Source organism: Procambarus clarkii, chromosome 12 (assembly GCF_040958095.1).
Source record: "Procambarus clarkii isolate CNS0578487 chromosome 12, FALCON_Pclarkii_2.0, whole genome shotgun sequence".
NCBI lineage: Eukaryota > Metazoa > Arthropoda > Malacostraca > Decapoda > Cambaridae > Procambarus > Procambarus clarkii.
This window is the reverse complement of record NC_091161.1, coordinates 26,048,035-26,120,123: the sequence shown is the minus strand read 5'-3', so window position 1 is coordinate 26,120,123 and position 72,089 is coordinate 26,048,035.

The following is a 72,089-nucleotide window of genomic DNA, read 5'->3' as shown; positions in this document are numbered from 1 at the left end:
CTGATTTTCGGTTTATATTACCGATGGAAAATGTACACGTAAAACCGTTCTAAGCCGGCTGAAACGTCGATATATGCAATAAAAACAGAAATTCTCCCCTTTTAAATATCTTACCGAGTATTTTAACGAGAAACAAATAGATGATTTAAAATGAAGTATTTAAGGTTATTTTCTGATCAATTATGTGTTTGCATAATTTTTCTCGTATATTTAATGAATTAATAGCAATAAACTGAAAATTCACAAAAACTTGGAAAAAGCTCAAAATATTGCCTAGTTCGATGATATTTTGTTTATATCACATAAAGGAAAAGGGGATGATAACTGTCAAAATATTGCTGAATTCGATGATTTTTAGTACGAAACAAAATGCAAGAAAACTTGCTTAAAATGCAATATTATGCGAAAATCTCAGATTTGAAGGCCAAATCACATATCGTGATTCTACATGAAATAGTATCGAAATATTGATAAAAATGAATATATTTACGTAATATCAAACTAAATGAAAAACGTGAAAAAGGTCATTATTATACCAAATTTGAGGATTTTAACTTCAAATCATGGAGCGAGGTTTCGTATTTTTTAGACCCTAGAAAAGACGTATAAAGATGTTGCTTTCAAAACAAATGATAAAAATCAATGTGTTTTCATTAAAATTAACTAAAGTGTTCTTGATTTTTGGTTTATATTACCGATGGAAGATGTAGACGTAAAACCGTTCTAATCCGGCTGAAACGTCGATATATGCAATAAAAACGGAACTTCTCCCCTTTTCAATATTTTACTCAGTATTTTAACGAGAAACAAATAGATGATTGAAAATAAAGTATTTAAGGTTATTTTCTGATCAATTATGTGTTTGCATAATTTTAATCGTATATTTAATGAATTAATAACAATAAACTGAAAATTCAGAATAACGTGTTAAACGGCCTAATTCGATGATATTTAGTTTAAATCACATAGAGGAAACGGGGATGATAAAGGTCAAAATATTGCTAAATTCGATGATTTTTAGTGCAAAACAAGATGCAAGAAATCTTGCTTAAAAATGCAAAATTTGCGAAATTCTGAGATTTGAAGGCGAAATCACATATCGTGAGAAAACATGAAGTAGTATCGAAATATTGGTAAAAACGAATATATATACGTAAAATCACACTACATGAATAACGTGTAAAAAGTCACTATATATATGAGGATTTTTACTTCAAATCATAGAGCGAGGTTTCGTATTATTTAGACCCAGGAAATGACGTGTGACAATGTTGTTTCAAATACAAATGATAAAAATCAGTGTTTTCATTAGAATTAACTAAAATGTTCCAGATTTTCCGTTTATATAACCGATGGAAGATGTACACGTAAAACCGCTCTAATCCGGCTTAAACGTCGATATATGCAATAAAAACAGAACTTCTCCCCTTTCCAATATCTTACTCAGTATTTTAACGAGAAACAAATAGTTGATTGAAAATGAAGTGTTTAAGGTTAATTTCTAATCAATTATGTGTTTGCATCATTTTTATCGTATATTTAATGAATTATCAGCAATAAACTGAAAACTCACAAAAACTTGGAAAAACAGCAAAATATTGCCTAATTCGATGATTTTTAGTACGAAACAAAATGCAAGAAAACTTGCTTAAAATGCAATATTATGCGAAAATCTGAGATTTGAAGGCCAAATCACATATCGTGATACTACATGAAATGGTATGGAAATATTGGTAAAAATGAATATATTTACGTAATATCAAACTACATGAAAAACGTGAAAAAAGTCATTATTATACCAAATTTGAGTATTTTAACGTCGAATCATAAAGCGACGTTTCATGTTTTTTAGACCCTAGAAAAGAAGTATAAAGATGTTGCTTCCAATACAAATGACAAAAATCAATGTGTTTTCCTTAAAATTAACTAAAATGTTCCTGATTTTCGGTTTATATTACCGATGGAAAATGTACACGTAAAACCGTTCTACGCCGGCTGAAACGTCGATATATGCAATAAAAACAGAACTTCTCCCCTTTCCAATATCTTACTCAGTATTTTAACGAGAAACAAATAGATGATTGAAAATAAAGTATTTAAGGTTATTTTCTAATCAATTATGTGTTTGCATCATTTTTATCGTATATTTAATGAATTATTAGCAATAAACTGAAAGCTAACAAAAACTTGGAAAAATAGCAAAATATTGCCTAATTCGATGATATTTTGTTTATATCACATAAAGGAAAAGGGGATGATAACTGTCAAAATATTGCTGAATTCGATGATTTTTAGTACGAAACAAAATGCAAGAAAACTTGCTTAAAATGCAATATTATGCGAAAATCTCAGATTTGAAGGCCAAATCACATATCGTGATACTACATGAAATAGTATCGAAATATTGATAAAAATGAATATATTTACGTAATATCAAACTAAATGAAAAACTTGAAAAAGGTCATTATTATACCAAATTTGAGGATTTTAACTTCGAATCATGGAGCGAGGTTTCGTATTTTTTAGACCCTAGAAAAGACGTATAAAGATGTTGCTTTCAAAACAAATGATAAAAATCAATGTGTTTTCATTAAAATTAACTAAAGTGTTCCTGATTTTTGGTTTATATTACCGATGGAAGATGTAGACGTAAAACCGTTCTAATCCGGCTGAAACGTCGATATATGCAATAAAAACGGAACTTCTCCCCTTTTCAATATTTTACTCAGTATTTTAACGAGAAACAAATAGATGATTGAAAATAAAGTATTTAAGGTTATTTTCTGATCAATTATGTGTTTGCATAATTTTAATCGTATATTTAATGAATTAATAACAATAAACTGAAAATTCAGAATAACGTGGAAAACGGCCTAATTCGATGATATTTTGTTTAAATCACATAGAGGAAACGGGGATGATAAAGGTCAAAATATTGCTAAATTCGATGATTTTTAGTGCAAAACAAGATGCAAGAAAACTTGCTTAAAAATGCAAAATTTGCGAAATTCTGAGATTTGAAGGCGAAATCACATATCGTGAGAAAACATGAAGTAGTATCGAAATATTGGTAAAAACGAATATATATACGTAAAATCACACTACATGAATAACGTGTAAAAAGTCACTATATATATGAGGATTTTTACTTCAAATCATAGAGCGAGGTTTCGTATTATTTAGACCCAAGAAAAGACGCGTGACAATGTTGTTTCAAATACAAATGATTAAAATCAATGTGTTTTCATTAGAATTAACTAAAATGTTCCAGATTTTCCGTTTATATTACCGATGGAAGATGTACACGTAAAACCGCTCTAATCCGGCTGAAACGTCGATATATGCAATAAAAACAGAACTTCTCCCCTTTCCAATATCTTACGTGAAAAAGGTCATTATTATACCAAATTTGAGGATTTTAACTTCGAATCATGGAGCGAGGTTTCGTATTTTTTAGACCCTAGAAAAGACGTATAAAGATGTTGCTTTCAAAACAAATGATAAAAATCAATGTGTTTTCATTAAAATTAACTAAAGTGTTCCTGATTTTTGGTTTATATTACCGATGGAAGATGTAGACGTAAAACCGTTCTAATCCGGCTGAAACGTCGATATATGCGATAAAAACGGAACTTCTCTCCTTTTCAATATTTTACTCAGTATTTTAACGAGAAACAAATAGATGATTGAAAATAAAGTATTTAAGGTTATTTTCTGATCAATTATGTGTTTGCATAATTTTAATCGTATATTTAATGAATTAATAACAATAAACTGAAAATTCACAATAACGTGGAAAACGGCCTAATTCGATGATATTTTGTTTAAATCACATAGAGGAAACGGGTATGATAATGGTCAAAATATTGCTAAATTCGATGATTTTTAGTGCAAAACAAAATGCAAGAAAACTTGCTTAAAAATGCAAAATTTGCGAAATTCTGAGATTTGAAGGCGAAATCACATATCGTGAGAAAACATGAAGTACTATCGAAATTTTGGTAAAAACGAATATATTCAATGTTATTCATGGTAAAATCACACTACATGAATAACGTGTAAAAAGTCACTATATATATGAGTATTTTTACTTCAAATCATAGAGCGAGGTTTCGTATTATTTAGACCCAAGAAAAGACGTGTGACAATGTTGTTTCAAATACAAATGTTGTTTCAATAACAATAAACTGAAAATTCACAATAACGTGGAAAACGGCCTAATTCGATGATATTTTGTTTAAATCACATAGAGGAAACGGGTATGATAAAGGTCAAAATATTGCTAAATTCGATGATTTTTAGTGCAAAACAAAATGCAAGAAAACTTGCTTAAAAATGCAAAATTTGCGAAATTCTGAGATTTGAAGGCGAAATCACATATCGTGAGAAAACATGAAGTAGTATCGAAATATTGGTAAAAACGAATATATATACGTAAAATCACACTACATGAATAACGTGTAAAAAGTCACTATATTACCATATATGAGGATTTTTACTTCAAATCATAGAGCGAGGTTTCGTATTATTTAGACCCAGGAAATGACGTGTGACAATGTTGTTTCAAATACAAATGATAAAAATTAAAAGTTTTCATTAGAATTAACTAAAATGTTCCAGATTTTCCGTTTATATTACCGATGGAAGATGTACACGTAAAACCGCTCTAATCCGGCTGAAACGTCGATATATGCAATAAAAACAGAACTTCTCCCCTTTCCAATATCTTACTCAGTATTTTAACGAGAAACAAATAGTTGATTGAAAATGAAGTGTTTAAGGTTAATTTCTAATCAATTATGTGTTTGCATCATTTTTATCGTATATTTAATGAATTATCAGCAATAAACTGAAAACTCACAAAAACTTGAAAAAACAGCAAAATATTGCCTAATTCGATGATTTTTAGTACGAAACAAAATGCAAGAAAATATGCTTAAAATGCAATATTATGCGAAAATCTGAGATTTGAAGGCCAAATCACATATCGTGATACTACATGAAATGGTATGGAAATATTGGTAAAAATGAATATATTTACGTAATATCAAACTACATGAAAAACGTGAAAAAAGTCATTATTATACCAAATTTGAGTATTTTAACGTCGAATCATAAAGCGACGTTTCATGTTTTTTAGACCCTAGAAAAGATGTATAAAGATGTTGCTTCCAGTACAAATGACAAAAATCAATGTTTTCATTAAAATTAACTAAAATGTTCCTGATTTTCGGTTTATATTACCGATGGAAAATGTACACGTAAAACCGTTCTAAGCCGGCTGAAACGTCGATATATGCAATAAAAACAGAAATTCTCCCCTTTTAAATATCTTACCGAGTATTTTAACGAGAAACAAATAGATGATTTAAAATGAAGTATTTAAGGTTATTTTCTGATCAATTATGTGTTTGCATAATTTTTCTCGTATATTTAATGAATTAATAGCAATAAACTGAAAATTCACAAAAACTTGGAAAAAGCTCAAAATATTGCCTAGTTCGATGATATTTTGTTTATATCACATAAAGGAAAAGGGGATGATAACTGTCAAAATATTGCTGAATTCGATGAATTTTAGTACGAAACAAAATGCAAGAAAACTTGCTTAAAATGCAATATTATGCGAAAATCTCAGATTTGAAGGCCAAATCACATATCGTGATACTACATGAAATAGTATCGAAATATTGATAAAAATGAATATATTTACGTAATATCAAACTAAATGAAAAACGTGAAAAAGGTCATTATTATACCAAATTTGAGGATTTTAACTTCAAATCATGGAGCGAGGTTTCGTATTTTTTAGACCCTAGAAAAGACGTATAAAGATGTTGCTTTCAAAACAAATGATAAAAATCAATGTGTTTTCATTAAAATTAACTAAAGTGTTCCTGATTTTTGGTTTATATTACCGATGGAAGATGTAGACGTAAAACCGTTCTAATCCGGCTGAAACGTCGATATATGCAATAAAAACGGAACTTCTCCCCTTTTCAATATTTTACTCAGTATTTTAACGAGAAACAAATAGATGATTGAAAATAAAGTATTTAAGGTTATTTTCTGATCAATTATGTGTTTGCATAATTTTAATCGTATATTTAATGAATTAATAACAATAAACTGAAAATTCAGAATAACGTGTTAAACGGCCTAATTCGATGATATTTAGTTTAAATCACATAGAGGAAACGGGGATGATAAAGGTCAAAATATTGCTAAATTCGATGATTTTTAGTGCAAAACAAGATGCAAGAAATCTTGCTTAAAAATGCAAAATTTGCGAAATTCTGAGATTTGAAGGCGAAATCACATATCGTGAGAAAACATGAAGTAGTATCGAAATATTGGTAAAAACGAATATATATACGTAAAATCACACTACATGAATAACGTGTAAAAAGTCACTATATATATGAGGATTTTTACTTCAAATCATAGAGCGAGGTTTCGTATTATTTAGACCCAAGAAAAGACGTGTGACAATGTTGTTTCAAATACAAATGATTAAAATCAATGTGTTTTCATTAGAATTAACTAAAATGTTCCAGATTTTCCGTTTATATTACCGATGGAAGATGTACACGTAAAACCGCTCTAATCCGGCTGAAACGTCGATATATGCAATAAAAACAGAACTTCTCCCCTTTCCAATATCTTACGTGAAAAAGGTCATTATTATACCAAATTTGAGGATTTTAACTTCGAATCATGGAGCGAGGTTTCGTATTTTTTAGACCCTAGAAAAGACGAATAAAGATGTTGCTTTCAAAACAAATGATAAAAATCGATGTGTTTTCATTAAAATTAACTAAAATGTTCCTGATTTTTTTGTTTATATTACCGATGGAAGATATACACGTAAAACCATTCTAATCCGGCTGAAACGTCGATATATGCAATAAAAACGGAACTTCTCTCCTTTTCAATATTTTACTCAGTATTTTAACGAGAAACAAATAGATGATTGAAAATAAAGTATTTAAGGTTATTTTCTGATCAATTATGTGTTTGCATAATTTTAATCGTATATTTAATGAATTAATAACAATAAACTGAAAATTCACAATAACGTGGAAAACGGCCTAATTCGATGATATTTTGTTTAAATCACATAGAGGAAACGGGTATGATAAAGGTCAAAATATTGCTAAATTCGATGATTTTTAGTGCAAAACAAAATGCAAGAAAACTTGCTTAAAAATGCAAAATTTGCGAAATTCTGAGATTTGAAGGCGAAATCACATATCGTGAGAAAACATGAAGTATTATCGAAATAATGGTAAAAACGAATATATATACGTAAAATCACACTACATGAATAACGTGTAAAAAGTCACTATATTTATGAGGATTTTTACTTCAAATCATAGAGCGAGGTTTCGTATTATTTAGACCCAGGAAATGACGTGTGACAATGTTGTTTCAAATACAAATGATAAAAATCAGTGTTTTCATTAGAATTAACTAAAATGTTCCAGATTTTCCGTTTATATAACCGATGGAAGATGTACACGTAAAACCGCTCTAATCCGGCTTAAACGTCGATATATGCAATAAAAACAGAACTTCTCCCCTTTCCAATATCTTACTCAGTATTTTAACGAGAAACAAATAGTTGATTGAAAATGAAGTGTTTAAGGTTAATTTCTAATCAATTATGTGTTTGCATCATTTTTATCGTATATTTAATGAATTATCAGCAATAAACTGAAAACTCACAAAAACTTGGAAAAACAGCAAAATATTGCCTAATTCGATGATTTTTAGTACGAAACAAAATGCAAGAAAACTTGCTTAAAATGCAATATTATGCGAAAATCTGAGATTTGAAGGCCAAATCACATATCGTGATACTACATGAAATGGTATGGAAATATTGGTAAAAATGAATATATTTACGTAATATCAAACTACATGAAAAACGTGAAAAAAGTCATTATTATACCAAATTTGAGTATTTTAACGTCGAATCATAAAGCGACGTTTCATGTTTTTTAGACCCTAGAAAAGAAGTATAAAGATGTTGCTTCCAATACAAATGACAAAAATCAATGTGTTTTCCTTAAAATTAACTAAAATGTTCCTGATTTTCGGTTTATATTACCGATGGAAAATGTACACGTAAAACCGTTCTACGCCGGCTGAAACGTCGATATATGCAATAAAAACAGAACTTCTCCCCTTTCCAATATCTTACTCAGTATTTTAACGAGAAACAAATAGATGATTGAAAATAAAGTATTTAAGGTTATTTTCTAATCAATTATGTGTTTGCATCATTTTTATCGTATATTTAATGAATTATTAGCAATAAACTGAAAACTAACAAAAACTTGGAAAAACAGCAAAATATTGCCTAATTCCATGATATTTTGTTTATATCACATAAAGGAAAAGGGGATGATAACTGTCAAAATATTGCTGAATTCGATGATTTTTAGTACGAAACAAAATGCAAGAAAACTTGCTTAAAATGCAATATTATGCGAAAATCTGAGATTTGAAGGCCAAATCACATATCGTGATACTACATGAAATAGTATCGAAATATTGATAAAAATGAATATATTTACGTAATATCAAACTAAATGAAAAACGTGAAAAAGGTCATTATTATACCAAATTTGAGGATTTTAACTTCGAATCATGGAGCGAGGTTTCGTATTTTTTAGACCCTAGAAAAGACGTATAAAGATGTTGCTTTCAAAACAAATGATAAAAATCAATGTGTTTTCATTAAAATTAACTAAAGTGTTCCTGATTTTTGGTTTATATTACCGATGGAAGATGTAGACGTAAAACCGTTCTAATCCGGCTGAAACGTCGATATATGCAATAAAAACGGAACTTCTCCCCTTTTCAATATTTTACTCAGTATTTTAACTAGAAACAAATAGATGATTGAAAATAAAGTATTTAAGGTTATTTTCCGATCAATTATGTGTTTGCATAATTTTATTCGTATATTTAATGAATTAATAACAATAAACTGAAAATTCACAATAACGTGGAAAACGGCCTAATTCGATGATATTTTGTTTAAATCACATAGAGGAAACGGGGATGATAAAGGTCAAAATATTGCTAAATTCGATGATTTTTAGTGCAAAACAAAATGCAAGAAAACTTGCTTAAAAATGCAAAATTTGCGAAATTCTGAGATTTGAAGGCGAAATCACATATCGTGAGAAAACATGAAGTACTATCGAAATATTGGTAAAAACGAATATATATACGTAAAATCACACTACATGAATAACGTGTAAAAAGTCACTATATATATGAGTATTTTTACTTCAAATCATAGAGCGAGGTTTCGTATTATTTAGACCCAAGAAAAGACGTGTGACAATGTTGTTTCAAATACAAATGATAAAAATCAATGTGTTTTCATTAGAATTAACTAAAATGTTCCAGATTTTCCGTTTATATTACCGATGGAAGATGTACACGTAAAACCGCTCTAATCCGGCTGAAACGTCGATATATGCAATAAAAACAGAACTTCTCCCCTTTCCAATACCTTACTCAGTATTTTAACGAGAAACAAATAGTTGATTGAAAATGAAGTGTTTAAGGTTAATTTCTAATCAATTATGTGTTTGCATCATTTTTATCGAATATTTAATGAATTAATAACAATAAACTGAAAATTCACAATAACGTGGAAAACGGCCTAATTCGATGATATTTTGTTTAAATCACATAGAGGAAACGGGTATGATAAAGGTCAAAATATTGCTAAATTCGACGATTTTTAGTGCAAAACAAAATGCAAGAAAACTTGTTAAAAAATGCAAAATTTGCGAAATTCTGAGATTTGAAGGCGAAATCACATATCGTGAGAAAACATGAAGTAGTATCGAAATATTGGTAAAAACGAATATATATACGTAAAATCACACTACATGAATAACGTGTAAAAAGTCACTATATTACCATACATGAGGATTTTTACTTCAAATCATAGAGCGAGGTTTCGTATTATTTAGACCCAGGAAATGACGTGTGACAATGTTGTTTCAAATACAAATGATAAAAATCAGTGTTTTCATTAGAATTAACTAAAATGTTCCAGATTTTCCGTTTATATTACCGATGGAAGATATACACGTAAAACCGCTCTAATCCGGCTGAAACGTCGATATATGCAATAAAAACAGAACTTCTCCCCTTTCCAATATCTTACTCAGTATTTTAACGAGAAACAAATAGTTGATTGAAAATGAAGTGTTTAAGGTTAATTTCTAATCAATTATGTGTTTGCATCATTTTTATCGTATATTTAATGAATTATCAGCAATAAACTGAAAACTCACAAAAACTTGGAAAAACAGCAAAATATTGCCTAATTCGATGATTTTTAGTACGAAACAAAATGCAAGAAAATATGCTTAAAATGCAATATTATGCGAAAATCTGAGATTTGAAGGCCAAATCACATATCGTGATACTACATGAAATGGTATGGAAATATTGGTAAAAATGAATATATTTACGTAATATCAAACTACATGAAAAACGTGAAAAAAGTCATTATTATACCAAATTTGAGTATTTTAACGTCGAATCATAAAGCGACGTTTCATGTTTTTTAGACCCTAGAAAAGAAGTATAAAGATGTTGCTTCCAATACAAATGACAAAAATGAATGTGTTTTCCTTAAAATTAACTAAAATGTTCCTGATTTTCGGTTTATATTACCGATGGAAAATGTACACGTAAAACCGTTCTACGCCGGCTGAAACGTCGATATATGCAATAAAAACAGAACTTCTCCCCTTTCCAATATCTTACTCAGTATTTTAACGAGAAACAAATAGATGATTGAAAATAAAGTATTTAAGGTTATTTTCTGATCAATTATGTGTTTGCATAATTTTAATCGTATATTTAATGAATTAATAACAATAAACTGAAAATTCACAATAACGTGGAAAACGGCCTAATTCGATGATATTTTGTTTAAATCACATAGAGGAAACGGGGATGATAAAGTTCAAAATATTGCTAAATTCGATGATTTTTAGTGCAAAACAAAATGCAAGAAAACTTGCTTAAAAATGCAAAATTTGCGAAATTCTGAGATTTGAAGGCGAAATCACATATCGTGAGAAAACATGAAGTACTATCGAAATATTGGTAAAAACGAATATATATACGTAAAATCACACTACATGAATAACGTGTAAAAAGTCACTATATATATGAGTATTTTTACTTCAAATCATAGAGCGAGGTTTCGTATTATTTAGACCCAAGAAAAGACGTGTGACAATGTTGTTTCAAATACAAATGATAAAAATCAATGTGTTTTCATTAGAATTAACTAAAATGTTCCAGATTTTCCGTTTATATTACCGATGGAAGATGTACACGTAAAACCGCTCTAATCCGGCTGAAACGTCGATATATGCAATAAAAACAGAACTTCTCCCCTTTCCAATACCTTACTCAGTATTTTAACGAGAAACAAATAGTTGATTGAAAATGAAGTGTTTAAGGTTAATTTCTAATCAATTATGTGTTTGCATCATTTTTATCGAATATTTAATGAATTAATAACAATAAACTGAAAATTCACAATAACGTGGAAAACGGCCTAATTCGATGATATTTTGTTTAAATCACATAGAGGAAACGGGTATGATAAAGGTCAAAATATTGCTAAATTCGACGATTTTTAGTGCAAAACAAAATGCAAGAAAACTTGTTAAAAAATGCAAAATTTGCGAAATTCTGAGATTTGAAGGCGAAATCACATATCGTGAGAAAACATGAAGTAGTATCGAAATATTGGTAAAAACGAATATATATACGTAAAATCACACTACATGAATAACGTGTAAAAAGTCACTATATTACCATACATGAGGATTTTTACTTCAAATCATAGAGCGAGGTTTCGTATTATTTAGACCCAGGAAATGACGTGTGACAATGTTGTTTCAAATACAAATGATAAAAATCAGTGTTTTCATTAGAATTAACTAAAATGTTCCAGATTTTCCGTTTATATTACCGATGGAAGATATACACGTAAAACCGCTCTAATCCGGCTGAAACGTCGATATATGCAATAAAAACAGAACTTCTCCCCTTTCCAATATCTTACTCAGTATTTTAACGAGAAACAAATAGTTGATTGAAAATGAAGTGTTTAAGGTTAATTTCTAATCAATTATGTGTTTGCATCATTTTTATCGTATATTTAATGAATTATCAGCAATAAACTGAAAACTCACAAAAACTTGGAAAAACAGCAAAATATTGCCTAATTCGATGATTTTTAGTACGAAACAAAATGCAAGAAAATATGCTTAAAATGCAATATTATGCGAAAATCTGAGATTTGAAGGCCAAATCACATATCGTGATACTACATGAAATGGTATGGAAATATTGGTAAAAATGAATATATTTACGTAATATCAAACTACATGAAAAACGTGAAAAAAGTCATTATTATACCAAATTTGAGTATTTTAACGTCGAATCATAAAGCGACGTTTCATGTTTTTTAGACCCTAGAAAAGAAGTATAAAGATGTTGCTTCCAATACAAATGACAAAAATGAATGTGTTTTCCTTAAAATTAACTAAAATGTTCCTGATTTTCGGTTTATATTACCGATGGAAAATGTACACGTAAAACCGTTCTACGCCGGCTGAAACGTCGATATATGCAATAAAAACAGAACTTCTCCCCTTTCCAATATCTTACTCAGTATTTTAACGAGAAACAAATAGATGATTGAAAATAAAGTATTTAAGGTTATTTTCTGATCAATTATGTGTTTGCATAATTTTAATCGTATATTTAATGAATTAATAACAATAAACTGAAAATTCACAATAACGTGGAAAACGGCCTAATTCGATGATATTTTGTTTAAATCACATAGAGGAAACGGGGATGATAAAGTTCAAAATATTGCTAAATTCGATGATTTTTAGTGCAAAACAAAATGCAAGAAAACTTGCTTAAAAATGCAAAATTTGCGAAATTCTGAGATTTGAAGGCGAAATCACATATCGTGAGAAAACATGAAGTACTATCGAAATATTGGTAAAAACGAATATATATACGTAAAATCACACTACATGAATAACGTGTAAAAAGTCACTATATATATGAGTATTTTTACTTCAAATCATAGAGCGAGGTTTCGTATTATTTAGACCCAAGAAAAGACGTGTGACAATGTTGTTTCAAATACAAATGATAAAAATCAATGTGTTTTCATTAGAATTAACTAAAATGTTCCAGATTTTCCGTTTATATTACCGATGGAAGATGTACACGTAAAACCGCTCTAATCCGGCTGAAACGTCGATATATGCAATAAAAACAGAACTTCTCCCCTTTCCAATACCTTACTCAGTATTTTAACGAGAAACAAATAGTTGATTGAAAATGAAGTGTTTAAGGTTAATTTCTAATCAATTATGTGTTTGCATCATTTTTATCGAATATTTAATGAATTAATAACAATAAACTGAAAATTCACAATAACGTGGAAAACGGCCTAATTCGATGATATTTTGTTTAAATCACATAGAGGAAACGGGTATGATAAAGGTCAAAATATTGCTAAATTCGACGATTTTTAGTGCAAAACAAAATGCAAGAAAACTTGTTAAAAAATGCAAAATTTGCGAAATTCTGAGATTTGAAGGCGAAATCACATATCGTGAGAAAACATGAAGTAGTATCGAAATATTGGTAAAAACGAATATATATACGTAAAATCACACTACATGAATAACGTGTAAAAAGTCACTATATTACCATATATGAGGATTTTTACTTCAAATCATAGAGCGAGGTTTCGTATTATTTAGACCCAGGAAATGACGTGTGACAATGTTGTTTCAAATACAAATGATAAAAATCAGTGTTTTCATTAGAATTAACTAAAATGTTCCAGATTTTCCGTTTATATTACCGATGGAAGATATACACGTAAAACCGCTCTAATCCGGCTGAAACGTCGATATATGCAATAAAAACAGAACTTCTCCCCTTTCCAATATCTTACTCAGTATTTTAACGAGAAACAAATAGTTGATTGAAAATGAAGTGTTTAAGGTTAATTTCTAATCAATTATGTGTTTGCATCATTTTTATCGTATATTTAATGAATTATCAGCAATAAACTGAAAACTCACAAAAACTTGGAAAAACAGCAAAATATTGCCTAATTCGATGATTTTTAGTACGAAACAAAATGCAAGAAAATATGCTTAAAATGCAATATTATGCGAAAATCTGAGATTTGAAGGCCAAATCACATATCGTGATACTACATGAAATGGTATGGAAATATTGGTAAAAATGAATATATTTACGTAATATCAAACTACATGAAAAACGTGAAAAAAGTCATTATTATGCCAAATTTGAGTATTTTAACGTCGAATCATAAAGCGACGTTTCATGTTTTTTAGACCCTAGAAAAGAAGTATAAAGATGTTGCTTCCAATACAAATGACAAAAATCAATGTGTTTTCCTTAAAATTAACTAAAATGTTCCTGATTTTCGGTTTATATTACCGATGGAAAATGTACACGTAAAACCGTTCTACGCCGGCTGAAACGTCGATATATGCAATAAAAACAGAACTTCTCCCCTTTCCAATATCTTACTCAGTATTTTAACGAGAAACAAATAGATGATTGAAAATAAAGTATTTAAGGTTATTTTCTGATCAATTATGTGTTTGCATAATTTTAATCGTATATTTAATGAATTAATAACAATAAACTGAAAATTCACAATAACGTGGAAAACGGCCTAATTCGATGATATTTTGTTTAAATCACATAGAGGAAACGGGGATGATAAAGGTCAAAATATTGCTAAATTCGATGATTTTTAGTGTAAAACAAAATGCAAGAAAACTTGCTTAAAAATGCAAAATTTGCGAAATTCTGAGATTTGAAGGCGAAATCACATATCGTGAGAAAACATGAAGTACTATCGAAATATTGGTAAAAACGAATATATATACGTAAAATCACACTACATGAATAACGTGTAAAAAGTCACTATATATATGAGTATTTTTACTTCAAATCATAGAGCGAGGTTTCGTATTATTTAGACCCAAGAAAAGACGTGTGACAATGTTGTTTCAAATACAAATGATAAAAATCAATGTGTTTTCATTAGAATTAACTAAAATGTTCCAGATTTTCCGTTTATATTACCGATGGAAGATGTACACGTAAAACCGCTCTAATCCGGCTGAAACGTCGATATATGCAATAAAAACAGAACTTCTCCCCTTTCCAATATCTTACTCAGTATTTTAACGAGAAACAAATAGTTGATTGAAAATGAAGTGTTTAAGGTTAATTTCTAATCAATTATGTGTTTGCATCATTTTTATCGAATATTTAATGAATTAATAACAATAAACTGAAAATTCACAATAACGTGGAAAACGGCCTAATTCGATGATATTTTGTTTAAATCACATAGAGGAAACGGGTATGATAAAGGTCAAAATATTGCTAAATTCGACGATTTTTAGTGCAAAACAAAATGCAAGAAAACTTGTTAAAAAATGCAAAATTTGCGAAATTCTGAGATTTGAAGGCGAAATCACATATCGTGAGAAAACATGAAGTAGTATCGAAATATTGGTAAAAACGAATATATATACGTAAAATCACACTACATGAATAACGTGTAAAAAGTCACTATATTACCATATATGAGGATTTTTACTTCAAATCATAGAGCGAGGTTTCGTATTATTTAGACCCAGGAAATGACGTGTGACAATGTTGTTTCAAATACAAATGATAAAAATCAGTGTTTTCATTAGAATTAACTAAAATGTTCCAGATTTTCCGTTTATATTACCGATGGAAGATGTACACGTAAAACCGCTCTAATCCGGCTGAAACGTCGATATATGCAATAAAAACAGAACTTCTCCCCTTTCCAATATCTTACTCAGTATTTTAACGAGAAACAAATAGTTGATTGAAAATGAAGTGTTTAAGGTTAATTTCTAATCAATTATGTGTTTGCATCATTTTTATCGTATATTTAATTAATTATCAGCAATAAACTGAAAACTCACAAAAACTTGGAAAAACAGCAAAATATTGCCTAATTCGATGATTTTTAGTACGAAACAAAATGCAAGAAAATATGCTTAAAATGCAATATTATGCGAAAATCTGAGATTTGAAGGCCAAATCACATATCGTGATACTACATGAAATGGTATGGAAATATTGGTAAAAATGAATATATTTACGAAATATCAAACTACATGAAAAACGTGAAAAAAGTCATTATTATACCAAATTTGAGTATTTTAACGTCGAATCATAAAGCGACGTTTCATGTTTTTTAGACCCTAGAAAAGAAGTATAAAGATGTTGCTTCCAATACAAATGACAAAAATCAATGTGTTTTCCTTAAAATTAACTAAAATGTTCCTGATTTTCGGTTTATATTACCGATGGAAAATGTACACGTAAAACCGTTCTACGCCGGCTGAAACGTCGATATATGCAATAAAAACAGAACTTCTCCCCTTTCCAATATCTTACTCAGTATTTTAACGAGAAACAAATAGATGATTGAAAATAAAGTATTTAAGGTTATTTTCTGATCAATTATGTGTTTGCATAATTTTAATCGTATATTTAATGAATTAATAACAATAAACTGAAAATTCACAATAACGTGGAAAACGGCCTAATTCGATGATATTTTGTTTAAATCACATAGAGGAAACGGGGATGATAAAGGTCAAAATATTGCTAAATTCGATGATTTTTAGTGTAAAACAAAATGCAAGAAAACTTGCTTAAAAATGCAAAATTTGCGAAATTCTGAGATTTGAAGGCGAAATCACATATCGTGAGAAAACATGAAGTACTATCGAAATATTGGTAAAAACGAATATATATACGTAAAATCACACTACATGAATAACGTGTAAAAAGTCACTATATATATGAGTATTTTTACTTCAAATCATAGAGCGAGGTTTCGTATTATTTAGACCCAAGAAAAGACGTGTGACAATGTTGTTTCAAATACAAATGATAAAAATCAATGTGTTTTCATTAGAATTAACTAAAATGTTCCAGATTTTCCGTTTATATTACCGATGGAAGATGTACACGTAAAACCGCTCTAATCCGGCTGAAACGTCGATATATGCAATAAAAACAGAACTTCTCCCCTTTCCAATATCTTACTCAGTATTTTAACGAGAAACAAATAGTTGATTGAAAATGAAGTGTTTAAGGTTAATTTCTAATCAATTATGTGTTTGCATCATTTTTATCGAATATTTAATGAATTAATAACAATAAACTGAAAATTCACAATAACGTGGAAAACGGCCTAATTCGATGATATTTTGTTTAAATCACATAGAGGAAACGGGTATGATAAAGGTCAAAATATTGCTAAATTCGACGATTTTTAGTGCAAAACAAAATGCAAGAAAACTTGTTAAAAAATGCAAAATTTGCGAAATTCTGAGATTTGAAGGCGAAATCACATATCGTGAGAAAACATGAAGTAGTATCGAAATATTGGTAAAAACGAATATATATACGTAAAATCACACTACATGAATAACGTGTAAAAAGTCACTATATTACCATATATGAGGATTTTTACTTCAAATCATAGAGCGAGGTTTCGTATTATTTAGACCCAGGAAATGACGTGTGACAATGTTGTTTCAAATACAAATGATAAAAATCAGTGTTTTCATTAGAATTAACTAAAATGTTCCAGATTTTCCGTTTATATTACCGATGGAAGATGTACACGTAAAACCGCTCTAATCCGGCTGAAACGTCGATATATGCAATAAAAACAGAACTTCTCCCCTTTCCAATATCTTACTCAGTATTTTAACGAGAAACAAATAGTTGATTGAAAATGAAGTGTTTAAGGTTAATTTCTAATCAATTATGTGTTTGCATCATTTTTATCGTATATTTAATTAATTATCAGCAATAAACTGAAAACTCACAAAAACTTGGAAAAACAGCAAAATATTGCCTAATTCGATGATTTTTAGTACGAAACAAAATGCAAGAAAATATGCTTAAAATGCAATATTATGCGAAAATCTGAGATTTGAAGGCCAAATCACATATCGTGATACTACATGAAATGGTATGGAAATATTGGTAAAAATGAATATATTTACGTAATATCAAACTACATGAAAAACGTGAAAAAAGTCATTATTATACCAAATTTGAGTATTTTAACGTCGAATCATAAAGCGACGTTTCATGTTTTTTAGACCCTAGAAAAGAAGTATAAAGATGTTGCTTCCAATACAAATGACAAAAATCAATGTGTTTTCATTAAAATTACCTAAAATGTTCCTGATTTTCGGTTTATATTACCGATGGAAAATGTACACGTAAAACCGTTCTACGCCGGCTGAAACGTCGATATATGCAATAAAAACAGAAATTCTCCCCTTTTAAATATCTTACCGAGTATTTTAACGAGAAACAAATAGATGATTTAAAATGAAGTATTTAAGGTTATTTTCTGATCAATTATGTGTTTGCATAATTTTTCTCGTATATTTAATGAATTAATAGCAATAAACTGAAAATTCACAAAAACTTGGAAAAACCTCAAAATATTGCCTAGTTCGATGATATTTTGTTTATATCACATAAAGGAAAAGGGGATGATAAAGGTCAAAATATTGCTAAATTCGATGATTTCTAGTACGAAACAAAATGCAAGAAAACTTGCTTAAAATGCAATATTATGCGAAAATCTGAGATTTGAAAGCCAAATCACATATCGTGATACTACATGAAATAGTATCGAAATATTGATAAAAATGAATATATTTACGTAATATCAAACTAAATGAAAAACGTGAAAAAGGTCATTATTATACCAAATTTGAGGATTTTAACTTCGAATCATGGAGCGAGGTTTCGTGTTTTTTAGACCCTAGAAAAGACGTATAAAGATGTTGCTTTCAAAACAAATGATAAAAATCAATGAGTTTTCATTAAAATTAACTAAAATGTTCCTGATTTTTGGTTTATATTACCGATGGAAGATGTAGACGTAAAACCGTTCTAATCCGGCTGAAACGTCGATATATGCAATAAAAACGGAACTTCTCCCCTTTTCAATATTTTACTCAGTATTTTAACGAGAAACAAATAGATGATTGAAAATAAAGTATTTAAGGTTATTTTCTGATCAATTATGTGTTTGCATAATTTTAATCGTATATTTAATGAATTAATAACAATAAACTGAAAATTCACAATAACGTGGAAAACGGCCTAATTCGATGATATTTTGTTTAAATCACATAGAGGAAACGGGTATGATAAAGGTCAAAATATTGCTAAATTCGATGATTTTTAGTGCAAAACAAAATGCAAGAAAACTTGCTTAAAAATGCAAAATTTGCGAAATTCTGAGATTTGAAGGCGAAATCACATATCGTGAGAAAACATGAAGTATTATCGAAATAATGGTAAAAACGAATATATATACGTAAAATCACACTACATGAATAACGTGTAAAAAGTCACTATATATATGAGGATTTTTACTTCAAATCATAGAGCGAGGTTTCGTATTATTTAGACCCAGGAAATGACGTGTGACAATGTTGTTTCAAATACAAATGATAAAAATCAGTGTTTTCATTAGAATTAACTAAAATGTTCCAGATTTTCCGTTTATATAACCGATGGAAGATGTACACGTAAAACCGCTCTAATCCGGCTGAAACGTCGATATATGCAATAAAAACAGAACTTCTCCCCTTTCCAATATCTTACTCAGTATTTTAACGAGAAACAAATAGTTGATTGAAAATGAAGTGTTTAAGGTTAATTTCTAATCAATTATGTGTTTGCATCATTTTTATCGTATATTTAATGAATTATCAGCAATAAACTGAAAACTCACAAAAACTTGGAAAAACAGCAAAATATTGCCTAATTCGATGATTTTTAGTACGAAACAAAATGCAAGAAAACTTGCTTAAAATGCAATATTATGCGAAAATCTGAGATTTGAAGGCCAAATCACATATCGTGATACTACATGAAATGGTATGGAAATATTGGTAAAAATGAATATATTTACGTAATATCAAACTACATGAAAAACGTGAAAAAAGTCATTATTATACCAAATTTGAGTATTTTAACGTCGAATCATAAAGCGACGTTTCATGTTTTTTAGACCCTAGAAAAGAAGTATAAAGATGTTGCTTCCAATACAAATGACAAAAATCAATGTGTTTTCCTTAAAATTAACTAAAATGTTCCTGATTTTCGGTTTATATTACCGATGGAAAATGTACACGTAAAACCGTTCTACGCCGGCTGAAACGTCGATATATGCAATAAAAACAGAACTTCTCCCCTTTCCAATATCTTACTCAGTATTTTAACGAGAAACAAATAGATGATTGAAAATAAAGTATTTAAGGTTATTTTCTAATCAATTATGTGTTTGCATCATTTTTATCGTATATTTAATGAATTATTAGCAATAAACTGAAAACTAACAAAAACTTGGAAAAACAGCAAAATATTGCCTAATTCGATGATATTTTGTTTATATCACATAAAGGAAAAGGGGATGATAACTGTCAAAATATTGCTGAATTCGATGATTTTTAGTACGAAACAAAATGCAAGAAAACTTGCTTAAAATGCAATATTATGCGAAAATCTGAGATTTGAAGGCCAAATCACATATCGTGATACTACATGAAATAGTATCGAAATATTGATAAAAATGAATATATTTACGTAATATCAAACTAAATGAAAAACGTGAAAAAGGTCATTATTATACCAAATTTGAGGATTTTAACTTCGAATCATGGAGCGAGGTTTCGTATTTTTTAGACCCTAGAAAAGACGTATAAAGATGTTGCTTTCAAAACAAATGATAAAAATCAATGTGTTTTCATTAAAATTAACTAAAGTGTTCCTGATTTTTGGTTTATATTACCGATGGAAGATGTAGACGTAAAACCGTTCTAATCCGGCTGAAACGTCGATATATGCAATAAAAACGGAACTTCTCCCCTTTTCAATATTTTACTCAGTATTTTAACGAGAAACAAATAGATGATTGAAAATAAAGTATTTAAGGTTATTTTCTGATCAATTATGTGTTTGCATAATTTTAATCGTATATTTAATGAATTAATAACAATAAACTGAAAATTCACAATAACGTGGAAAACGGCCTAATTCGATGATATTTTGTTTAAATCACATAGAGGAAACGGGGATGATAAAGGTCAAAATATTGCTAAATTCGATGATTTTTAGTGCAAAACAAAATGCAAGAAAACTTGCTTAAAAATGCAAAATTTGCGAAATTCTGAGATTTGAAGGCGAAATCACATATCGTGAGAAAACATGAAGTACTATCGAAATATTGGTAAAAACGAATATATATACGTAAAATCACACTACATGAATAACGTGTAAAAAGTCACTATATATATGAGGATTTTTACTTCAAATCATAGAGCGAGGTTTCGTATTATTTAGACCCAAGAAAAGACGTGTGACAATGTTGTTTCAAATACAAATGATTAAAATCAATGTGTTTTCATTAGAATTAACTAAAATGTTCCAGATTTTCCGTTTATATTACTGATGGAAGATGTACACGTAAAACCGCTCTAATCCGGCTGAAACGTCGATATATGCAATAAAAACAGAACTTCTCCCCTTTCCAATATCTTACGTGAAAAAGGTCATTATTATACCAAATTTGAGGATTTTAACTTCGAATCATGGAGCGAGGTTTCGTATTTTGTAGACCCTAGAAAAGACGTATAAAGATGTTGCTTTCAAAACAAATGATAAAAATCAATGTGTTTTCATTAAAATTAACTAAAATGTTCCTGATTTTTTTGTTTATATTACCGATGGAAGATATACACGTAAAACCATTCTAATCCGGCTGAAACGTCGATATATGCAATAAAAACGGAACTTCTCTCCTTTTCAATATATTACTCAGTATTTTAACGAGAAACAAATAGATGATTGAAAATAAAGTATTTAAGGTTATTTTCTGATCAATTATGTGTTTGCATAATTTTAATCGTATATTTAATGAATTAATAACAATAAACTGAAAATTCACAATAACGTGGAAAACGGCCTAATTCGATGATATTTTGTTTAAATCACATAGAGGAAACGGGTATGATAATGGTCAAAATATTGCTAAATTCGATGATTTTTAGTGCAAAACAAAATGCAAGAAAACTTGCTTAAAAATGCAAAATTTGCGAAATTCTGAGATTTGAAGGCGAAATCACATATCGTGAGAAACATGAAGTATTATCGAAATAATGGTAAAAACGAATATATATACGTAAAATCACACTACATGAATAACGTGTAAAAAGTCACTATATATATGAGGATTTTTACTTCAAATCATAGAGCGAGGTTTCGTATTATTTAGACCCAGGAAATGACGTGTGACAATGTTGTTTCAAATACAAATGATAAAAATCAGTGTTTTCATTAGAATTAACTAAAATGTTCCAGATTTTCCGTTTATATAACCGATGGAAGATGTACACGTAAAACCGCTCTAATCCGGCTGAAACGTCGATATATGCAATAAAAACAGAACTTCTCCCCTTTCCAATATCTTACTCAGTATTTTAACGAGAAACAAATAGTTGATTGAAAATGAAGTGTTTAAGGTTAATTTCTAATCAATTATGTGTTTGCATCATTTTTATCATATATTTAATGAATTATCAGCAATAAACTGAAAACTCACAAAAACTTGGAAAAACAGCAAAATATTGCCTAATTCGATGATTTTTAGTACGAAACAAAATGCAAGAAAACTTGCTTAAAATGCAATATTATGCGAAAATCTGAGATTTGAAGGCCAAATCACATATCGTGATACTACATGAAATGGTATGGAAATATTGGTAAAAATGAATATATTTACGTAATATCAAACTACATGAAAAACGTGAAAAAAGTCATTATTATACCAAATTTGAGTATTTTAACGTCGAATCATAAAGCGACGTTTCATGTTTTTTAGACCCTAGAAAAGAAGTATAAAGATGTTGCTTCCAATACAAATGACAAAAATCAATGTGTTTTCCTTAAAATTAACTAAAATGTTCCTGATTTTCGGTTTATATTACCGATGGAAAATGTACACGTAAAACCGTTCTACGCCGGCTGAAACGTCGATATATGCAATAAAAACAGAACTTCTCCCCTTTCCAATATCTTACTCAGTATTTTAACGAGAAACAAATAGATGATTGAAAATAAAGTATTTAAGGTTATTTTCTAATCAATTATGTGTTTGCATCATTTTTATCGTATATTTAATGAATTATTAGCAATAAACTGAAAACTAACAAAAACTTGGAAAAACAGCAAAATATTGCCTAATTCGATGATATTTTGTTTATATCACATAAAGGAAAAGGGGATGATAACTGTCAAAATATTGCTGAATTCGATGATTTTTAGTACGAAACAAAATGCAAGAAAACTTGCTTAAAATGCAATATTATGCGAAAATCTGAGATTTGAAGGCCAAATCACATATCGTGATACTACATGAAATAGTATCGAAATATTGATAAAAATGAATATATTTACGTAATATCAAACTAAATGAAAAACGTGAAAAAGGTCATTATTATACCAAATTTGAGGATTTTAACTTCGAATCATGGAGCGAGGTTTCGTATTTTTTAGACCCTAGAAAAGACGTATAAAGATGTTGCTTTCAAAACAAATGATAAAAATCAATGTGTTTTCATTAAAATTAACTAAAGTGTTCCTGATTTTTGGTTTATATTACCGATGGAAGATGTAGACGTAAAACCGTTCTAATCCGGCTGAAACGTCGATATATGCAATAAAAACGGAACTTCTCCCCTTTTCAATATTTTACTCAGTATTTTAACGAGAAACAAATAGATGATTGAAAATAAAGTATTTAAGGTTATTTTCTGATCAATTATGTGTTTGCATAATTTTAATCGTATATTTAATGAATTAATAACAATAAACTGAAAATTCACAATAACGTGGAAAACGGCCTAATTCGATGATATTTTGTTTAAATCACATAGAGGAAACGGGGATGATAAAGGTCAAAATATTGCTAAATTCGATGATTTTTAGTGCAAAACAAAATGCAAGAAAACTTGCTTAAAAATGCAAAATTTGCGAAATTCTGAGATTTGAAGGCGAAATCACATATCGTGAGAAAACATGAAGTACTATCGAAATATTGGTAAAAACGAATATATATACGTAAAATCACACTACATGAATAACGTGTAAAAAGTCACTATATATATGAGTATTTTTACTTCAAATCATAGAGCGAGGTTTCGTATTATTTAGACCCAAGAAAAGACGTGTGACAATGTTGTTTCAAATACAAATGATAAAAATCAATGTGTTTTCATTAGAATTAACTAAAATGTTCCAGATTTTCCGTTTATATTACCGATGGAAGATGTACACGTAAAACCGCTCTAATCCGGCTGAAACGTCGATATATGCAATAAAAACAGAACTTCTCCCCTTTCCAATATCTTACTCAGTATTTTAACGAGAAACAAATAGTTGATTGAAAATGAAGTGTTTAAGGTTAATTTCTAATCAATTATGTGTTTGCATCATTTTTATCGAATATTTAATGAATTAATAACAATAAACTGAAAATTCACAATAACGTGGAAAACGGCCTAATTCGATGATATTTTGTTTAAATCACATAGAGGAAACGGGTATGATAAAGGTCAAAATATTGACCTTTATCGAAAATCAAAATATTCGACGATTTTTAGTGCAAAACAAAATGCAAGAAAACTTGTTAAAAAATGCAAAATTTGCGAAATTCTGAGATTTGAAGGCGAAATCACATATCGTGAGAAAACATGAAGTAGTATCGAAATATTGGTAAAAACGAATATATATACGTAAAATCACACTACATGAATAACGTGTAAAAAGTCACTATATATATGAGGATTTTTACTTCAAATCATAGAGCGAGGTTTCGTATTATTTAGACCCAGGAAATGACGTGTGACAATGTTGTTTCAAATACAAATGATAAAAATCAGTGTTTTCATTAGAATTAACTAAAATGTTCCAGATTTTCCGTTTATATAACCGATGGAAGATGTACACGTAAAACCGCTCTAATCCGGCTGAAACGTCGATATATGCAATAAAAACAGAACTTCTCCCCTTTCCAATATCTTACTCAGTATTTTAACGAGAAACAAATAGTTGATTGAAAATGAAGTGTTTAAGGTTAATTTCTAATCAATTATGTGTTTGCATCATTTTTATCGTATATTTAATGAATTATCAGCAATAAACTGAAAACTCACAAAAACTTGGAAAAACAGCAAAATATTGCCTAATTCGATGATTTTTAGTACGAAACAAAATGCAAGAAAACTTGCTTAAAATGCAATATTATGCGAAAATCTGAGATTTGAAGGCCAAATCACATATCGTGATACTACATGAAATGGTATGGAAATATTGGTAAAAATGAATATATTTACGTAATATCAAACTACATGAAAAACGTGAAAAAAGTCATTATTATACCAAATTTGAGTATTTTAACGTCGAATCATAAAGCGACGTTTCATGTTTTTTAGACCCTAGAAAAGAAGTATAAAGATGTTGCTTCCAATACAAATGACAAAAATCAATGTGTTTTCCTTAAAATTAACTAAAATGTTCCTGATTTTCGGTTTATATTACCGATGGAAAATGTACACGTAAAACCGTTCTACGCCGGCTGAAACGTCGATATATGCAATAAAAACAGAACTTCTCCCCTTTCCAATATCTTACTCAGTATTTTAACGAGAAACAAATAGATGATTGAAAATAAAGTATTTAAGGTTATTTTCAAATCAATTATGTGTTTGCATCATTTTTATCGTATATTTAATGAATTATTAGCAATAAACTGAAAACTAACAAAAACTTGGAAAAACAGCAAAATATTGCCTAATTCGATGATATTTTGTTTATATCACATAAAGGAAAAGGGGATGATAACTGTCAAAATATTGCTGAATTCGATGATTTTTAGTACGAAACAAAATGCAAGAAAACTTGCTTAAAATGCAATATTATGCGAAAATCTGAGATTTGAAGGCCAAATCACATATCGTGATACTACATGAAATAGTATCGAAATATTGATAAAAATGAATATATTTACGTAATATCAAACTAAATGAAAAACGTGAAAAAGGTCATTATTATACCAAATTTAAGGATTTTAACTTCGAATCATGGAGCGAGGTTTCGTATTTTTTAGACCCTAGAAAAGACGTATAAAGATGTTGCTTTCAAAACAAATGATAAAAATCAATGTGTTTTCATTAAAATTAACTAAAGTGTTCCTGATTTTTGGTTTATATTACCGATGGAAGATGTAGACGTAAAACCGTTCTAATCCGGCTGAAACGTCGATATTTGCAATAAAACAGAACTTCTCCCCTTTCCAATATCTTACTCAGTATTTTAACGAGAAACAAATAGTTGATTGAAAATGAAGTGTTTAAGGTTAATTTCTAATCAATTATGTGTTTGCATCATTTTTATCGAATATTTAATGAATTAATAACAATAAACTGAAAATTCACAATAACGTGGAAAACGGCCTAATTCGATGATATTTTGTTTAAATCACATAGAGGAAACGGGTATGATAAAGGTCAAAATATTGCTAAATTCGACGATTTTTAGTGCAAAACAAAATGCAAGAAAACTTGTTAAAAAATGCAAAATTTGCGAAATTCTGAGATTTGAAGGCGAAATCACATATCGTGAGAAAACATGAAGTAGTATCGAAATATTGGTAAAAACGAATATATATACGTAAAATCACACTACATGAATAACGTGTAAAAAGTCACTATATATATGAGGATTTTTACTTCAAATCATAGAGCGAGGTTTCGTATTATTTAGACCCAGGAAATGACGTGTGACAATGTTGTTTCAAATACAAATGATAAAAATCAGTGTTTTCATTAGAATTAACTAAAATGTTCCAGATTTTCCGTTTATATAACCGATGGAAGATGTACACGTAAAACCGCTCTAATCCGGCTGAAACGTCGATATATGCAATAAAAACAGAACTTCTCCCCTTTCCAATATCTTACTCAGTATTTTAACGAGAAACAAATAGTTGATTGAAAATGAAGTGTTTAAGGTTAATTTCTAATCAATTATGTGTTTGCATCATTTTTATCGTATATTTAATGAATTATCAGCAATAAACTGAAAACTCACAAAAACTTGGAAAAACAGCAAAATATTGCCTAATTCGATGATTTTTAGTACGAAACAAAATGCAAGAAAACTTGCTTAAAATGCAATATTATGCGAAAATCTGAGATTTGAAGGCCAAATCACATATCGTGATACTACATGAAATGGTATGGAAATATTGGTAAAAATGAATATATTTACGTAATATCAAACTACATGAAAAACGTGAAAAAAGTCATTATTATACCAAATTTGAGTATTTTAACGTCGAATCATAAAGCGACGTTTCATGTTTTTTAGACCCTAGAAAAGAAGTATAAAGATGTTGCTTCCAATACAAATGACAAAAATCAATGTGTTTTCCTTAAAATTAACTAAAATGTTCCTGATTTTCGGTTTATATTACCGATGGAAAATGTACACGTAAAACCGTTCTACGCCGGCTGAAACGTCGATATATGCAATAAAAACAGAACTTCTCCCCTTTCCAATATCTTACTCAGTATTTTAACGAGAAACAAATAGATGATTGAAAATAAAGTATTTAAGGTTATTTTCAAATCAATTATGTGTTTGCATCATTTTTATCGTATATTTAATGAATTATTAGCAATAAACTGAAAACTAACAAAAACTTGGAAAAACAGCAAAATATTGCCTAATTCGATGATATTTTGTTTATATCACATAAAGGAAAAGGGGATGATAACTGTCAAAATATTGCTGAATTCGATGATTTTTAGTACGAAACAAAATGCAAGAAAACTTGCTTAAAATGCAATATTATGCGAAAATCTGAGATTTGAAGGCCAAATCACATATCGTGATACTACATGAAATAGTATCGAAATATTGATAAAAATGAATATATTTACGTAATATCAAACTAAATGAAAAACGTGAAAAAGGTCATTATTATACCAAATTTGAGGATTTTAACTTCGAATCATGGAGCGAGGTTTCGTATTTTTTAGACCCTAGAAAAGACGTATAAAGATGTTGCTTTCAAAACAAATGATAAAAATCAATGTGTTTTCATTAAAATTAACTAAAGTGTTCCTGATTTTTGGTTTATATTACCGATGGAAGATGTAGACGTAAAACCGTTCTAATCCGGCTGAAACGTCGATATTTGCAATAAAAACAGAACTTCTCCCCTTTCCAATATCTTACTCAGTATTTTAACGAGAAACAAATAGTTGATTGAAAATGAAGTGTTTAAGGTTAATTTCTAATCAATTATGTGTTTGCATCATTTTTATCGAATATTTAATGAATTAATAACAATAAACTGAAAATTCACAATAACGTGGAAAACGGCCTAATTCGATGATATTTTGTTTAAATCACATAGAGGAAACGGGGATGATAAAGGTCAAAATATTGCTAAATTCGATGATTTTTAGTGCAAAACAAAATGCAAGAAAACTTGCTTAAAAATGCAAAATTTGCGAAATTCTGGGATTTGAAGGCGAAATCACATATCGTGAGAAAACATGAAGTACTATCGAAATATTGGTAAAAACGAATATATATACGTAAAATCACACTACATGAATAACGTGTAAAAAGTCACTATATATATGAGTATTTTTACTTCAAATCATAGAGCGAGGTTTCGTATTATTTAGACCCAAGAAAAGACGTGTGACAATGTTGTTTCAAATACAAATGATAAAAATCAATGTGTTTTCATTAGAATTAACTAAAATGTTCCAGATTTTCCGTTTATATTACCGATGGAAGATGTACACGTAAAACCGCTCTAATCCGGCTGAAACGTCGATATATGCAATAAAAACAGAACTTCTCCCCTTTCCAATATCTTACTCAGTATTTTAACGAGAAACAAATAGTTGATTGAAAATGAAGTGTTTAAGGTTAATTTCTAATCAATTATGTGTTTGCATCATTTTTATCGAATATTTAATGAATTAATAACAATAAACTGAAAATTCACAATAACGTGGAAAACGGCCTAATTCGATGATATTTTGTTTAAATCACATAGAGGAAACGGGTATGATAAAGGTCAAAATATTGCTAAATTCGACGATTTTTAGTGCAAAACAAAATGCAAGAAAACTTGTTAAAAAATGCAAAATTTGCGAAATTCTGAGATTTGAAGGCGAAATCACATATCGTGAGAAAACATGAAGTAGTATCGAAATATTGGTAAAAACGAATATATATACGTAAAATCACACTACATGAATAACGTGTAAAAAGTCACTATATATATGAGGATTTTTACTTCAAATCATAGAGCGAGGTTTCGTATTATTTAGACCCAAGAAAAGACGTGTGACAATGTTGTTTCAAATACAAATGATTAAAATCAATGTGTTTTCATTAGAATTAACTAAAATGTTCCAGATTTTCCGTTTATATTACCGATGGAAGATGTACACGTAAAACCGCTCTAATCCGGCTTAAACGTCGATATATGCAATAAAAACAGAACTTCTCCCCTTTCCAATATCTTACTCAGTATTTTAACGAGAAACAAATAGTTGATTGAAAATGAAGTGTTTAAGGTTAATTTCTAATCAATTATGTGTTTGCATCATTTTTATCGAATATTTAATGAATTAATAACAATAAACTGAAAATTCACAATAACGTGGAAAACGGCCTAATTCGATGATATTTTGTTTAAATCACATAGAGGAAACGGGTATGATAAAGGTCAAAATATTGCTAAATTCGACGATTTTTAGTGCAAAACAAAATGCAAGAAAACTTGTTAAAAAATGCAAAATTTGCGAAATTCTGAGATTTGAAGGTGAAATCACATATCGTGAGAAAACATGAAGTAGTATCGAAATATTGGTAAAAACGAATATATATACGTAAAATCACACTACATGAATAACGTGTAAAAAGTCACTATATATATGAGGATTTTTACTTCAAATCATAGAGCGAGGTTTCGTATTATTTAGACCCAAGAAAAGACGTGTGACAATGTTGTTTCAAATACAAATGATTAAAATCAATGTGTTTTCATTAGAATTAACTAAAATGTTCCAGATTTTCCGTTTATATTACCGATGGAAAATGTACACGTAAAACCGCTCTAATCCGGCTGAAACGTCGATATATGCAATAAAAACAGAACTTCTCCCCTTTCCAATATCTTACGTGAAAAAGGTCATTATTATACCAAATTTGAGGATTTTAACTTCGAATCATGGAGCGAGGTTTCGTATTTTTTAGACCCTAGAAAAGACGTATAAAGATGTTGCTTTCAAAACAAATGATAAAAATCGATGTGTTTTCATTAAAATTAACTAAAATGTTCCTGATTTTTTTGTTTATATTACCGATGGAAGATATACACGTAAAACCATTCTAATCCGGCTGAAACGTCGATATATGCAATAAAAACGGAACTTCTCTCCTTTTTAATATTTTACTCAGTATTTTAACGAGAAACAAATAGATGATTGAAAATAAAGTATTTAAGGTTATTTTCTGATCAATTATGTGTTTGCATAATTTTAATCGTATATTTAATGAATTAATAACAATAAACTGAAAATTCACAATAACGTGGAAAACGGCCTAATTCGATGATATTTTGTTTAAATCACATAGAGGAAACGGGTATGATAAAGGTCAAAATATTGCTAAATTCGATGATTTTTAGTGCAAAACAAAATGCAAGAAAACTTGCTTAAAAATGCAAAATTTGCGAAATTCTGAGATTTGAAGGCGAAATCACATATCGTGAGAAAACATGAAGTAGTATCGAAATATTGGTAAAAACTAATATATATACGTAAAATCACACTACATGAATAACGTGTAAAAAGTCACTATATTACCATATATGAGGATTTTTACTTCAAATCATTGAGCGAGGTTTCGTATTATTTAGACCCAGGAAATGACGTGTGACAATGTTGTTTCAAATACAAATGATAAAAATTAAAAGTTTTCATTAGAATTAACTAAAATGTTCCAGATTTTCCGTTTATATTACCGATGGAAGATGTACACGTAAAACCGCTCTAATCCGGCTGAAACGTCGATATATGCAATAAAAACAGAACTTCTCCCCTTTCCAATATCTTACTCAGTATTTTAACGAGAAACAAATAGTTGATTGAAAATGAAGTGTTTAAGGTTAATTTCTAATCAATTATGTGTTTGCATCATTTTTATCGTATATTTAATGAATTATCAGCAATAAACTGAAAACTCACAAAAACTTGGAAAAACAGCAAAATATTGCCTAATTCGATGATTTTTAGTACGAAACAAAATGCAAGAAAATATGCTTAAAATGCAATATTATGCGAAAATCTGAGATTTGAAGGCCAAATCACATATCGTGATACTACATGAAATGGTATGGAAATATTGGTAAAAATGAATATATTTACGTAATATCAAACTACATGAAAAACGTGAAAAAAGTCATTATTATACCAAATTTGAGTATTTTAACGTCGAATCATAAAGCGACGTTTCATGTTTTTTAGACCCTAGAAAAGAAGTATAAAGATGTTGCTTCCAATACAAATGACAAAAATCAATGTTTTCATTAAAATTAACTAAAATGTTCCTGATTTTCGGTTTATATTACCGATGGAAAATGTACTCGTAAAACCGTTCTACGCCGGCTGAAACGTCGATATATGCAATAAAAACAGAAATTCTCCCCTTTTAAATATCTTACCGAGTATTTTAACGAGAAAAAAATAGATGATTTAAAATGAAGTATTTAAGGTTATTTTCTGATCAATTATGTGTTTGCATAATTTTTCTCGTATATTTAATGAATTAATAGCAATAAACTGAAAATTCACAAAAACTTGGAAAAACCTCAAAATATTGCCTAGTTCGATGATATTTTGTTTATATCACATAAAGGAAAAGGGGATGATAAAGGTCAAAATATTGCTAAATTCGATGATTTCTAGTACGAAACAAAATGCAAGAAAACTTGCTTAAAATGCAATATTATGCGAAAATCTGAGATTTGAAAGCCAAATCACATATCGTGATACTACATGAAATAGTATCGAAATATTGATAAAAATGAATATATTTACGTAATATCAAACTAAATGAAAAACGTGAAAAAGGTCATTATTATACCAAATTTGAGGATTTTAACTTCGAATCATGGAGCGAGGTTTCGTGTTTTTTAGACCCTAGAAAAGACGTATAAAGATGTTGCTTTCAAAACAAATGATAAAAATCAATGAGTTTTCATTAAAATTAACTAAAATGTTCCTGATTTTTGGTTTATATTACCGATGGAAGATGTAGACGTAAAACCGTTCTAATCCGGCTGAAACGTCGATATATGCAATAAAAACGGAACTTCTCCCCTTTTCAATATTTTACTCAGTATTTTAACGAGAAACAAATAGATGATTGAAAATAAAGTATTTAAGGTTATTTTCTGATCAATTATGTGTTTGCATAATTTTAATCGTATATTTAATGAATTAATAACAATAAACTGAAAATTCAGAATAACGTGGAAAACGGCCTAATTCGATGATATTTTGTTTAAATCACATAGAGGAAACGGGGATGATAAAGGTCAAAATATTGCTAAATTCGATGATTTTTAGTGCTAAACAAGATGCAAGAAAACTTGCTTAAAAATGCAAAATTTGCGAAATTCTGAGATTTGAAGGCGAAATCACATATCGTGAGAAAACATGAAGTAGTATCGAAATATTGGTAAAAACGAATATATATACGTAAAATCACACTACATGAATAACGTGTAAAAAGTCACTATATATATGAGGATTTTTACTTCAAATCATAGAGCGAGGTTTCGTATTATTTAGACCCAAGAAAAGACGTGTGAAAATGTTGTTTCAAATACAAATGATTAAAATCAATGTGTTTTCATTAGAATTAACTAAAATGTTCCAGATTTTCCGTTTATATTACCGATGGAAGATGTACACGTAAAACCGCTCTAATCCGGCTGAAACGTCGATATATGCAATAAAAACAGAACTTCTCCCCTTTCCAATATCTTACGTGAAAAAGGTCATTATTATACCAAATTTGAGGATTTTAACTTCGAATCATGGAGCGAGGTTTCGTATTTTGTAGACCCTAGAAAAGACGTATAAAGATGTTGCTTTCAAAACAAATGATAAAAATCAATGTGTTTTCATTAAAATTAACTAAAATGTTCCTGATTTTTTTGTTTATATTACCGATGGAAGATATACACGTAAAACCATTCTAATCCGGCTGAAACGTCGATATATGCAACAAAAACGGAACTTCTCTCCTTTTCAATATTTTACTCAGTATTTTAACGAGAAACAAATAGATGATTGAAAATAAAGTATTTAAGGTTATTTTCTGATCAATTATGTGTTTGCATAATTTTAATCGTATATTTAATGAATTAATAACAATAAACTGAAAATTCACAATAACGTGGAAAACGGCCTAATTCGATGATATTTTGTTTAAATCACATAGAGGAAACGGGTATGATAAAGGTCAAAATATTGCTAAATTCGATGATTTTTAGTGCAAAACAAAATGCAAGAAAACTTGCTTAAAAATGCAAAATTTGCGAAATTCTGAGATTTGAAGGCGAAATCACATATCGTGAGAAACATGAAGTATTATCGAAATAATGGTAAAAACGAATATATATATACGTAAAATCACACTACATGAATAACGTGTAAAAAGTCACTATATATATGAGGATTTTTACTTCAAATCATAGAGCGAGGTTTCGTATTATTTAGACCCAGGAAATGACGTGTGACAATGTTGTTTCAAATACAAATGATAAAAATCAGTGTTTTCATTAGAATTAACTAAAATGTTCCAGATTTTCCGTTTATATAACCGATGGAAGATGTACACGTAAAACCGCTCTAATCCGGCTGAAACGTCGATATATGCAATAAAAACAGAACTTCTCCCCTTTCCAATATCTTACTCAGTATTTTAACGAGAAACAAATAGTTGATTGAAAATGAAGTGTTTAAGGTTAATTTCTAATCAATTATGTGTTTGCATCATTTTTATCGTATATTTAATGAATTATCAGCAATAAACTGAAAACTCACAAAAACTTGGAAAAACAGCAAAATATTGCCTAATTCGATGATTTTTAGTACGAAACAAAATGCAAGAAAACTTGCTTAAAATGCAATATTATGCGAAAATCTGAGATTTGAAGGCCAAATCACATATCGTGATACTACATGAAATGGTATGGAAATATTGGTAAAAATGAATATATTTACGTAATATCAAACTACATGAAAAACGTGAAAAAAGTCATTATTATACCAAATTTGAGTATTTTAACGTCGAATCATAAAGCGACGTTTCATATTTTTTAGACCCTAGAAAAGAAGTATAAAGATGTTGCTTCCAATACAAATGACAAAAATCAATGTGTTTTCCTTAAAATTAACTAAAATGTTCCTGATTTTCGGTTTATATTACCGATGGAAAATGTACACGTAAAACCGTTCTACGCCGGCTGAAACGTCGATATATGCAATAAAAACAGAACTTCTCCCCTTTCCAATATCTTACTCAGTATTTTAACGAGAAACAAATAGATGATTGAAAATAAAGTATTTAAGGTTATTTTCTAATCAATTATGTGTTTGCATCATTTTTATCGTATATTTAATGAATTATTAGCAATAAACTGAAAACTAACAAAAACTTGGAAAAACAGCAAAATATTGCCTAATTCGATGATATTTTGTTTATATCACATAAAGGAAAAGGGGATGATAACTGTCAAAATATTGCTGAATTCGATGATTTTTAGTACGAAACAAAATGCAAGAAAACTTGCTTAAAATGCAATATTATGCGAAAATCTGAGATTTGAAGGCCAAATCACATATCGTGATACTACATGAAATAGTATCGAAATATTGATAAAAATGAATATATTTACGTAATATCAAACTAAATGAAAAACGTGAAAAAGGTCATTATTATACCAAATTTGAGGATTTTAACTTCGAATCATGGAGCGAGGTTTCGTATTTTTTAGACCCTAGAAAAGACGTATAAAGATGTTGCTTTCAAAACAAATGATAAAAATCAATGTGTTTTCATTAAAATTAACTAAAGTGTTACTGATTTTTGGTTTATATTACCGATGGAAGATGTAGACGTAAAACCGTTCTAATCCGGCTGAAACGTCGATATATGCAATAAAAACGGAACTTCTCCCCTTTTCAATATTCTACTCAGTATTTTAACGAGAAACAAATAGATGATTGAAAATAAAGTATTTAAGGTTATTTTCTGATCAATTATGTGTTTGCATAATTTTAATCGTATATTTAATGAATTAATAACAATAAACTGAAAATTCACAATAACGTGGAAAACGGCCTAATTCGATGATATTTTGTTTAAATCACATAGAGGAAACGGGGATGATAAAGGTCAAAATATTGCTAAATTCGATGATTTTTAGTGCAAAACAAAATGCAAGAAAACTTGCTTAAAAATGCAAAATTTGCGAAATTCTGAGATTTGAAGGCGAAATCACATATCGTGAAAAAACATGAAGTACTATCGAAATATTGGTAAAAACGAATATATATACGTAAAATCACACTACATGAATAACGTGTAAAAAGTCACTATATATATGAGTATTTTTACTTCAAATCATAGAGCGAGGTTTCGTATTATTTATACCCAAGAAAAGACGTGTGACAATGTTGTTTCAAATACAAATGATAAAAATCAATGTGTTTTCATTAGAATTAACTAAAATGTTCCAGATTTTCCGTTTAAATTACCGATGGAAGATGTACACGTAAAACCGCTCTAATCCGGCTGAAACGTCGATATATGCAATAAAAACAGAACTTCTCCCCTTTCCAATATCTTACTCAGTATTTTAACGAGAAACAAATAGTTGATTGAAAATGAAGTGTTTAAGGTTAATTTCTAATCAATTATGTGTTTGCATCATTTTTATCGAATATTTAATGAATTAATAACAATAAACTGAAAATTCACAATAACGTGGAAAACGGCCTAATTTGATGATATTTTGTTTAAATCACATAGAGGAAACGGGTATGATAAAGGTCAAAATATTGCTAAATTCGACGATTTTTAGTGCAAAACAAAATGCAAGAAAACTTGTTAAAAAATGCAAAATTTGCGAAATTCTGAGATTTGAAGGCGAAATCACATATCGTGAGAAAACATGAAGTAGTATCGAAATATTGGTAAAAACGAATATATATACGTAAAATCACACTACATGAATAACGTGTAAAAAGTCACTATATATATGAGGATTTTTACTTCAAATCATAGAGCGAGGTTTCGTATTATTTAGACCCAGGAAATGACGTGTGACAATGTTGTTTCAAATACAAATGATAAAAATCAGTGTTTTCATTAGAATTAACTAAAATGTTCCAGATTTTCCGTTTATATAACCGATGGAAGATGTACACGAAAAACCGCTCTAATCCGGCTGAAACGTCGATATATGCAATAAAAACAGAACTTCTCCCCTTTCCAATATCTTACTCAGTATTTTAACGAGAAACAAATAGTTGATTGAAAATGAAGTGTTTAAGGTTAATTTCTAATCAATTATGTGTTTGCATCATTTTTATCGTATATTTAATGAATTATCAGCAATAAACTGAAAACTCACAAAAACTTGGAAAAACAGCAAAATATTGCCTAATTCGATGATTTTTAGTACGAAACAAAATGCAAGAAAACTTGTTTAAAATGCAATATTATGCGAAAATCTGAGATTTGAAGGCCAAATCACATATCGTGATACAACATGAAATGGTATGGAAATATTGGTAAAAATGAATATCTTTACGTAATATCAAACTACATGAAAAACGTGAAAAAAGTCATTATTATACCAAATTTGAGTATTTTAACGTCGAATCATAAAGCGACGTTTCATGTTTTTTAGACCCTAGAAAAGAAGTATAAAGATGTTGCTTCCAATACAAATGACAAAAATCAATGTGTTTTCCTTAAAATTAACTAAAATGTTTCTGATTTTCGGTTTATATTACCGATGGAAAATGTACACGTAAAACCGTTCTACGCCGGCTGAAACGTCGATATATGCAATAAAAACAGAACTTCTCCCCTTTCCAATATCTTACTCAGTATTTTAACGAGAAACAAATAGATGATTGAAAATAAAGTATTTAAGGTTATTTTCTAATCAATTATGTGTTTGCATCATTTTTATCGTATATTTAATGAATTATTAGCAATAAACTGAAAACTAACAAAAACTTGGAAAAACAGCAAAATATTGCCTAATTCGATGATATTTTGTTTATATCACATAAAGGAAAAGGGGATGATAACTGTCAAAATATTGCTGAATTCGATGATTTTTAGTACGAAACAAAATGCAAGAAAACTTGCTTAAAATGCAATATTATGCGAAAATCTGAGATTTGAAGGCCAAATCACATATCGTGATACTAAATGAAATAGTATCGAAATATTGATAAAAATGAATATATTTACGTAATATCAAACTAAATGAAAAACGTGAAAAAGGTCATTATTATACCAAATTTGAGGATTTTAACTTCGAATCATGGAGCGAGGTTTCGTATTTTTTAGACCCTAGAAAAGACGTATAAAGATGTTGCTTTCAAAACAAATGATAAAAATCAATGTGTTTTCATTAAAATTAACTAAAGTGTTCCTGATTTTTGGTTTATATTACCGATGGAAGATGTAGACGTAAAACCGTTCTAATCCGGCTGAAACGTCGATATATGCAATAAAAACGGAACTTCTCCCCTTTTCAATATTTTACTCAGTATTTTAACGAGAAACAAATAGATGATTGAAAATAAAGTATTTAAGGTTATTTTCTGATCAATTATGTGTTTGCATAATTTTAATCGTATATTTAATGAATTAATAACAATAAACTGAAAATTCACAATAACGTGGAAAACGGCCTAATTCGATGATATTTTGTTTAAATCACATAGAGGAAACGGGGATGATAAAGGTCAAAATATTGCTAAATTCGATGATTTTTAGTGCAAAACAAAATGCAAGAAAACTTGCTTAAAAATGCAAAATTTGCGAAATTCTGAGATTTGAAGGCGAAATCACATATCGTGAGAAAACATGAAGTACTATCGAAATATTGGTAAAATTGAATATATATACGTAAAATCACACTACATGAATAACGTGTAAAAAGTCACTATATATATGAGTATTTTTACTTCAAATCATAGAGCGAGGTTTCGTATTATTTAGACCCAAGAAAAGACGTGTGACAATGTTGTTTCAAATACAAATGATAAAAATCAATGTGTTTTCATTAGAATTAACTAAAATGTTCCAGATTTTCCGTTTATATTACCGAAGGAAGATGTACACGTAAAACCGCTCTAATCCGGCTGAAACGTCGATATATGCAATAAAAAACAGAACTTCTCCCCTTTCCAATATCTTACTCAGTATTTTAACGAGAAACAAATAGTTGATTGAAAATGAAGTGTTTAAGGTTAATTTCTAATCAATTATGTGTTTGCATCATTTTTATCGTATATTTAATGAATTATCAGCAATAAACTGAAAACTCACAAAAACTTGGAAAAACAGCAAAATATTGCCTAATTCGATGATTTTTAGTACGAAACAAAATGCAAGAAAATATGCTTAAAATGCAATATTATGCGAAAATCTGAGATTTGAAGGCCAAATCACATATCGTGATACTACATGAAATGGTATGGAAATATTGGTAAAAATGAATATATTTACGTAATATCAAACTACATGAAAAACGTGAAAAAAGTCATTATTATACCAAATTTGAGTATTTTAACGTCGAATCATAAAGCGACGTTTCATGTTTTTTAGACCCTAGAAAAGAAGTATAAAGATGTTGCTTCCAATACAAATGACAAAAATCAATGTGTTTTCCTTAAAATTAACTAAAATGTTCCTGATTTTCGGTTTATATTACCGATGGAAAATGTACCCGTAAAACCGTTCTACGCCGGCTGAAACGTCGATATATGCAATAAAAACAGAACTTCTCCCCTTTCCAATATCTTACTCAGTATTTTAACGAGAAACAAATAGATGATTGAAAATAAAGTATTTAAGGTTATTTTCTAATCAATTATGTGTTTGCATCATTTTTATCGTATATTTAATGAATTATTAGCAATAAACTGAAAACTAACAAAAACTTGGAAAAATAGCAAAATATTGCCTAATTCGATGATATTTTGTTTATATCACATAAAGGAAAAGGGATGATAACTGTCAAAATATTGCTGAATTCGATGATTTTTAGTACGAAACAAAATGCAAGAAAACTTGCTTAAAATGCAATATTATGCGAAAATCTCAGATTTGAAGGCCAAATCACATATCGTGATACTACATGAAATAGTATCGAAATATTGATAAAAATGAATATATTTACGTAATATCAAACTAAATGAAAAACGTGAAAAAGGTCATTATTATACCAAATTTGAGGATTTTAACTTCGAATCATGGAGCGAGGTTTCGTATTTTTTAGACCCTAGAAAAGACGTATAAAGATGTTGCTTTCAAAACAAATGATAAAAATCAATGTGTTTTCATTAAAATTAACTAAAGTGTTCCTGATTTTTGGTTTATATTACCGATGGAAGATGTAGACGTAAAACCGTTCTAATCCGGCTGAAACGTCGATATATGCAATAAAAACGGAACTTCTCCCCTTTTCAATATTTTACTCAGTATTTTAACGAGAAACAAATAGATGATTGAAAATAAAGTATTTAAGGTTATTTTCTGATCAATTATGTGTTTGCATAATTTTAATCGTATATTTAATGAATTAATAACAATAAACTGAAAATTCAGAATAACGTGGAAAACGGCCTAATTCGATGATATTTTGTTTAAATCACATAGAGGAAACGGGGATGATAAAGGTCAAAATATTGCTAAATTCGATGATTTTTAGTGCAAAACAAGATGCAAGAAAACTTGCTTAAAAATGCAAAATTTGCGAAATTCTGAGATTTGAAGGCGAAATCACATATCGTGAGAAAACATGAAGTAGTATCGAAATATTGGTAAAAACGAATATATATACGAAAAATCACACTACATGAATAACGTGTAAAAAGTCACTATATATATGAGGATTTTTACTTCAAATCATAGAGCGAGGTTTCGTATTATTTAGACCCAAGAAAAGACGTGTGACAATGTTGTTTCAAATACAAATGATTAAAATCAATGTGTTTTCATTAGAATTAACTAAAATGTTCCAGATTTTCCGTTTATATTACCGATGGAAGATGTACACGTAAAACCGCTCTAATCCGGCTGAAACGTCGATATATGCAATAAAAACAGAACTTCTCCCCTTTCCAATATCTTACGTGAAAAAGGTCATTATTATACCAAATTTGAGGATTTTAACTTCGAATCATGGAGCGAGGTTTCGTATTTTTTAGACCATAGAAAAGACGTATAAAGATGTTGCTTTCAAAACAAATGATAAAAATCGATGTGTTTTCATTAAAATTAACTAAAATGTTCCTGATTTTTTTGTTTTTATTACCGATGGAAGATATACACGTAAAACCATTCTAATCCGGCTGAAACGTCGATATATGCAATAAAAACGGAACTTCTCTCCTTTTCAATATTTTACTCAGTATTTTAACGAGAAACAAATAGATGATTGAAAATAAAGTATTTAAGGTTATTTTCTGATCAATTATGTGTTTGCATAATTTTAATCGTATATTTAATGAATTAATAACAATAAACTGAAAATTCACAATAACGTGGAAAACGGCCTAATTCGATGATATTTTGTTTAAATCACATAGAGGAAACGGGTATGATAAAGGTCAAAATATTGCTAAATTCGATGATTTTTAGTGCAAAACAAAATGCAAGAAAACTTGCTTAAAAATGCAAAATTTGCGAAATTCTGAGATTTGAAGGCGAAATCACATATCGTGAGAAAACATGAAGTATTATCGAAATAATGGTAAAAACGAATATATATACGTAAAAACACACTACATGAATAACGTGTAAAAAGTCACTATATATATTAGGATTTTTACTTCAAATCATAGAGCGAGGTTTCGTATTATTTAGACCCAGGAAATGACGTGTGACAATGTTGTTTCAAATACAAATGATAAAAATCAGTGTTTTCATTAGAATTAACTAAAATGTTCCAGATTTTCCGTTTATATAACCGATGGAAGATGTACACGTAAAACCGCTCTAATCCGGCTGAAACGTCGATATATGCAATAAAAACAGAACTTCTCCCCTTTCCAATATCTTACTCAGTATTTTAACGAGAAACAAATAGTTGATTGAAAATGAAGTGTTTAATGTTAATTTCTAATCAATTATGTGTTTGCATCATTTTTATCGTATATTTAATGAATTATCAGCAATAAACTGAAAACTCACAAAAACTTGGAAAAACAGCAAAATATTGCCTAATTCGATGATTTTTAGTACGAAACAAAATGCAAGAAAACTTGCTTAAAATGCAATATTATGCGAAAATCTGAGATTTGAAGGCCAAATCACATATCGTGATACTACATGAAATGGTATGGAAATATTGGTAAAAATGAATATATTTACGTAATATCAAACTACATGAAAAACGTGAAAAAAGTCATTATTATACCAAATTTGAGTATTTTAACGTCGAATCATAAAGCGACGTTTCATGTTTTTTAGACCCTAGAAAAGAAGTATAAAGATGTTGCTTCCAATACAAATGACAATAATCAATGTGTTTTCCTTAAAATTAACTAAAATGTTCCTGATTTTCGGTTTATATTACCGATGGAAAATGTACACGTAAAACCGTTCTACGCCGGCTGAAACGTCGATATATGCAATAAAAACAGAACTTCTCCCCTTTCCAATATCTTACTCAGTATTTTAACGAGAAACAAATAGATGATTGAAAATAAAGTATTTAAGGTTATTTTCTAATCAATTATGTGTTTGCATCATTTTTATCGTATATTTAATGAATTATTAGCAATAAACTGAAAACTAACAAAAACTTGGAAAAACAGCAAAATATTGCCTAATTCGATGATATTTTGTTTATATCACATAAAGGAAAAGGGGATGATAACTGTCAAAATATTGCTGAATTCGATGATTTTTAGTACGAAACAAAATGCAAGAAAACTTGCTTAAAATGCAATAATATGCGAAAATCTGAGATTTGAAGGCCAAATCACATATCGTGATACTACATGAAATAGTATCGAAATATTGATAAAAATGAATATATTTACGTAATATCAAACTAAATGAAAAACGTGAAAAAGGTCATTATTATACCAAATTTGAGGATTTTAACTTCGAATCATGGAGCGAGGTTTCGTATTTTTTAGACCCTAGAAAAGACGTATAAAGATGTTGCTTTCAAAACAAATGATAAAAATCAATGTGTTTTCATTAAAATTAACTAAAGTGTTCCTGATTTTTGGTTTATATTACCGATGGAAGATGTAGACGTAAAACCGTTCTAATCCGGCTGAAACGTCGATATATGCTATAAAAACGGAACTTCTCCCCTTTTCAATATTTTACTCAGTATTTTAACGAGAAACAAATAGATGATTGAAAATAACGTATTTAAGGTTATTTTCTGATCAATTATGTGTTTGCATAATTTTATTCGTATATTTAATGAATTAATAACAATAAACTGAAAATTCACAATAACGTGGAAAACGGCCTAATTCGATGATATTTTGTTTAAATCACATAGAGGAAACGGGGATGATAAAGGTCAAAATATTGCTAAATTCGATGATTTTTAGTGCAAAACAAAATGCAAGAAAACTTGCTTAAAAATGCAAAATTTGCGAAATTCTGAGATTTGAAGGCGAAATCACATATCGTGAGAAAACATGAAGTATTATCGAAATAATGGTAAAAACGAATATATATACGTAAAATCACACTACATGAATAACGTGTAAAAAGTCACTATATATATTAGGATTTTTACTTCAAATCATAGAGCGAGGTTTCGTATTATTTAGACCCAGGAAATGACGTGTGACAATGTTGTTTCAAATACAAATGATAAAAATCAGTGTTTTCATTAGAATTAACTAAAATGTTCCAGATTTTCCGTTTATATAACCGATGGAAGATGTACACGTAAAACCGCTCTAATCCGGCTGAAACGTCGATATATGCAATAAAAACAGAACTTCTCCCCTTTCCAATATCTTACTCAGTATTTTAACGAGAAACAAATAGTTGATTGAAAATGAAGTGTTTAATGTTAATTTCTAATCAATTATGTGTTTGCATCATTTTTATCGTATATTTAATGAATTATCAGCAATAAACTGAAAACTCACAAAAACTTGGAAAAACAGCAAAATATTGCCTAATTCGATGATTTTTAGTACGAAACAAAATGCAAGAAAACTTGCTTAAAATGCAATATTATGCGAAAATCTGAGATTTGAAGGCCAAATCACATATCGTGATACTACATGAAATGGTATGGAAATATTGGTAAAAATGAATATATTTACGTAATATCAAACTACATGAAAAACGTGAAAAAAGTCATTATTATACCAAATTTGAGTATTTTAACGTCGAATCATAAAGCGACGTTTCATGTTTTTTAGACCCTAGAAAAGAAGTATAAAGATGTTGCTTCCAATACAAATGACAAAAATCAATGTGTTTTCCTTAAAATTAACTAAAATGTTCCTGATTTTCGGTTTATATTACCGATGGAAAATGTACACGTAAAACCGTTCTACGCCGGCTGAAACGTCGATATATGCAATAAAAACAGAACTTCTCCCCTTTCCAATATCTTACTCAGTATTTTAACGAGAAACAAATAGATGATTGAAAATAAAGTATTTAAGGTTATTTTCTAATCAATTATGTGTTTGCATCATTTTTATCGTATATTTAATGAATTATTAGCAATAAACTGAAAACTAACAAAAACTTGGAAAAACAGCAAAATATTGCCTAATTCGATGATATTTTGTTTATATCACATAAAGGAAAAGGGGATGATAACTGTCAAAATATTGCTGAATTCGATGATTTTTAGTACGAAACAAAATGCAAGAAAACTTGCTTAAAATGCAATATTATGCGAAAATCTGAGATTTGAAGGCCAAATCACATATCGTGATACTACATGAAATAGTATCGAAATATTGATAAAAATGAATATATTTACGTAATATCAAACTAAATGAAAAACGTGAAAAAGGTCATTATTATACCAAATTTGAGGATTTTAACTTCGAATCATGGAGCGAGGTTTCGTATTTTTTAGACCCTAGAAAAGACGTATAAAGATGTTGCTTTCAAAACAAATGATAAAAATCAATGTGTTTTCATTAAAATTAACTAAAGTGTTCCTGATTTTTGGTTTATATTACCGATGGAAGATGTAGACGTAAAACCGTTCTAATCCGGCTGAAACGTCGATATATGCTATAAAAACGGAACTTCTCCCCTTTTCAATATTTTACTCAGTATTTTAACGAGAAACAAATAGATGATTGAAAATAAAGTATTTAAGGTTATTTTCTGATCAATTATGTGTTTGCATAATTTTAATCGTATATTTAATGAATTAATAACAATAAACTGAAAATTCACAATAACGTGGAAAACGGCCTAATTCGATGATATTTTGTTTAAATCACATAGAGGAAACGGGGATGATAAAGGTCAAAATATTGCTAAATTCGATGATTTTTAGTGCAAAACAAAATGCAAGAAAACTTGCTTAAAAATGCAAAATTTGCGAAATTCTGAGATTTGAAGGCGAAATCACATATCGTGAGAAAACATGAAGTACTATCGAAATAATGGTAAAAACGAATATATATACGTAAAATCACACTACATGAATAACGTGTAAAAAGTCACTATATATATGAGTATTTTTACTTCAAATCATAGAGCGAGGTTTCGTATTATTTAGACCCAAGAAAAGACGTGTGACAATGTTGTTTTAAATACAAATGATAAAAATCAATGTGTTTTCATTAGAATTAACTAAAATGTTCCAGATTTTCCGTTTATATTACCGATGGAAGATGTACACGTAAAACCGCTCTAATCCGGCTGAAAAGTCGATATATGCAATAAAAACAGAACTTCTCCCCTTTCCAATACCTTACTCAGTATTTTAACGAGAAACAAATAGTTGATTGAAAATGAAGTGTTTAAGGTTAATTTCTAATCAATTATGTGTTTGCATCATTTTTATCGAATATTTAATGAATTAATAACAATAAACTGAAAATTCACAATAACGTGGAAAACGGCCTAATTCGATGATATTTTGTTTAAATCACATAGAGGAAACGGGTATGATAAAGGTCAAAATATTGCTAAATTCGACAATTTTTAGTGCAAAACAAAATGCAAGAAAACTTGTTAAAAAATGCAAAATTTGCGAAATTCTGAGATTTGAAGGCGAAATCACATATCGTGAGAAAACATGAAGTAGTATCGAAATATTGGTAAAAACGAATATATATACGTAAAATCACACTACATGAATAACGTGTAAAAAGTCACTATATTACCATATATGAGGATTTTTACTTCAAATCATAGAGCGAGGTTTCGTATTATTTAGACCCAGGAAATGACGTGTGACAATGTTGTTTCAAATACAAATGATAAAAATCAGTGTTTTCATTAGAATTAACTAAAATGTTCCAGATTTTCCGTTTATATTACCGATGGAAGATATACACGTAAAACCGCTCTAATCCGGCTGAAACGTCGATATATGCAATAAAAACAGAACTTCTCCCCTTTCCAATATCTTACTCAGTATTTTAACGAGAAACAAATAGTTGATTGAAAATGAAGTGTTTAAGGTTAATTTCTAATCAATTATGTGTTTGCATCATTTTTATCGTATATTTAATGAATTATCAGCAATAAACTGAAAACTCACAAAAACTTGGAAAAACAGCAAAATATTGCCTAATTCGATTATTTTTAGTACGAAACAAAATGCAAGAAAATATGCTTAAAATGCAATATTATGCGAAAATCTGAGATTTGAAGGCAAAATCACATATCGTGATACTACATGAAATGGTATGGAAATATTGGTAAAAATGAATATATTTACGTAATATCAAACTACATGAAAAACGTGAAAAAAGTCATTATTATACCAAATTTGAGTATTTTAACGTCGAATCATAAAGCGACGTTTCATGTTTTTTAGACCCTAGAAAAGAAGTATAAAGATGTTGCTTCCAATACAAATGACAAAAATCAATGTGTTTTCCTTAAAATTAACTAAAATGTTCCTGATTTTCGGTTTATATTACCGATGGAAAATGTACACGTAAAACCGTTCTACGCCGGCTGAAACGTCGATATATGCAATAAAAACAGAACTTCTCCCCTTTCCAATATCTTACTCAGTATTTTAACGAGAAACAAATAGATGATTGAAAATAAAGTATTTAAGGTTATTTTCTGATCAATTATGTGTTTGCATAATTTTAATCGTATATTTAATGAATTAATAACAATAAACTGAAAATTCACAATAACGTGGAAAACGGCCTAATTCGATGATATTTTGTTTAAATCACATAGAGGAAACGGGGATGATAAAGGTCAAAATATTGCTAAATTCGATGATTTTTAGTGCAAAACAAAATGCAAGAAAACTTGCTTAAAAATGCAAAATTTGCGAAATTCTGAGATTTGAAGGCGAAATCACATATCGTGAGAAAACATGAAGTACTATCGAAATATTGGTAAAAACGAATATATATACGTAAAATCACACTACATGAATAACGTGTAAAAAGTCACTATATATATGAGTATTTTTACTTCAAATCATAGAGCGAGGTTTCGTATTATTTAGACCCAAGAAAAGACGTGTGACAATGTTGTTTCAAATACAAATGATAAAAATCAATGTTTTCATTAGAATTAACTAAAATGTTCCAGATTTTCCGTTTATATAACCGATGGAAGATGTACACGTAAAACCGCTCTAATCCGGCTGAAACGTCGATATATGCAATAAAAACAGAACTTCTCCCCTTTCCAATATCTTACTCAGTATTTTAACGAGAAACAAATAGTTGATTGAAAATGAAGTGTTTAATGTTAATTTCTAATCAATTATGTGTTTGCATCATTTTTATCGTATATTTAATGAATTATCAGCAATAAACTGAAAACTCACAAAAACTTGGAAAAACAGCAAAATATTGCCTAATTCGATGATTTTTAGTACGAAACAAAATGCAAGAAAACTTGCTTAAAATGCAATATTATGCGAAAATCTGAGATTTGAAGGCCAAATCACATATCGTGATACTACATGAAATGGTATGGAAATATTGGTAAAAATGAATATATTTACGTAATATCAAACTACATGAAAAACGTGAAAAAAGTCATTATTATACCAAATTTGAGTATTTTAACGTCGAATCATAAAGCGACGTTTCATGTTTTTTAGACCCTAGAAAAGAAGTATAAAGATGTTGCTTCCAATACAAATGACAATAATCAATGTGTTTTCCTTAAAATTAACTAAAATGTTCCTGATTTTCGGTTTATATTACCGATGGAAAATGTACACGTAAAACCGTTCTACGCCGGCTGAAACGTCGATATATGCAATAAAAACAGAACTTCTCCCCTTTCCAATATCTTACTCAGTATTTTAACGAGAAACAAATAGATGATTGAAAATAAAGTATTTAAGGTTATTTTCTAATCAATTATGTGTTTGCATCATTTTTATCGTATATTTAATGAATTATTAGCAATAAACTGAAAACTAACAAAAACTTGGAAAAACAGCAAAATATTGCCTAATTCGATGATATTTTGTTTATATCACATAAAGGAAAAGGGGATGATAACTGTCAAAATATTGCTGAATTCGATGATTTTTAGTACGAAACAAAATGCAAGAAAACTTGCTTAAAATGCAATAATATGCGAAAATCTGAGATTTGAAGGCCAAATCACATATCGTGATACTACATGAAATAGTATCGAAATATTGATAAAAATGAATATATTTACGTAATATCAAACTAAATGAAAAACGTGAAAAAGGTCATTATTATACCAAATTTGAGGATTTTAACTTCGAATCATGGAGCGAGGTTTCGTATTTTTTAGACCCTAGAAAAGACGTATAAAGATGTTGCTTTCAAAACAAATGATAAAAATCAATGTGTTTTCATTAAAATTAACTAAAGTGTTCCTGATTTTTGGTTTATATTACCGATGGAAGATGTAGACGTAAAACCGTTCTAATCCGGCTGAAACGTCGATATATGCTATAAAAACGGAACTTCTCCCCTTTTCAATATTTTACTCAGTATTTTAACGAGAAACAAATAGATGATTGAAAATAACGTATTTAAGGTTATTTTCTGATCAATTATGTGTTTGCATAATTTTATTCGTATATTTAATGAATTAATAACAATAAACTGAAAATTCACAATAACGTGGAAAACGGCCTAATTCGATGATATTTTGTTTAAATCACATAGAGGAAACGGGGATGATAAAGGTCAAAATATTGCTAAATTCGATGATTTTTAGTGCAAAACAAAATGCAAGAAAACTTGCTTAAAAATGCAAAATTTGCGAAATTCTGAGATTTGAAGGCGAAATCACATATCGTGAGAAAACATGAAGTATTATCGAAATAATGGTAAAAACGAATATATATACGTAAAATCACACTACATGAATAACGTGTAAAAAGTCACTATATATATTAGGATTTTTACTTCAAATCATAGAGCGAGGTTTCGTATTATTTAGACCCAGGAAATGACGTGTGACAATGTTGTTTCAAATACAAATGATAAAAATCAGTGTTTTCATTAGAATTAACTAAAATGTTCCAGATTTTCCGTTTATATAACCGATGGAAGATGTACACGTAAAACCGCTCTAATCCGGCTGAAACGTCGATATATGCAATAAAAACAGAACTTCTCCCCTTTCCAATATCTTACTCAGTATTTTAACGAGAAACAAATAGTTGATTGAAAATGAAGTGTTTAATGTTAATTTCTAATCAATTATGTGTTTGCATCATTTTTATCGTATATTTAATGAATTATCAGCAATAAACTGAAAACTCACAAAAACTTGGAAAAACAGCAAAATATTGCCTAATTCGATGATTTTTAGTACGAAACAAAATGCAAGAAAACTTGCTTAAAATGCAATATTATGCGAAAATCTGAGATTTGAAGGCCAAATCACATATCGTGATACTACATGAAATGGTATGGAAATATTGGTAAAAATGAATATATTTACGTAATATCAAACTACATGAAAAACGTGAAAAAAGTCATTATTATACCAAATTTGAGTATTTTAACGTCGAATCATAAAGCGACGTTTCATGTTTTTTAGACCCTAGAAAAGAAGTATAAAGATGTTGCTTCCAATACAAATGACAAAAATCAATGTGTTTTCCTTAAAATTAACTAAAATGTTCCTGATTTTCGGTTTATATTACCGATGGAAAATGTACACGTAAAACCGTTCTACGCCGGCTGAAACGTCGATATATGCAATAAAAACAGAACTTCTCCCCTTTCCAATATCTTACTCAGTATTTTAACGAGAAACAAATAGATGATTGAAAATAAAGTATTTAAGGTTATTTTCTAATCAATTATGTGTTTGCATCATTTTTATCGTATATTTAATGAATTATTAGCAATAAACTGAAAACTAACAAAAACTTGGAAAAACAGCAAAATATTGCCTAATTCGATGATATTTTGTTTATATCACATAAAGGAAAAGGGGATGATAACTGTCAAAATATTGCTGAATTCGATGATTTTTAGTACGAAACAAAATGCAAGAAAACTTGCTTAAAATGCAATATTATGCGAAAATCTGAGATTTGAAGGCCAAATCACATATCGTGATACTACATGAAATAGTATCGAAATATTGATAAAAATGAATATATTTACGTAATATCAAACTAAATGAAAAACGTGAAAAAGGTCATTATTATACCAAATTTGAGGATTTTAACTTCGAATCATGGAGCGAGGTTTCGTATTTTTTAGACCCTAGAAAAGACGTATAAAGATGTTGCTTTCAAAACAAATGATAAAAATCAATGTGTTTTCATTAAAATTAACTAAAGTGTTCCTGATTTTTGGTTTATATTACCGATGGAAGATGTAGACGTAAAACCGTTCTAATCCGGCTGAAACGTCGATATATGCTATAAAAACGGAACTTCTCCCCTTTTCAATATTTTACTCAGTATTTTAACGAGAAACAAATAGATGATTGAAAATAAAGTATTTAAGGTTATTTTCTGATCAATTATGTGTTTGCATAATTTTAATCGTATATTTAATGAATTAATAACAATAAACTGAAAATTCACAATAACGTGGAAAACGGCCTAATTCGATGATATTTTGTTTAAATCACATAGAGGAAACGGGGATGATAAAGGTCAAAATATTGCTAAATTCGATGATTTTTAGTGCAAAACAAAATGCAAGAAAACTTGCTTAAAAATGCAAAATTTGCGAAATTCTGAGATTTGAAGGCGAAATCACATATCGTGAGAAAACATGAAGTACTATCGAAATAATGGTAAAAACGAATATATATACGTAAAATCACACTACATGAATAACGTGTAAAAAGTCACTATATATATGAGTATTTTTACTTCAAATCATAGAGCGAGGTTTCGTATTATTTAGACCCAAGAAAAGACGTGTGACAATGTTGTTTTAAATACAAATGATAAAAATCAATGTGTTTTCATTAGAATTAACTAAAATGTTCCAGATTTTCCGTTTATATTACCGATGGAAGATGTACACGTAAAACCGCTCTAATCCGGCTGAAAAGTCGATATATGCAATAAAAACAGAACTTCTCCCCTTTCCAATACCTTACTCAGTATTTTAACGAGAAACAAATAGTTGATTGAAAATGAAGTGTTTAAGGTTAATTTCTAATCAATTATGTGTTTGCATCATTTTTATCGAATATTTAATGAATTAATAACAATAAACTGAAAATTCACAATAACGTGGAAAACGGCCTAATTCGATGATATTTTGTTTAAATCACATAGAGGAAACGGGTATGATAAAGGTCAAAATATTGCTAAATTCGACAATTTTTAGTGCAAAACAAAATGCAAGAAAACTTGTTAAAAAATGCAAAATTTGCGAAATTCTGAGATTTGAAGGCGAAATCACATATCGTGAGAAAACATGAAGTAGTATCGAAATATTGGTAAAAACGAATATATATACGTAAAATCACACTACATGAATAACGTGTAAAAAGTCACTATATTACCATATATGAGGATTTTTACTTCAAATCATAGAGCGAGGTTTCGTATTATTTAGACCCAGGAAATGACGTGTGACAATGTTGTTTCAAATACAAATGATAAAAATCAGTGTTTTCATTAGAATTAACTAAAATGTTCCAGATTTTCCGTTTATATTACCGATGGAAGATATACACGTAAAACCGCTCTAATCCGGCTGAAACGTCGATATATGCAATAAAAACAGAACTTCTCCCCTTTCCAATATCTTACTCAGTATTTTAACGAGAAACAAATAGTTGATTGAAAATGAAGTGTTTAAGGTTAATTTCTAATCAATTATGTGTTTGCATCATTTTTATCGTATATTTAATGAATTATCAGCAATAAACTGAAAACTCACAAAAACTTGGAAAAACAGCAAAATATTGCCTAATTCGATTATTTTTAGTACGAAACAAAATGCAAGAAAATATGCTTAAAATGCAATATTATGCGAAAATCTGAGATTTGAAGGCAAAATCACATATCGTGATACTACATGAAATGGTATGGAAATATTGGTAAAAATGAATATATTTACGTAATATCAAACTACATGAAAAACGTGAAAAAAGTCATTATTATACCAAATTTGAGTATTTTAACGTCGAATCATAAAGCGACGTTTCATGTTTTTTAGACCCTAGAAAAGAAGTATAAAGATGTTGCTTCCAATACAAATGACAAAAATCAATGTGTTTTCCTTAAAATTAACTAAAATGTTCCTGATTTTCGGTTTATATTACCGATGGAAAATGTACACGTAAAACCGTTCTACGCCGGCTGAAACGTCGATATATGCAATAAAAACAGAACTTCTCCCCTTTCCAATATCTTACTCAGTATTTTAACGAGAAACAAATAGATGATTGAAAATAAAGTATTTAAGGTTATTTTCTGATCAATTATGTGTTTGCATAATTTTAATCGTATATTTAATGAATTAATAACAATAAACTGAAAATTCACAATAACGTGGAAAACGGCCTAATTCGATGATATTTTGTTTAAATCACATAGAGGAAACGGGGATGATAAAGGTCAAAATATTGCTAAATTCGATGATTTTTAGTGCAAAACAAAATGCAAGAAAACTTGCTTAAAAATGCAAAATTTGCGAAATTCTGAGATTTGAAGGCGAAATCACATATCGTGAGAAAACATGAAGTACTATCGAAATATTGGTAAAAACGAATATATATACGTAAAATCACACTACATGAATAACGTGTAAAAAGTCACTATATATATGAGTATTTTTACTTCAAATCATAGAGCGAGGTTTCGTATTATTTAGACCCAAGAAAAGACGTGTGACAATGTTGTTTCAAATACAAATGATAAAAATCAATGTTTTCATTAGAATTAACTAAAATGTTCCAGATTTTCCGTTTATATTACCGATGGAAGATGTACACGTAAAACCGCTCTAATCCGGCTGAAACGTCGATATATGCAATAAAAACAGAACTTCTCCCCTTTCCAATATCTTACTCAGTATTTTAACGAGAAACAAATAGTTGATTGAAAATGAAGTGTTTAAGGTTAATTTCTAATCAATTATGTGTTTGCATCATTTTTATCGAATATTTAATGAATTAATAACAATAAACTGAAAATTCACAATAACGTGGAAAACGGCCTAATTCGATGATATTTTGTTTAAATCACATAGAGGAAACGGGTATGATAAAGGTCAAAATATTGCTAAATTCGACGATTTTTAGTGCAAAACAAAATGCAAGAAAACTTGTTAAAAAATGCAAAATTTGCGAAATTCTGAGATTTGAAGGCGAAATCACATATCGTGAGAAAACATGAAGTAGTATCGAAATATTGGTAAAAACGAATATATATACGTAAAATCACACTACATGAATAACGTGTAAAAAGTCACTATATTACCATATATGAGGATTTTTACTTCATTATTATACCAAATTTGAGTATTTTAACGTCGAATCATAAAGCGACGTTTCATGTTTTTTAGACCCTAGAAAAGAAGTATAAAGATGTTGCTTCCAATACAAATGACAAAAATCAATGTGTTTTCATTAAAATTAACTAAAATGTTCCTGATTTTCGGTTTATATTACCGATGGAAAATGTACACGTAAAACCGTTCTACGCCGGCTGAAACGTCGATATATGCAATAAAAACAGAAATTCTCCCCTTTTAAATATCTTACCGAGTATTTTAACGAGAAACAAATAGATGATTTAAAATTAAGTATTTAAGGTTATTTTCTGATCAATTATGTGTTTGCATAATTTTTCTCGTATATTTAATGAATTAATAGCAATAAACTGAAAATTCACAAAAACTTGGAAAAACCTCAAAATATTGCCTAGTTCGATGATATTTTGTTTATATCACATAAAGGAAAAGGGGATTATAAAGGTCAAAATATTGCTAAATTCGATGATTTCTAGTACGAAACAAAATGCAAGAAAACTTGCTTAAAATGCAATATTATGCGAAAATCTGAGATTTCTAGGCCAAATCACATATCGTGATACTACATGAAATAGTATGGAAATATTGGTAAAAATGAATATATTTACGTAATATCAAACTACATGAAAAACGTGAAAAAAGTCATTATTACACTAAATTTGAGTATTTTAACGTCGAATCATAAAGCGACGTTTCGTATTTTTTAGACCCTAGAAAAGAAGTATAAAGATGTTGCTTCCAATACAAATGACAAAAATCAATGTGTTTTCATTAAAATTAACTAAAATATTCCTGATTTTCGGTTTAAATTACCGATGGAAAATGTACACGTAAAACCGTTCTAATCCGGCTGAAACGTCGATATATGCAATAAAAACGGAACTTCTCCCCTTTTCAATATTTTACTCAGTATTTTAACGAGAAACAAATAGATGATTGAAAATAAAGTATTTAAGGTTATTTTCTGATCAATTATGTGTTTGCATAATTTTAATCGTATATTTAATGAATTAATAACAATAAACTGAAAATTCAGAATAACGTGGAAAACGGCCTAATTCGATGATATTTTGTTTAAATCACATAGAGGAAACGGGGATGATAAAGGTCAAAATATTGCTAAATTCGATGATTTTTAGTGCAAAACAAGATGCAAGAAAACTTGCTTAAAAATGCAAAATTTGCGAAATTCTGAGATTTGAAGGCGAAATCACATATCGTGAGAAAACATGAAGTAGTATCGAAATATTGGTAAAAACGAATATCTATACGTAAAATCACACTACATGAATAACGTGTAAAAAGTCACTATATTACCATATATGAGGATTTTTACTTCAAATCATAGAGCGAGGTTTCGTATTATTTAGACCCAGGAAATGACGTGTGACAATGTTGTTTCAAATACAAATGATAAAAATCAGTGTTTTCATTAGAATTAACTAAAATGTTCCAGATTTTCCGTTTATATTACCGATGGAAGATGTACACGTAAAACCGCTCTAATCCGGCTGAAACGTCGATATATGCAATAAAAACAGAACTTCTCCCCTTTCCAATATCTTACTCAGTATTTTAACGAGAAACAAATAGTTGATTGAAAATGAAGTGTTTAAGGTTAATTTCTAATCAATTATGTGTTTGCATCATTTTTATCGTATATTTAATGAATTATCAGCAATAAACTGAAAACTCACAAAAACTTGGAAAAACAGCAAAATATTGCCTAATTCGATGATTTTTAGTACGAAACAAAATGCAAGAAAACTTGCTTAAAATGCAATATTATGCGAAAATCTGAGATTTGAAGGCCAAATCACATATCGTGATACTACATGAAATGGTATGGAAATATTGGTAAAAATGAATATATTTACGTAATATCAAACTACATGAAAAACGTGAAAAAAGTCATTATTATACCAAATTTGAGTATTTTAACGACGAATCATAAAGCGACGTTTCATGTTTTTTAGACCCTAGAAAAGAAGTATAAAGATGTTGCTTCCAATACAAATGACAAAAATCAATGTGTTTTCCTTAAAATTAACTAAAATGTTCCTGATTTTCGGTTTATATTACCGATGGAAAATGTACACGTAAAACCGTTCTACGCCGGCTGAAACGTCGATATATGCAATAAAAACAGAAATTCACCCCTTTTAAATATCTTACCGAGTATTTTAACGAGAAACAAATAGATGATTTAAAATGAAGTATTTAAGGTTATTTTCTGATCAATTATGTGTTTGCATAATTTTTCTCGTATATTTAATGAATTAATAGCAATAAACTGAAAATTCACAAAAACTTGGAAAAACCTCAAAATATTGCCAAGTTCGATGATATTTTGTTTATATCACATAAAGGAAAAGGGGATGATAAAGGTCAAAATATTGCTAAATTCGATGATTTCTAGTACGAAACAAAATGCAAGAAAACTTGCTTAAAATGCAATATTATGCGAAAATCTGAGATTTGAAAGCCAAATCACATATCGTGATACTACATGAAATAGTATCGAAATATTGATAAAAATGAATATATTTACGTAATATCAAACTAAATGAAAAACGTGAAAAAGGTCATTATTATACCAAATTTGAGGATTTTAACTTCGAATCATGGAGCGAGGTTTCGTGTTTTTTAGACCCTAGAAAAGACGTATAAAGATGTTGCTTTCAAAACAAATGATAAAAATCAATGAGTTTTCATTAAAATTAACTAAAATGTTCCTGATTTTTGGTTTATATTACCGATGGAAGATGTACACGTAAAACCGTTCTAATCCGGCTGAAACGTCGATATATGCAATAAAAACGGAACTTCTCCCCTTTTCAATATTTTACTCAGTATTTTAACGAGAAACAAATAGATGATTGAAAATAAAGTATTTAAGGTTATTTTCTGATCAATTATGTGTTTGCATAATTTTAATCGTATATTTAATGAATTAATAACAATAAACTGAAAATTCAGAATAACGTGGAAAACGGCCTAATTCGATGATATTTTGTTTAAATCACATAGAGGAAATGGGGATGATAAAGGTCAAAATATTGCTAAATTCGATGATTTTTAGTGCAAAACAAGATGCAAGAAAACTTGCTTAAAAATGCAAAATTTGCGAAATTCTGAGATTTGAAGGCGAAATCACATATCGTGAGAAAACATGAAGTAGTATCGAAATATTGGTAAAAACGAATATATATACGTAAAATCACACTACATGAATAACGTGTAAAAAGTCACTATATATATGAGGATTTTTACTTCAAATCATAGAGCGAGGTTTCGTATTATTTAGACCCAAGAAAAGACGTGTGACAATGTTGTTTCAAATACAAATGATTAAAATCAATGTGTTTTCATTAGAATTAACTAAAATGTTCCAGATTTTCCGTTTATATTACCGATGGAAGATTTACACGTAAAACCGCTCTAATCCGGCTGAAACGTCGATATATGCAATAAAAACAGAACTTCTCCCCTTTCCAATATCTTACGTGAAAAAGGTCATTATTATACCAAATTTGAGGATTTTAACTTCGAATCATGGAGCGAGGTTTCGTATTTTTTAGACCGTAGACAAGACGTATAAAGATGTTGCTTTCAAAACAAATGATAAAAATCAATGTGTTTTCATTAAAATTAACTAAAATGTTCCTGATTTTTTTGTTTATATTACCGATGGAAGATATACACGTAAAACCATTCTAATCCGGCTGAAACGTCGATATATGCAATTAAAACGGAACTTCTCTCCTTTTCAATATTTTACTCAGTATTTTAACGAGAAACAAATAGATGATTGAAAATAAAGTATTTAAGGTTATTTTCTGATCAATTATGTGTTTGCATAATTTTAATCGTATATTTAATGAATTAATAACAATAAACTGAAAATTCACAATAACGTGGAAAACGGCCTAATTCGATGATATTTTGTTTAAATCACATAGAGGAAACGGGTATGATAATGGTCAAAATATTGCTAAATTCGATGATTTTTAGTGCAAAACAAAATGCAAGAAAACTTGCTTAAAAATGCAAAATTTGCGAAATTCTGAGATTTGAAGGCGAAATCACATATCGTGAGAAAATATGAAGTATTATCGAAATAATGGTAAAAACGAATATATATACGTAAAATCACACTACATGAATAACGTGTAAAAAGTCACTATATATATGAGGATTTTTACTTCAAATCATAGAGCGAGGTTTCGTATTATTTAGACCCAAGAAAAGACGTGTGACAATGTTGTTTCAAATACAAATGATAAAAATCAATGTGTTTTCATTAGAATTAACTAAAATGTTCCAGATTTTCCGTTTATATTACCGATGGAAGATGTACACGTAAAACCGATCTAATCCGGCTGAAACGTCGATATATGCAATAAAAACAGAACTTCTCCCCTTTCCAATATCTTACTCAGTATTTTAACGAGAAACAAATAGTTGATTGAAAATGAAGTGTTTAAGGTTAATTTCTAATCAATTATGTGTTTGCATCATTTTTATCGTATATTTAATGAATTATTAGCAATAAACTGAAAACTAACAAAAACTTGGAAAAACAGCAAAATATTGCCTAATTCGATGATATTTTGTTTATATCACATAAAGGAAAAGGGGATGATAACTGTCAAAATATTGCTGAATTCGATGATTTTTAGTACGAAACAAAATGCAAGAAAACTTGCTTAAAATGCAATATTATGCGAAAATCTGAGATTTCTAGGCCAAATCACATATCGTGATACTACATGAAATAGTATGGAAATATTGGTAAAAATGAATATATTTACGTAATATCAAACTACATGAAAAACGTGAAAAAAGTCATTATTACACTAAATTTGAGTATTTTAACGTCGAATCATAAAGCGACGTTTCGTATTTTTTAGACCCTAGAAAAGAAGTATAAAGATGTTGCTTCCAATACAAATGACAAAAATCAATGTGTTTTCATTAAAATTAACTAAAATATTCCTGATTCTCGGTTTAAATTACCGATGGAAAATGTACACGTAAAACCGTTCTACGCCGGCTCAAACGTCGATATATGCAATAAAAACAGAAATTCTCCCCTTTTAAATATCTTACCGAGTATTTTAACGAGAAAGAAATAGTTGATTGAAAATGAAGTGTTTAAGTTTAATTTCTAATCAATTATGTGTTTGCATCATTTTTATCGTATATTTTATGAATTAATAGCAATAAACTGAAAATTCACAAAACGTAGAAAAACAGCAAAATATTGCCTAATTCGATGATATTTTGTTTATATCACAATAAAGGAAACGGGATGATAAACGTCAAAATATTGCTGAATTCGATGATTTTTAGTACGAAACAAAATGCAAGAAAACTTGCTTAAAATGCAATATTATGGGAAAATCTGAGATTTGAAGGCCAAATCACATATCGTGATACTACTTGAAATAGTATGGAATTATTGGTAAAAATTAATATATTTACGTTATATCAAACTACATGAAAAACGTGAAAAAGGTCATTATTATACCAAATTTGAGGATTTTAACTTCGAATCATAGAGCGACTTTTCGTATTTTTTAGACCCTAGAAAAGACGTATAAAGATGTTGCTTCCAATACAAATGATAAAAATCAATGTGTTTACATTAAAATTAACTAAAATAATCCTGATTTTCGGTTTATATTACCGATGGAAGATGTACACGTAAAACAGTTCTAATCCGGGTGAAACGTCGATATATGCAATAAAAACAGAACTTCTCCCCTTTTCAATATCTTACTCAGTATTTTAACGAGAAACAAATAGATGATTGAAAATGAAGCATTTAAGGTTATTTTCTGATCAATTATGTGTTTGCATAATTTTTATCGAATATTTAATGAATTAATAACAATAAACTGAAAATTCACAATAACGTGGAAAACGGCCTAATTCGATGATATTTTGTTTAAATCACATAGAGGAAACGGGTATGATAAAGGTCAAAATATTGCTAAATTCGTCGATTTTTAGTGCAAAACAAAATGCAAGAAAACTTGCTTAAAAATGCAAAATTTGCGAAATTCTGAGATTTGAAGGCGAAATCACATATCGTGAGAAAACATGAAGTAGTATCGAAATATTGGTAAAAACGAATATATATACGTAAAATCACACTACATGAATAACGTGTAAAAAGTCACTATATTACCATATATGAGGATTTTTACTTCAAATCATAGAGCGAGGTTTCGTATTATTTAGACCCAGGAAATGACGTGTGACAATGTTGTTTCAAATACAAATGATAAAAATCAGTGTTTTCATTAGAATTAACTAAAATGTTCCAGATTTTCCGTTTATATTACCGATGGAAGATGTACACGTAAAACCGCTCTAATCCGGCTGAAACGTCGATATATGCAATAAAAACAGAACTTCTCCCCTTTCCAATATCTTACTCAGTATTTTAACGAGAAACAAATAGTTGATTGAAAATGAAGTGTTTAAGGTTAATTTCTAATCAATTATGTGTTTGCATCATTTTTATCGTATATTTAATGAATTATCAGCAATAAACTGAAAATTCACAAAACGTAGAAAAACAGCAAAATATTGCCTAATTCGATGATATTTTGTTTATATCACAATAAAGGAAACGGGATGATAAACGTCAAAATATTGCTGAATTCGATGATTTTTAGTACGAAACAAAATGCAAGAAAACTTGCTTAAAATGCAATATTATGGGAAAATCTGAGATTTGAAGGCCAAATCACATATCGTGATACTACTTGAAATAGTATGGAATTATTGGTAAAAATTAATATATTTACGTTATATCAAACTACATGAAAAACGTGAAAAAGGTCATTATTATACCAAATTTGAGGATTTTAACTTCGAATCATAGAGCGACTTTTCGTATTTTTTAGACCCTAGAAAAGACGTATAAAGATGTTGCTTCCAATACAAATGATAAAAATCAATGTGTTTACATTAAAATTAACTAAAATAATCCTGATTTTCGGTTTATATTACCGATGGAAGATGTACACGTAAAACAGTTCTAATCCGGGTGAAACGTCGATATATGCAATAAAAACAGAACTTCTCCCCTTTTCAATATCTTACTCAGTATTTTAACGAGAAACAAATAGATGATTGAAAATGAAGCATTTAAGGTTATTTTCTGATCAATTATGTGTTTGCATAATTTTTATCGAATATTTAATGAATTAATAACAATAAACTGAAAATTCACAATAACGTGGAAAACGGCCTAATTCGATGATATTTTGTTTAAATCACATAGAGGAAACGGGTATGATAAAGGTCAAAATATTGCTAAATTCGTCGATTTTTAGTGCAAAACAAAATGCAAGAAAACTTGCTTAAAAATGCAAAATTTGCGAAATTCTGAGATTTGAAGGCGAAATCACATATCGTGAGAAAACATGAAGTAGTATCGAAATATTGGTAAAAACGAATATATATACGTAAAATCACACTACATGAATAACGTGTAAAAAGTCACTATATTACCATATATGAGGATTTTTACTTCAAATCATAGAGCGAGGTTTCGTATTATTTAGACCCAGGAAATGACGTGTGACAATGTTGTTTCAAATACAAATGATAAAAATCAGTGTTTTCATTAGAATTAACTAAAATGTTCCAGATTTTCCGTTTATATTACCGATGGAAGATGTACACGTAAAACCGCTCTAATCCGGCTGAAACGTCGATATATGCAATAAAAACAGAACTTCTCCCCTTTCCAATATCTTACTCAGTATTTTAACGAGAAACAAATAGTTGATTGAAAATGAAGTGTTTAAGGTTAATTTCTAATCAATTATGTGTTTGCATCATTTTTATCGTATATTTAATGAATTATCAGCAATAAACTGAAAATTCACAAAACGTAGAAAAACAGCAAAATATTGCCTAATTCGATGATATTTTGTTTATATCACAATAAAGGAAACGGGATGATAAACGTCAAAATATTGCTGAATTCGATGATTTTTAGTACGAAACAAAATGCAAGAAAACTTGCTTAAAATGCAATATTATGGGAAAATCTGAGATTTGAAGGCCAAATCACATATCGTGATACTACTTGAAATAGTATGGAATTATTGGTAAAAATTAATATATTTACGTTATATCAAACTACATGAAAAACGTGAAAAAGGTCATTATTATACCAAATTTGAGGATTTTAACTTCGAATCATAGAGCGACTTTTCGTATTTTTTAGACCCTAGAAAAGACGTATAAAGATGTTGCTTCCAATACAAATGATAAAAATCAATGTGTTTACATTAAAATTAACTAAAATAATCCTGATTTTCGGTTTATATTACCGATGGAAGATGTACACGTAAAACAGTTCTAATCCGGGTGAAACGTCGATATATGCAATAAAAACAGAACTTCTCCCCTTTTCAATATCTTACTCAGTATTTTAACGAGAAACAAATAGATGATTGAAAATGAAGCATTTAAGGTTATTTTCTGATCAATTATGTGTTTGCATAATTTTTATCGAATATTTAATGAATTAATAACAATAAACTGAAAATTCACAATAACGTGGAAAACGGCCTAATTCGATGATATTTTGTTTAAATCACATAGAGGAAACGGGTATGATAAAGGTCAAAATATTGCTAAATTCGTCGATTTTTAGTGCAAAACAAAATGCAAGAAAACTTGCTTAAAAATGCAAAATTTGCGAAATTCTGAGATTTGAAGGCGAAATCACATATCGTGAGAAAACATGAAGTAGTATCGAAATATTGGTAAAAACGAATATATATACGTAAAATCACACTACATGAATAACGTGTAAAAAGTCACTATATTACCATATATGAGGATTTTTACTTCAAATCATAGAGCGAGGTTTCGTATTATTTAGACCCAGGAAATGACGTGTGACAATGTTGTTTCAAATACAAATGATAAAAATCAGTGTTTTCATTAGAATTAACTAAAATGTTCCAGATTTTCCGTTTATATTACCGATGGAAGATGTACACGTAAAACCGCTCTAATCCGGCTGAAACGTCGATATATGCAATAAAAACAGAACTTCTCCCCTTTCCAATATCTTACTCAGTATTTTAACGAGAAACAAATAGTTGATTGAAAATGAAGTGTTTAAGGTTAATTTCTAATCAATTATGTGTTTGCATCATTTTTATCGTATATTTAATGAATTATCAGCAATAAACTGAAAACTCACAAAAACTTGGAAAAACAGCAAAATATTGCCTAATTCGATGATTTTTAGTACGAAACAAAATGCAAGAAAACTTGCTTAAAATGCAATATTATGCGAAAATCTGAGATTTGAAGGCCAAATCACATATCGTGATACTACATGAAATGGTATGGAAATATTGGTAAAAATGAATATATTTACGTAATATCAAACTACATGAAAAACGTGAAAAAAGTCATTATTATACCAAATTTGAGTATTTTAACGTCGAATCATAAAGCGACGTTTCATGTTTTTTAGACCCTAGAAAAGAAGTATAAAGATGTTGCTTCCAATACAAATGACAAAAATCAATGTGTTTTCATTAAAATTAACTAAAATGTTCCTGATTTTCGGTTTATATTACCGATGGAAAATGTACACGTAAAACCGTTCTACGTCGGCTGAAACGTCGATATATGCAATAAAAACAGAAATTCTCCCCTTTTAAATATCTTACCGAGTATTTTAACGAGAAACAAATAGATGATTTAAAATGAAGTATTTAAGGTTATTTTCTGATCAATTATGTGTTTGCATAATTTTTCTCGTATATTTAATGAATTAATAGCAATAAACTGAAAATTCACAAAAACTTGGAAAAACCTCAAAATATTGCCAAGTTCGATGATATTTTGTTTATATCACATAAAGGAAAAGGGGATGATAAAGGTCAAAATATTGCCTAATTCGATGATTTTTAGTACGAAACAAAATGCAAGAAAACTTGCTTAAAATGCAATATTATGCGAAAATCTGAGATTTGAAAGCCAAATCACATATCGTGATACTACATGAAATAGTATCGAAATATTGATAAAAATGAATATATTTACGCAATATCAAACTAAATGAAAAACGTGAAAAAGGTCATTATTATACCAAATTTGAGGATTTTAACTTCGAATCATGGAGCGAGGTTTCGTGTTTTTTAGACCCTAGAAAAGACGTATAAAGATGTTGCTTTCAAAACAAATGATAAAAATCAATGAGTTTTCATTAAAATTAACTAAAATGTTCCTGATTTTCGGTTTATATTACCGATGGAAGATGTAGACGTAAAACCGTTCTAATCCGGCTGAAACGTCGATATATGGAATAAAAACGGAACTTCTCCCCTTTTCAATATTTTACTCAGTATTTTAACGAGAAACAAATAGATGATTGAAAATAAAGTATTTAAGGTTATTTTCTGATCAATTATGTGTTTGCATAATTTTAATCGTATATTTAATGAATTAATAACAATAAACTGAAAATTCAGAATAACGTGGAAAACGGCCTAATTCGATGATATTTTGTTTAAATCACATAGAGGAAATGGGGATGATAAAGGTCAAAATATTGCTAAATTCGATGATTTTTAGTGCAAAACAAGATGCAAGAAAACTTGCTTAAAAATGCAAAATTTGCGAAATTCTGAGATTTGAAGGCGAAATCACATATCGTGAGAAAACATGAAGTAGTATCGAAATATTGGTAAAAACGAATATATATACGTAAAATCACACTACATGAATAACGTGTAAAAAGTCACTATATATATGAGGATTTTTACTTCAAATCATAGAGCGAGGTTTCGTATTATTTAGACCCAAGAAAAGACGTGTGACAATGTTGTTTCAAATACAAATGATTAAAATCAATGTGTTTTCATTAGAATTAACTAAAATGTTCCAGATTTTCCGTTTATATTACCGATGGAAGATTTACACGTAAAACCGCTCTAATCCGGCTGAAACGTCGATATATGCAATAAAAACAGAACTTCTCCCCTTTCCAATATCTTACGTGAAAAAGGTCATTATTATACCAAATTTGAGGATTTTAACTTCGAATCATGGAGCGAGGTTTCGTATTTTTTAGACCCTAGACAAGACGTATAAAGATGTTGCTTTCAAAACAAATGATAAAAATCAATGAGTTTTCATTAAAATTAACTAAAATGTTCCTGATTTTCGGTTTATATTACCGATGGAAGATGTAGACGTAAAACCGTTCTAATCCGGCTGAAACGTCGATATATGGAATAAAAACGGAACTTCTCCCCTTTTCAATATTTTACTCAGTATTTTAACGAGAAACAAATAGATGATTGAAAATAAAGTATTTAAGGTTATTTTCTGATCAATTATGTGTTTGCATAATTTTAATCGTATATTTAATGAATTAATAACAATAAACTGAAAATTCAGAATAACGTGGAAAACGGCCTAATTCGATGATATTTTGTTTAAATCACATAGAGGAAATGGGGATGATAAAGGTCAAAATATTGCTAAATTCGATGATTTTTAGTGCAAAACAAGATGCAAGAAAACTTGCTTAAAAATGCAAAATTTGCGAAATTCTGAGATTTGAAGGCGAAATCACATATCGTGAGAAAACATGAAGTAGTATCGAAATATTGGTAAAAACGAATATATATACGTAAAATCACACTACATGAATAACGTGTAAAAAGTCACTATATATATGAGGATTTTTACTTCAAATCATAGAGCGAGGTTTCGTATTATTTAGACCCAAGAAAAGACGTGTGACAATGTTGTTTCAAATACAAATGATTAAAATCAATGTGTTTTCATTAGAATTAACTAAAATGTTCCAGATTTTCCGTTTATATTACCGATGGAAGATTTACACGTAAAACTGCTCTAATCCGGCTGAAACGTCGATATATGCAATAAAAACAGAACTTCTCCCCTTTCCAATATCTTACGTGAAAAAGGTCATTATTATACCAAATTTGAGGATTTTAACTTCGAATCATGGAGCGAGGTTTCGTATTTTTTAGACCCTAGACAAGACGTATAAAGATGTTGCTTTCAAAACAAATGATAAAAATCAATGTGTTTTCATTAAAATTAACTAAAATGTTCCTGATTTTTTTGTTTATATTACCGATGGAAGATATACACGTAAAACCATTCTAATCCGGCTGAAACGTCGATATATGCAATTAAAACGGAACTTCTCTCCTTTTCAATATTTTACTCAGTATTTTAACGAGAAACAAATAGATGATTGAAAATAAAGTATTTAAGGTTATTTTCTGATCAATTATGTGTTTGCATAATTTTAATCGTATATTTAATGAATTAATAACAATAAACTGAAAATTCACAATAACGTGGAAAACGGCCTAATTCGATGATATTTTGTTTAAATCACATAGAGGAAACGGGTATGATAATGGTCAAAATATTGCTAAATTCGATGATTTTTAGTGCAAAACAAAATGCAAGAAAACTTGCTTAAAAATGCAAAATTTGCGAAATTCTGAGATTTGAAGGCGAAATCACATATCGTGAGAAAATATGAAGTATTATCGAAATAATGGTAAAAACGAATATATATACGTAAAATCACACTACATGAATAACGTGTAAAAAGTCACTATATATATGAGGATTTTTACTTCAAATCATAGAGCGAGGTTTCGTATTATTTAGACCCAAGAAAAGACGTGTGACAATGTTGTTTCAAATACAAATGATAAAAATCAATGTGTTTTCATTAGAATTAACTAAAATGTTCCAGATTTTCCGTTTATATTACCGATGGAAGATGTACACGTAAAACCGATCTAATCCGGCTGAAACGTCGATATATGCAATAAAAACAGAACTTCTCCCCTTTCCAATATCTTACTCAGTATTTTAACGAGAAACAAATAGTTGATTGAAAATGAAGTGTTTAAGGTTAATTTCTAATCAATTATGTGTTTGCATCATTTTTATCGTATATTTAATGAATTATTAGCAATAAACTGAAAACTAACAAAAACTTGGAAAAACAGCAAAATATTGCCTAATTCGATGATATTTTGTTTATATCACATAAAGGAAAAGGGGATGATAACTGTCAAAATATTGCTGAATTCGATGATTTTTAGTACGAAACAAAATGCAAGAAAACTTGCTTAAAATGCAATATTATGCGAAAATCTGAGATTTCTAGGCCAAATCACATATCGTGATACTACATGAAATAGTATGGAAATATTGGTAAAAATGAATATATTTACGTAATATCAAACTACATGAAAAACGTGAAAAAAGTCATTATTACACTAAATTTGAGTATTTTAACGTCGAATCATAAAGCGACGTTTCGTATTTTTTAGACCCTAGAAAAGAAGTATAAAGATGTTGCTTCCAATACAAATGACAAAAATCAATGTGTTTTCATTAAAATTAACTAAAATATTCCTGATTCTCGGTTTAAATTACCGATGGAAAATGTACACGTAAAACCGTTCTACGCCGGCTCAAACGTCGATATATGCAATAAAAACAGAAATTCTCCCCTTTTAAATATCTTACCGAGTATTTTAACGAGAAAGAAATAGTTGATTGAAAATGAAGTGTTTAAGTTTAATTTCTAATCAATTATGTGTTTGCATCATTTTTATCGTATATTTTATGAATTAATAGCAATAAACTGAAAATTCACAAAACGTAGAAAAACAGCAAAATATTGCCTAATTCGATGATATTTTGTTTATATCACAATAAAGGAAACGGGATGATAAACGTCAAAATATTGCTGAATTCGATGATTTTTAGTACGAAACAAAATGCAAGAAAACTTGCTTAAAATGCAATATTATGGGAAAATCTGAGATTTGAAGGCCAAATCACATATCGTGATACTACTTGAAATAGTATGGAATTATTGGTAAAAATTAATATATTTACGTTATATCAAACTACATGAAAAACGTGAAAAAGGTCATTATTATACCAAATTTGAGGATTTTAACTTCGAATCATAGAGCGACTTTTCGTATTTTTTAGACCCTAGAAAAGACGTATAAAGATGTTGCTTCCAATACAAATGATAAAAATCAATGTGTTTACATTAAAATTAACTAAAATAATCCTGATTTTCGGTTTATATTACCGATGGAAGATGTACACGTAAAACAGTTCTAATCCGGGTGAAACGTCGATATATGCAATAAAAACAGAACTTCTCCCCTTTTCAATATCTTACTCAGTATTTTAACGAGAAACAAATAGATGATTGAAAATGAAGCATTTAAGGTTATTTTCTGATCAATTATGTGTTTGCATAATTTTTATCGAATATTTAATGAATTAATAACAATAAACTGAAAATTCACAATAACGTGGAAAACGGCCTAATTCGATGATATTTTGTTTAAATCACATAGAGGAAACGGGTATGATAAAGGTCAAAATATTGCTAAATTCGTCGATTTTTAGTGCAAAACAAAATGCAAGAAAACTTGCTTAAAAATGCAAAATTTGCGAAATTCTGAGATTTGAAGGCGAAATCACATATCGTGAGAAAACATGAAGTAGTATCGAAATATTGGTAAAAACGAATATATATACGTAAAATCACACTACATGAATAACGTGTAAAAAGTCACTATATTACCATATATGAGGATTTTTACTTCAAATCATAGAGCGAGGTTTCGTATTATTTAGACCCAGGAAATGACGTGTGACAATGTTGTTTCAAATACAAATGATAAAAATCAGTGTTTTCATTAGAATTAACTAAAATGTTCCAGATTTGCCGTTTATATTACCGATGGAAGATGTACACGTAAAACCGCTCTAATCCGGCTGAAACGTCGATATATGCAATAAAAACAGAACTTCTCCCCTTTGCAATATCTTACTCAGTATTTTAACGAGAAACAAATAGTGGATTGAAAATGAAGTATTTAAGGTTATTTTCTGATCAATTATGTGTTTGTATAATTTTTATCGTATATTTAATGAATTAATAACAATAAACTGAAAATTCACAAAAACGTGGAAATCAGCAAAATATTGCCTAATTCGATGATATTTTGTTTATATCACATAAAGGAAAAGGGGATGATAAACGTCAAAATATTGCTGAATTCGATGATTTTTAGTACGAAACAAAATGCAAGAAAACTTGCTTAAAATGCAATATTATGCGAAAATCTGAGATTTGAAGGCCAAATCACATATCGTGATACTATATGAAATGGTATGGAAATATTGGTAAAAATGAATATATTTACGTAATATCAAACTACATGAAAAACGTGAAAAAAGTCATTATTATACCAAATTTGAGTATTTTAACGTCGAATCATAAAGCGACGTTTCATGTTTTTTAGACCCTAGAAAAGAAGTATAAAGATGTTGCTTCCAATACAAATGACAAAAATCAATGTGTTTTCATTAAAATTAACTAAAATGTTCCTGATTTTCGGTTTATATTACCGATGGAAAATGTACACGTAAAACCGTTCTACGCCGGCTGAAACGTCGATATATGCAATAAAAACAGAAATTCTCCCCTTTTAAATATCTTACCGAGTATTTTAACGAGAAACAAATAGATGATTTAAAATGAAGTATTTAAGGTTATTTTCTGATCAATTATGTGTTTGCATAATTTTTCTCGTATATTTAATGAATTAATAGCAATAAACTGAAAATTCACAAAAACTTGGAAAAACCTCAAAATATTGCCTAGTTCGATGATATTTTGTTTATATCACATAAAGGAAAAGGGGATGATAAAGGTCAAAATATTGCTAAATTCGATGATTTCTAGTACGAAACAAAATGCAAGAAAACTTGCTTAAAATGCAATATTATGCGAAAATCTGAGATTTGTAGGCCAAATCACATATCGTGATACTACATGAAATAGTATGGAAATATTGGTAAAAATGAATATATTTACGTAATATCAAACTACATGAAAAACGTGAAAAAAGTCATTATTATACCAAATTTGAGTATTTTAACGTCGAATCATAAAGCGACGTTTCGTATTTTTTAGACCCTAGAAAAGAAGTATAAAGATGTTGCTTCCAATACAAATGACAAAAACCAATGTGTTTTCATTAAAATTAACTAAAATGTTCCTGATTTTCGGTTTATATTACCGATGGAAAATGTACACGTAAAACCGTTCTACGCCGGCTCAAACGTCGATATATGCAATAAAAACAGAAATTCTCCCCTTTCCAATATCTTACTCAGTATTTTAACGATTATGACTTTGGACTATCTAATGCAGTTATTAGAAACATACAAATTAAAGAAATTAATTCAGATTTAGAAGAACTAAGAAATGCACAGAGACCTGAAAGCTGCAGTATTAAAAGTTATGACAAGTTCTGTAATAATAGGTATTTGTATGGTCAGCACAGTAACCGGACCAGGCAATGTGATGTAGTAATTGCGCGAATTCGCCTTGGCTATAGACACATCTGGCAGGTTAGTGAGGCTGAGCCAGTACCAGAATATTCAGATTGTAAACTCTGTGATAAACCTTTAATGCATTCACTAGAACACTATATTGATGAATGTGAAACCGTAAAGAACTTTAGACCTCCTGGCCTATTGTACCACCAACTGTGTAACTATTTTATTGACTCAGGTGTTCTGGACGACATCCTAACAATTTACCCAAAATTTGCTTGTCCATTTTAAAGAATGAAGAACAATTTCTACTTATATTCTAAGCTGCATCACTTATGAACCCATCCCTGCCCTTGTGTGGCAGTGCACAATAGAAAGTTGTTTTCACATATCCACACATTAAAACATTGATTGTAACCGTGATATATATGTGCTTCAGCCTACAGTTTAGACCTATTGTCTTATGTATGACCCTCTGTCCTGCGTGACAGTGAATACTAGCATTAACCTCAATTTAATAAGACTATCAAAATCCTCAGATTAGGCAAAATTGTAATTAATTTTGTCAATAAAGATGTTAATAATAATAATAAGTATTTTAACGAGAAACAAATAGTTGATTGAAAATGAAGTGTATAAGTTTAATTTCTAATCAATTATGTGTTTGCATCATTTTTATCGTATATTTTATGAATTAATAGCAATAAACTGAAAATTCACAAAACGTAGAAAAACAGCAAAATATTGCCTAATTCGATGATATTTTGTTTATATCACATGAAGGAAACGGGATGATAAACGGAACGGAAGCAGTAGCACGTCGCGCTCGCAGTGAGATCTAGGCGATACGCTGTTTGAGCGCCCCCGCACCTGCAACTACCTGCCTCTGCATTATTGCAGTTACATGGGACCACCGTTTTGAGGCATCTGACATCACAACCACCACAGTGATCCAACAGCATCGATTCAACAACAGCCAGAGATGCAGAGCGCTAGTAGCACCTGTTGCTAACTTGCAAGGTCAGGGCCGCTTGGTCGGCCCAGACGAGCATACTCTCGTGGTAACCCTACCTGGGGCCACATCCTTATCACAGCCATCTTCCATCCAAGGCAACACCCAGGCAAACTGGCACACACCTCTTTTTCAGGCAACGACGGCTCTTCCTCTCGGCGTGTTCACGGTTTATGTTACAGCTCTATCAGTGATATAACGTGCAAAGATACATTACCCTAGTGGGCCAACCCGTACTGCCACCCTGAATAAAACCAGGGACAGCTGGATGGCCTAACTTACGTAATGTGTATTGCCGTGTATAGCACTCTTTCTCTCCTCTGCTAAACATTTCTTCCTCTTCAGGCCGGGACCTACCCCCTGTGCGGTGAAAGTGCAGTGGGGTATTCGTCCTTTCCTCCCAGGTGGGGTCACAGCACGTGCTTGCGCCCTGTGTCTCCCTGCCTGGCTTGTTTGCTATGCCGATCCACTGCTAGAACCTCGTGATAGTGCGAGTCAACTAGCAGTGGGGGTTGCCCTTGAGTAACACCTTCAGGACTCACGAATACTTTGTATTTGTGCCGAACCGGGTTCAATTAGCCTGCTAGGAACCCGGAATTACGCCTCTGACAACCGAGCTCCATCCCACAGCTCACGAGCACACTGACCCCCCCACTGAGCTAATGGAATCGCAGTGATTGGCACAAGACACGGGACTGTCAGTAGATAGTGAGTCACAATGGCTCACTGTCTACGGATGACCTACACTGGGAATACACCCATAGACACTGTTGACTGCATCACTACCTTTTACAATGCCACTGGCACACCAGCCACTAACCATATAAAACATGCCAACACAAACACCATCAAATTTCTCATTG